This window comes from Ostrea edulis, chromosome 5, assembly GCF_947568905.1.
Source record: "Ostrea edulis chromosome 5, xbOstEdul1.1, whole genome shotgun sequence".
NCBI lineage: Eukaryota > Metazoa > Mollusca > Bivalvia > Ostreida > Ostreidae > Ostrea > Ostrea edulis.
In genome coordinates, this window is record NC_079168.1 from 1,156,595 (window position 1) to 1,223,029 (window position 66,435).

A 66,435-nucleotide genomic window follows, 5' to 3' on the forward strand; every position below is an offset into this window, starting at 1 on the left:
TCTCACGATCAACCACTCACAAAACCAGCTAGCTGTACACCCTCAAACACCACACATATAACCACTCTCACGATCAACCACTCACAAAACCAGCTAGCTGTACACCCTCAAACACCACACGTATAACAACTCTCACGATCAACCACTCACAAAACCAGCTAGCTGTACACCCTCAAACACCACACATATAACCACTCTCACGATCAACCACTCACAAAACCAGCTAGCTGTACACCCTCAAACACCACACATATAACCACTCTCACGATCAACCACTCACAAAACCAGCTAGCTGTACACCCTCAAACACCACACATATAACCACTCTCACGATCAACCACTCACAAAACCAGCTAGCTGTACACCCTCAAACACCACACGTATAACCACTCTCACGAGCTAGCTGTACACCCTCAAACACCACACGTATAACCACTCTCACGATCAACCACTCACAAAACCAGCTAGCTGTCCACCCTCAAACACCACACATATAACCACTCTCACGATCAAACTCTCTCAAGATCAACCACTCACAAAACCAGCTAGCTGTACACCCTCAAACACCACACATATAACCACTCTCACGATCAAACTCTCTCAAGATCAACCACTCACAAAACCAGCTAGCTGTACACCCTCAAACACCACACATATAACCACTCTCACGATCAAACTCTCTCAAGATCAACCACTCACAAAACCAGCTAGCTGTACACCCTCAAACACCACACATATAACCACTCTCACGATCAACCACTCACAAAACCAGCTAGCTGTACACCCTCAAACACCACACGTATAACCACTCTCACGAGCTAGCTGTACACCCTCAAACACCACACGTATAACCACTCTCACGATCAACCACTCACAAAACCAGCTAGCTGTCCACCCTCAAACACCACACATATAACCACTCTCACGATCAAACTCTCTCAAGATCAACCACTCACAAAACCAGCTAGCTGTACACCCTCAAACACCACACATATAACCACTCTCACGATCAAACTCTCTCAAGATCAACCACTCACAAAACCAGCTAGCTGTACACCCTCAAACACCACACATATAACCACTCTCACGATCAAACTCTCTCAAGATCAACCACTCACAAAACCAGCTAGCTGTACACCCTCAAACACCACACATATAACCACTCTCACGATCAAACTCTCTCAAGATCAACCACTCACAAAACCAGCTAGCTGTACACCCTCAAACACCACACATATAACCACTCTCACGATCAAACTCTCTCAAGATCAACCACTCACAAAACCAGCTACTCTCACGATCAACCTCCAAATAAACAAGCCACATTCAAAACAGCCACTCTCAAGATCGACAACTCTCCAGACCAATCACCTCAAGATCAGCCAACTGTTCATCTACATCAATCTTATAATGATAGATCTGCTCAACTAAACTGATGTCCTACAAGAAATTTTAAAAATTCTACAGGAAAACAAATCCAATAGGAGTTATACATTGTATTTCAACCAGAGAAATAAAAATGTTTTAGGATTTTTTTTTTTTTTTTTCAAAGATGATCCTCTTCCCTGCCAGTTGTTTGAGAAAGAAAAAATTGAAAACACGAAGTCTATTGATAATGTTAATGGAATGACGCCTTTAGTTTCCATCGCTTTGGTGTAGGTAGAATTATTGCAACATACGTCTCTTATCAGCATTTTATCTTATATTAATTTATTTATTTATTTTCTGTTTTGCTTTGCTGCTTAGAAAACATTGAAATGAAAATTTCTAATTTGATAACGCATTTATCACTTGCACTTCATACAATGCTGATTTATGGAAAGTTTTATCAATACCGAAACCAGCCAATATTTATTCAACATTTTTACAGACCGCTATTATAAACATATGTTCCCTACATGTGTCTCTCACATTTAAGTATCCGGGGACTGGAAGGTTTGTATTCAGTTTTCTAGATCTCCTTTCTATTTTTCTTTACTTTTTCAAAAAAATGTAATTTTAAAGTACTCTTAAAGATATTACCACAGCAGTGTTTGATTCGAACTTTTATTTTTTAATTTTGATTAATTAATTAATCTAGGTGTTCCGTCATGGTTCCTGTAGTACTTGTGATTTCCATGACTGTATATGGAGGTATATCATCCATCGCCAGTGCGCAAAAACCTAGTAAGTACTATGGACTACCAGACGAACTAAATTCATTAATCCATATGTGCATTACCATACACATGTCTGCCGCGTTTTATACCAATTCTTAGGCCGATTTTGACTACGGATTACTCCTTTTAAATGATCAAGATATAGGGCTCATGGCGGATGTGACCGGTCGACAGGGGATACTTACTCCTCTTAATTTTATATTCCTTATAGGAGTTATGAGATTGATCACTGTTGGTTATCTTCACCTTTCATATTCCATGTTACGACGTGAGCACTTGTGAATTGAGCATAGCAATTTTCAGTGTGCCTTCACAGACAACAAAATCATTGGATACATGATTGAATAGACCGGTCTTTTGAGTGTTGACTGTCATGCTAATTGGAAGGGCTTTGCAGCCTTAGACTTTAGGTTGGTAACGCTGAGGGCATTGAAGGACCTAAGGAAACGGAGACAGATCTTTTTGAAGATCCCACAGGACGGATGATCCTACTATTGGTGGTAAATAGGTCCATATTCTCCTCTTTAGTATTGATAGCCCCTGAGGGATGAGATGTTTAAGATTGCTAATGCGATTCTTCATCAGTGGTCGATTGGCCTTGAAGTGTAGCTAGGGTCTCTCTCGGAATAACAGAGGAGATGAATATTTTACTCTCTCTCTCTCTCTCTCTCTCTCTCTCTCTCTCTCTCTAGGAATAATACAGGGGGGGGGGGATATTTTACAGACTATGATTCTGAATCCAAAACGTAAATCAGACTTCATTCTGGGTTTGATTTTGCTTTTCATAAAAGTGTCACTGTTTAAAACTTAGCAAATTAGGACCCCCTTCTCAGTTTTCTGAATCACTTCTAAAGTAGAATATTGATTTTTGATTGATTGATTGATGTTTTCCGCCACACTCAACAATTTTTCAGTTATCTGCTGGCGCCCAGTTTTTATCGGTGGAAGAGAGAACCCAGATACAATGTACCTGGGAAGAGACCACCGATCTTCCGAGAGTAAACTGGTAACCTTTCTCACTTACCGGCGCGAGCGAGATTCGAACACGCGCCGACAGAGTCTAAAGTAGAATAATTGATAAAGTTTTGACGAAAAAATTAAGTATATCAATAATCCGATTTTGATGCAAGAAAGAATCTGAATCTGAATGATTATTCAACCATATATTCAATGCATACGAGTTCATCGAATTCACCTGGTTTTCAAAGCCTTTCGTGCGACGGTTTCGTTGTTCTAAGTATGAACGTATTATGCAGTAGACAAGATGCGCTATCACATGGACACGGGTCTTGTTCTCCGAGGAGTCCAACTTTACAGTTAGTATTGCTGATGACGGAGCTCAGGAGTCCAACTTTACAGTTAGTATTGCTGATGACGGAGCTCAGGAGTCCAACTTTACAGTTAGTATTGCTGATGACGGAGCTCAGGAGTCCAACTTTACAGTTAGTATTGCTGATGACGGAGCTCAGGAGTCCAACTTTACAGTTAGTATTGCTGATGACGGAGCTCAGGAGTCCAACTTTACAGTTAGTATTGCTGATGGCGGAGCTCAGGAGTCCAACTTTACAGTTAGTATTCCTGATGACGGAGCTCGAGCTTACCGTCGTGTTCATGAATATTATGTAGACATTTGTGTCCGTGAACGTGACAGATTTAATTTCGTCATGGTCTGGGGTGCGATTAACACAAACTTTCGCTCACGGTTGGTCATTTTGATTGGAAACTTACATAATGTGACTACCAGACGGTATGAAGAAGACATTCTGCAGTCTGTGTGAGGACCATTAACGCAGCAACATAAGCAAGACAGATGGTTAATTTTTCAGGTGGACAATCCGAGCACACGCGACAACATTGACCCAAAATGAACGAACTGCATCAACGTTCTTGACCCGCTGTGTCCTTGGACTAACCCTGACTGAACATTTGTGGGACGAGCTGATAATTAGATATGCGTACAGCCGCCAGCCTCAGAATTCGCAAGAACTTGAAAGGGCATTGTTGAAAGAGTGGCAAAACATTTCCCAAAAGACCATTTGGCGTATCTGTCAGTTAATGACACGTTGCCTACGCGCCGTTATCAACGGTAAGGGCGGACATACACGATATCAAGGGCGGATATATACCGGTATTAAGGCGACATACCTCGTATTAAGGGCGGATATACCCGGTATTAAGGGCGGATATACCTCGTATTAAGGGCGGATATACCCGGTATTAAGGGTGAACATACACGGTATTAAGGGCGGATATACCCGGTATTAAGGGCGGATATACCTCGTATTAAGGGCGAATATACCCGGTATTAAGGGCGGACATACACGATATTAAGGGCGGATATACCCGGTATTAAGGGTGAACATACACGGTATTAAGGCGGATATATCCGATATTAAGGGCGGATATACCTCGTATTAAGGGCGAATATACCCGGTATTAAGGGCGGACATACACGATATTAAGGGCGGATATACCCGGTATTAAGGGCGGATATACCCGGTATTAAGGGCGGACATACACGATATTATGGGTGGACATACACGGTATTAGTGTTTGTTGCACCCCTTTCGATTTCCATTTCACATGTAGCCTCTCACGAAATAGCAATGACGTTTACAATCAGTGGATATTAGAATTTTATCATAAAAGATTACGTACCACAGACATTTGTTTATTGAATTAATAACACGGAAAAGTATTCACTAAACATTTATGCCTATTAGAAGTCCTTCCGTGTCTATATGCATCTCTCTCTATCTATCTGTATGCATCTCTCTATCTATCTGTATGCATCTCTCTATCTATCTATCTGTATGTATCTCTCTATCTATCTATCTATCTGTATGCATCTCTCTATCTATCTGTATGTATCTCTCTATCTATCTATCTATCTGTATGTATCTCTCTATCTATCTATCTATCTGTATGTATCTCTCTATCTATCTATCTGTATGCATCTCTCTCTATCTATCTGTATGCATCTCTCTATCTATCTATCTGTATGCATCTCTCTATCTATCTATCTGTATGTATCTCTCTATCTATCTAGCTATCTGTATGTATCTCTCTCTCTATCTATCTGTATGCATCTCTCTATCTATCTATCTGTATGCATCTCTCTATCTATCTGTATGTATCTCTCTATCTATCTATCTATCTGTATGTATCTCTCTATCTATCTAGCTATCTGTATGTATCTCTCTATCATTGCTAACTTGAAGGTAAACTGGTTCAGACTGGTCTTGTTCCCGTGGATTGCAGTACCATCCACAAAGCTTGGCCGAGGGGACCAAGTGGAGTTTACCGGATCTACCCAGCAGGCGGTCAAGGTCACTCAGTATACTGTGACATGACCTTGGATGGTGGAGGTTGGACGGTAACATATAATACTTTTTAACAAGATTGTTAAATATTTGATTTATCAATTCATTGCATTCAAAACCATTAAATAGCGCAGTACAATTATAAGAGAAAATTGGCTCTTATCACAATCTGTTTAACGGATAAGGACGCTAGTAAATTTTGTCAAGCTTAAGTAACTGCAACAGCTGTATATTGATGATTAAGTTTGATATTGTTTAACGCCCCACTCGAGAATGTTCCACTCTTATGGAGACGTAAACAGCTTAGAAGAGTATTTGAAATGTACACTGCATTTGTAATACATATTCATAATTACTTAAGTTTATATGTACTCTACTTCTTTTAATCTGTTATTTTACTAATATCGGTCTGTATATATATATATGTTATATCCAGGACCATATTGAAAACTAGTGTTATCGCTAACTATGTAATCCTGGATAAATACAGGCCTTATTATTATTTAGGTTTTCCAACGAAGAATCAGTGGGTCGGAGAATTTCAATCGAAAATGGGTGGAATATAAACGCGGATTCGGAAATGTGAAAGCGGAGCATTGGTTAGGTGAGCATATACACTGCTTGATGGTACATGTGTTACACCGTAAACTAGATATTTCTACACATGTTACATAAATTATACCGTAAACTAGATATTTCTACATGTTACATATATTATACCGTAAACTAGATATTTCTACACGTGTTATACCGTAAACTAGATATTTCTACACACATGTATATTATACCGTAAACTTGATATTTCTACATGTGTTATACCGTAAACTAGATATTTCTACATGTGTTATACCGTAAACTAGATATTTCTATGTGTGCTACATATATCATACCGTAAACTAGATATTTCTACATGTGTTATACCGTAAACTAGATATTTCTACACACATGTATATTATACCGTAAACTAGATATATCTTCATGTGTTATACCGTAAACTAGATATTTCTACACACATGTATATTATACCGTAAACTAGATATTTCTTCATGTGTTATACCGTAAACTAGATATTTCTACACACATGTATATTATACCGTAAACTAGATATATCTACACGTTACATAAATTATACCGTAAACTAGATATTTCTACACACATGTATATTATACCATAAACTTGATATTTCTACATGTGTTATACCGTAAACTAGATATTTCTACATGTGTTATACCGTAAACTAGATATTTCTACACACATGTATATTATACCGTAAACTAGATATATCTACACGTTACATAAATTATACCGTAAACTAGATATTTCTACACACATGTATATTATACCATAAACTTGATATTTCTTCATGTGTTATACCGTAAACTAGATATATCTACACATGTTACATAAATTATACCGTAAACTAGATATTTCTATACACATGTTATACCGTAAACTAGATATTTCTACACACATGTATATTATACCGTAAACTAGATATATCTACACATGTTACATAAATTATACCGTAAACTAGATATTTCTACACACGTTATACCGTAAACTAGATATATCTACACATGTTACATAAATTATACCATCAACTAGATATTTCTACACGTGTTATACCGTAAACTAGATATTTCTAAATACATGTATATTATACCGTAAACTTGATATTTCTACACATGTTATACCGTAAACTAGATATTTCTATGTGTGCTACATATATCATACCGTAAACTAGATATTTCTACACATGTTATACCGTAAACTAGATATTTCTACGTGTGTTATACCGTAAACTAGATATTTCTACGTGTGTTATACCGTAAACTAGATATTTCTACGTGTGTTATACCGTAAACTAGATATTTCTACGTGTGTTATACCGTAAACTAGATATTATATCGTAAACTAGATATTTCTACAAGTGCTACATGTATTATACCGTAAATTAGATATTTCAACACATGCGCCACCCAATTTTTTTTAATTCTTTGTCTTTCTTTCAAGGTAATCAAGCTTTGCATGAAATCACGGTCCACGGTTTATACGAATTAAGAATAAATTTTGAGGACTTTGAAGGAAATACGAGATTTGCGAAGTACAACTACTTCCGGATTGGTAACGAAGCTGGCGGATATCGATTATCGTTTTCTGGTTACATAGGAAATGCAGGTATCTCTCGTGGAGCCCTCGGCTCTTTCTATATCAACAACATCGCCCTTAATTCACTATATCTATCGTATTTTCCCACCTTTCAGAATTTTAAGGATGGATTCTTGACATTTGTCAGACAATTTAGAAGATATGTGTTGTGTGAGTGTATTTTCTTTCACAATGTATATTCTATTGAATCTACCAGTGATTATTCGTTCTGCTTAGCCAATAGACAAATATGTTTAACCATAGTAAAAGGGCAGTATTGGTAATACATCACTATAAAATATAATTTAGGCCTGTTTTGATGAAATTTCCATGACCTTTGATATGAAAAGATTGTGACCTTGAACTAACCTTGACCCAAAAAACAGGAACCGCGACACCCAATAGTTTGTGTCAAAAGAAAGAACCGCGACACCCAATAGTCTGTGTGTTAAAAGAAGGAACCGCGACACCCAATAGTCTGTGTGTTAAAAGAAGGAACCACGACACCCTGTAGTCTGTGTGTTAAAAGAAGGAACCGTGACACCCAATAGTCTGTGTGTTAAAAGAAGGAACCGTGACACCCTGTAGTCTGTGTGTTAAAAGAAAGAACCGCGACACTCAATAGTCTGTGTGTTAAAAGAAGGAACCGCGATACCCTGTAGTCTGTATGTTAAAAGAAGGAACCGTGACACCCAATAGTTTGTGTTAAAAGAAAGAACCGCGACACCCAATAGTCTGTGTGTTAAAAGAAGGAACCGCGACACCCTGTAGTCTGTGTTTTAAAAGAAGAAACCGCGACACCCCAATAGTCTGTGTGTTAAAAGAAGGAACCGCGACACCCAATAGTCTGTGTGTTAAAAGAAGGAACCGCGACACCCAATAGTCTGTGTGTTAAAAGAAGGAACCGCGACACCCAATAGTTTGTGTTAAAAGAAAGAACCGCGACACCCAATAGTCTGTGTGTTAAAAGAAGGAACCGCGACACCCTGTAGTCTGTGTGTTAAAAGAAGGAACCGCGACACCCTGTAGTCTGTGTTTTAAAAGAAGAAACCGCGACACCCCAATAGTCTGTGTGTTAAAAGAAGGAACCGCGACACCCAATAGTCTGTGTGTTAAAAGAAGGAACCGCGACACCCAATAGTCTGTGTGTTAAAAGAAGGAACCGCGACACCCAATAGTCTTTGTGTTAAAAGAAGGAACCGTGACACCCAATAGTCTGTGTGTTAAAAGAAGGAACCGCGACACCCTGTAGTCTGTGTGTTAAAAGAATGTACACGTTCTACTGTTGTTGCAAACAAAATGTCACATCTCAACTCGTCCAATATATATGATAAGATCTATCTCGCGTGCATAGGTTGAATCTTTATTCTATAACTATAATGAGACTGTAATATGCATTCTAGCTCATTTCATTCACTGTTGCTTCGTTGTTAACAGGAGATTCGTTGGCCTACGCACAGGGTGTACGATTTTCCACCTTCGACCGCGACCAAGACACACATCGCAACAATTGTGCCAAAAGTTATAAAGGGGCATGGTGGTTTACAGCTTGCTTCCATAGCCATTTGAATGGTATTTATTATCGAACTGGACGACAGTCAAGTGCACAAGGTATCGTGTGGTCCAGCTGGAGAGGTTACCATTACTCCCTCAAATCTACGACCATGATGCTCAGGAGGCATCACGTGACAAAATTCAGATGAAATGTGTTAACAGTACATCTATTAAATTTGTATAGCCATTATAGACAATCTTAATTATCATTAAAATACAGGAATGGAGAAGGAACTGAGTGGACATCCCCGTCAAGTACATTGTCAATTTCTCATACTTTGATTTTGATGTCTGTATCTGAGGGGGGATTGGGGGGGGGGGGGGGGGGTGTATTTCTTTGGAGATGGGGACATGCATGGTAACAAACACAATCTGATATGAGTTCCAGTTTTCATCTGTAGATGTTTTATAAACTAAACCTTGAGCAAGTTGTAGTTATAAAAGATTTATTGACTATCATATAAATATAAAATAGTAGCCTGATAAATACTAAGCTTTGGAGTACTCCATTATTCAGCACAAATCTGTAACATGACTTTCAAGTCAACATCCAGTTGATTTTCGGATGACCTCGTTCATTAAATAAAATCCTATCTTTCTACACTTGGCACAATAAAACATTCTCAGCATTATGACTAGTCTTTAACATCATCAGATGTCCCCTTCAAGGTTACTGAATCTGGGATAATTCCTCCAGTCGGTTTTGAACCCATGAAGCAATCACAGCAATGTTCCCGTCATTGTGTCTTTGTATAAAGGGGTGAATCTGGAGTGAAACAAAAAATCCACAGGCATCTAAGACATTCATATGCGTACTCAAGCTACATGTACTATTTATCAAAAATAAAATCCTTGAAACCCAAGTTAACTTACAGATAAGTCTTCTAAAGTGAGTCGATCTTCAGGTTTTTGTTGCATGCTGCAATTGAAAGAATTTCAAGGTGCATGATAAAACAGAAGTTGTAACACACATAACAGCACAAAGTCAATAATTCACGCCCACCCACTCGTGTTCATGATTTACTTTTACAGATGCCTGAACATGGATGATCTTACCAGTGTGCCACAAGATTGACAAAGTCCGGAGAGAACTGGTCATCTGGTAGCTGGGGGGTCTCCTACAACACACAAACCTCGTTAAAATCTTTAAAATAATGTGATCATGTGACAAGATTTGCAAGTCCAAACAAAATCTTTGATTAATTTTTTTATTAAAAAGGTGACATACATATGTATATATGAATCTAGAGTCCACACATACATAAAAATAATATTCAGCTCACATATTTTAAACTGGATTATAATATTCAGCACACATGGTATTTTAACCTGGATTATGATATTCAGCACACATATTTTAACCTGGATTATAATATTCAGTACACATATTTTAACCTGTATTATAATATTCAGCACACATATTTTAACTTGTATTATAATATTCAGCACACATATTTTAACCTGTATTATAATATTCAGCACACATATTTTAACTTGTATCATAATATTCAGCACACATATTTTAACCTGTTGAAAAAACAATTTCCGCCAAATATCGTACACGTTTACAGTATAATACGTTTACAGTATTTTAACCTGGATTATAATATTTAGCACACATATTTTAACCTGGATTATAATATTTAACACACATACTTTAACCTGGATTATAATACATGTATTTAGTACACATACTTTAAACTGGATTATAATATTTAGAACATACTTTAAACTGGATTGTAATATTTAGTACACATGTACTATAAACTGGATTACGATACTCAGCAAATATATTTTAACCTGGATTTTAATATTTAGTACACATACTTTAAACTGGATTGTAATATTTAGTACACATATTATAAACTGGATTACGATACTCAGAACATATACTTTAACCTGGATTATAACACTTGGTCCATATACATGTACTTACATCTAAATAGTAATACCAGTATCCATACTTACATCATTAATTATGGAGGATAGGAGACCCATTGGCTGTAAAAAAAAAAAAAAAAAAAAATCCACAACTTTAATTGAAACAAACAAGTGATATATATGTGTTTGTCTATCATAAGTAATATTCATTTCTATCATTTACAATAATCATTTTCATTGATATGTTAATTCAATATATCCCAGTGAACTCAAAATAAAAGACACCACAGAGTCTTTCACATCTGTTTCATACTGAGATATTTTAATCAACATAAATGCTAACAGCAAACTAACAACTCGACTTTGTGATAAACAGGATGACTTCAGCTTCCACATCGTCAACTTCCCATATTCGTGTAGCAATATTCCATTATTACCTAAATACGATGATTTTGTCTCTTAACAGATTCGATACGCAAAAGCTTGTTCTGCATATGATCAGTTTTTAAATCGAGGCAAGCTACTGACAAACAAGTTAATGCTACAGGGAACAGTCTCGTTTCAAGTCAGTATTTTGCCAATTCTATGGTTGTAATAACGATCTAGTTTGCCAATACAACCCATCTTAGGGTCAAATGCTGTCTGAGAACTAATTGTTAGGTTGTTCTTTACACAATGGTTTGGACTATGAATAACTCTCTTTACTTGATGAAAGTGATCACTGTTCATTATATTTACCTTTTCATTAACAGTGTTAATACATGTTTCAACACTTCGCAAAAGTTACGTCCCTTGTCCTCCATCTTCTACCTAAAAAATCGTATTTCACTACGTTGGCCTTTTTCTTATCTATAGCTTTGACAATTTGCTATATTTCCAACAATTGCAGTCAACTACAATAATGTCCCTGGGTAGAACAACCCATTAACTTGTACGAAAGCTTGATGATTAGCTAAAATTCACAGTAATAACGACTTACATTTAGTAAGGTAGAGATGGAAAACTTAGTTTTTCACCGATTGACCTTTGGCTGACCCTGCAAAGGAACGTAACTCACAGCGAAGTGTTGATACGTGTATTGAAACAAACAGCTGATAATTGTGCATTTGTTTAGTATTTTATTCACAGCTACAATCTAAAACCTACCTTCTCTGGATTCTAAAAACAAAAGAAAAAAATAGTTAAAATCATTTCATTTGATGATTTTTTTATTTGATGAAAGCATAGAAAGTTTAGGTTTAATAGGTTTGAATTTCCAGTTGCTGATACATGAGTAAATAAAATTCATGACATGAAATCAGTCATAATAAAATTTGATTGCTACATATATGTACATATGTATACGATTTCCTAGTTAATTGAGTAGATTTCCTTTACTTACATGACGATATGGAAACCTCCCTGTAGCTAACTGAAAATGATGAAACTTTTGAAAATAAAGGATAAAGAAAAATTGCACATAAGAAAACTTTTATTCTGAACAGAGAAAATGAAATTTAAAAGAAAATTTATATCCACCTCGAATAATGTGATTCCCAGACTCCAGATTTCAGCTGGCGTACCATAGTCTTCTCCCTTTATCCTCTCAGGCTGAAAGTAAAATGTCAATATTGTTAACTAATTCTACCTTCAATCCTCCCTCCACTCCGACTGAAAGTAAATCATTAATGTCTGTAACAACGCCCCCTCCTGTATTATGTTTTTATAAACATGATGAATGCTTAAAAAACCAGTATGTCAGACAAATCATGCAGAAGATAAGGTAGAAGAGGGGGAGGGGGTGTATCTAAACAGATTTTTGTTAAGAAGTCACTCCCATGTACAATTCTTTTTAAAATCATACAGTGGACTAGATTTGGGAGAAATGAACCAAGTGGAAAGGAGTGTAAAATTTATAATGTGCCACGGGACCTGCCTGTTTATATGTCACCCAATGTCCAGTCAATTAACAATCTATTTGAAGCTGTGAGTTTTTGGTTCACATGGGACTTTAATGAATGTTTGAAGGTGTGGTTGGACATAAGTGTAGAGGAACAGTATGTTCAGAATTTATTTTCTCCCCCAAGAGATACAGATCTCCAGCTATACAATAGCCAATCAAATTGTAGATTACAACACAAGTTCTGCAGCTATACAATAGCCAGTCAAATTGTAGATTACAACACAAGTTCTACAGCTAAACAATAGCCAGTCAAATTGTAGATTACAACACAAGTTCTGCAGCTAAACAATAGCCAGTCAAATTGTAGATTACAACACAAGTTCTACAGCTATACAATAGCCAGTCATATTGTAGATTACAACACAAGTTCTACAGCTATACAATAGCCAGTCAAATTGTAGATTACAACACAAGTTCTGCAGCTATACAATAGCTAGTCATATTGTAGATTACAACACAAGTTCTACAGCTAAACAATAGCCAGTCAAATTGTAGATTACAACACAAGTTCTGCAGCTATACAATAGCCAGTCAAATTGTAGATTACAACACAAGTTCTACAGCTATACAACAGACAGTCAAATTGTAGATTACAACACAAGTTCTACAGCTAAACAATAGCCAGTCAAATTGTAGATTACAACACAAGTTCTGCAGCTAAACAATAGCCAGTCAAATTGTAGATTACAACACAAGTTCTACAGCTATACAATAGCCAGTCAAATTGTAGATTACAACACAAGTTCTACAGCTATACAATAGCCAGTCAAATTGTAGATTACAACACAAGTTCTGCAGCTATACAATAGCCAGTCAAATTGTAGATTACAACACAAGTTCTGCAGCTAAACAATAGCCAGTCAAATTGTAGATTACAACACAAGTTCTACAGCTATACAATAGCCAGTCAAATTGTAGATTACAACACAAGTTCTGCAGCTAAACAATAGCCAGTCAAATTGTAGATTACAACACAAGTTCTACAGCTATACAACAGCCAGTCAAATTGTAGATTACAACACAAGTTCTGCAGCTAAACAACAGCCAGTCAAATTGTAGATTACAACACAAGTTCTGCAGCTATACAATAGCCTGTCAAATTGTAGATTACAACACAAGTTCTGCAGCTAAACAATAGCCAGTCATATTGTAGATTACAACACAAGTTCTGCAGCTATACAATAGCCAGTCAAATTGTAGATTACAACACAAGTTCTACAGCTATACAATAGCCAGTCAAATTGTAGATTACAACACAAGTTCTGCAGCTATACAATAGCCAGTCAAATTGTAGATTACAACACAAGTTCTGCAGCTATACAATAGCCAGTCAAATTGTAGATTACAACACAAGTTCTGCAGCTATACAATAGCCAGTCAAATTGTAGATTACAACACAAGTTCTGCAGCTAAACAATAGCCAGTCAAATTGTAGATTACAACACAAGTTCTGCAGCTAAACAATAGCCAGTCAAATTGTAGATTACAACACAAGTTCTGCAGCTATACAATAGCCAGTCAAATTGTAGATTACAACACAAGTTCTACAGCTAAACAATAGCCAGTCAAATTGTAGATTACAACACAAGTTCTACAGCTATACAACAGACAGTCAAATTGTAGATTACAACACAAGTTCTGCAGCTATACAATAGCCAGTCAAATTGTAGATTACAACACAAGTTCTGCAGCTATACAATAGCCAGTCAAATTGTAGATTACAACACAAGTTCTGCAGCTAAACAATAGCCAGTCAAATTGTAGATTACAACACAAGTTCTGCAGCTATACAATAGCCAGTCATATTGTAGATTACAACACAAGTTCTACAGCTATACAACAGACAGTCAAATTGTAGATTACAACACAAGTTCTGCAGCTATACAATAGCCAGTCAAATTGTAGATTACAACACAAGTTCTGCAGCTATACAATAGCCAGTCAAATTGTAGATTACAACACAAGTTCTGCAGCTATACAACAGACAGTCAAATTGTAGATTACAACACAAGTTCTGCAGCTAAACAATAGCCAGTCATATTGTAGATTACAACAGTTACACACTTGCACAATAGTCTTTTTCTTTACTTACTGCCATGTATGCATTAGATCCTATGTAAGTTTTGGCAATAGATCTGTCCAACTACAAAACAAACAGAACAATAAATAATTTATAGAAACTCAAGACCACTTACCTCTTATTATTGTTCAGTATATTCTTTATTCACATATAATTGACTTTCTCTACCTGTTATTGTTCAATATATAATTGACTTTTTCTACCTGTGTGCTGACTCCAAAGTCACACAGTTTGACTTGACCTTGAGTATTGACTAGAATGTTGGAAGGCTTAATGTCTGAAACAGGAAAGAAACACAACTGTCATCTACAACTCGTTACATGCAGATTGTTTACTCTAATGAGGTATTCGTTACATGCAGATTGTTTACTCTAATGAGGTATTCGTTACATGCAGATTGTTTACTCTAATGAGATATTCATTACATGCAGATTGTTTTCTCTAATGAGGTATTTGTTAATGCAGATTGTTTTCTCTAATGAGGTATTCGTTAATGCAGATTGTTTACTCTAATGAGGTATTCGTTACATGCAGATTGTTTACTCTAATGAGGTATTCGTTAATGCAGATTGTTTTCTCTAATGAGGTATTTGTTAATGCAGATTGTTTTCTCTAATGAGGTATTCGTTACATGCAGATTGTTTTCTCTAATGAGGTATTCGTTAATGCAGATTGTTTTCTCTAATGAGGTATTCGTTACATGCAGATTGTTTTCTCTAATGAGGTATTCGTTAATGCAGATTGTTTTCTCTAATGAGGTATTTGTTACATGCAGATTGTTTTCTCTAAGGGCTGTTCCAGAAATGATCAAATGGGGGGATCGGGCGGCAAACGATATTTTTTTGTATGGGTGGTCGTATTTTTTCATATTTTAATTGGTCCGTGGTTGGACTGTTAAAAAAATATTTATTATGGGTGGTGGGTAGTTTCTATTGTTTTAATTTGTGCCATGTGGGTGTTGAGTTTTCAGAATATTTTTATTGTCGCTCTTGTCGTGTTGGTTACAAAACGTCGGAGGGAAAATTGAAAACGTGCTTTCGAAATGCTGCTTTCGAAATCGGAAATCGGAAGTAACATAGAACTATTCGAGTTGTCGCTCTTTGCAGCGCATAACTTTCCATAACGGCACTCTTCAAATTAGAGGCGCGTTTAGTAGGGTCCCTTTGGCCGTGATGGCGGCGAACTCTGTTTTGTAGATTATTATTACAGTTTACAGTGCATCGATTTTGGGAATATTTTGAAACCAATAGGTATTCCGTTTTCTAATAAAAATAGGCAAACCTTAGTTGATTTATACGAGGGTACCGATGCGTTATATTTATCAGTCGGTGTGATGGTGATATAGAGGCCTCCGGGTGCGGGCTCCATTAGAAGACGAACGATTCGTGGAAAAACATATCCATACCCATTTCATGATAATAGCATCGTTTGGACTCCCAATCTTTCCAACATTCCCGCCATAGATGCCTTTCATTGTTGATGTGACATCGTTTCTTCAGAACTACTGTGATACAATGTCGCACAGGCATTACCGCGTCATTGACTAGAATGTTTGTCCCGAAAACCTCGCGAGATTTGTACCGTTTTCATTTTTAAAAATATTTTTGTGGTGGGTCTGGTTAGTTTTTTTTTTTTTTAGATGGGTCATTGTAAAATGAGTTTATTAATTTGATGGGTCATGGGGTAATTTTTTATTTTTTTTTATGGGTGCTTGGTATATACAAAAGGTGCCTCCCGACCCCCCCATGTATTTATTTCTGGAATAGCTCTAATGAGGTATTCGTTAATGCAGATTGTTTACTCTAATGAGGTATTCGTTACATGCAGATTGTTTTCTCTAATGAGGTATTCGTTAATGCAGATTGTTTACTCTAATGAGGTATTTGTTACATGCAGATTGTTTTCTCTAATGAGGTATTCGTTAATGCAGATTGTTTTCTCTAATGAGGTATTCGTTAATGCAGATTGTTTTCTCTAATGAGGTATTCGTTACATGAAGATTGTTTTCTCTAATGAGGTATTCGTTACATGCAGATTATTTTCTCTAATGAGGTATCACTTTTAGTAAACTAAGGACAATCAGTGACATGAAGTAAAACACTTAGTCTGCCACCACCACCACCCCCCCCCCCCCTTTCCCTTTTCCAATGGCACAAATTTATATGTACATAACAATTCTTTCTTAAACTATCCTTATAATATTAAACAAGAGGCCCATGGGCCACATCCCTCACCTTGGCTCATATTTAAAGATTTTCCCTATATATTCGCATGTAAAACTTCAATCCCTATTGTGGTCCCAACCTACTCCCGGAGGCCATGATTTTAACAAATCTGAATCTGCACTATGTCAGGAAGCTTTCATGTAAATTTCAGCTCTTCTGGCCCAGTGGTTCTTGAGAAGATTTTTAAATGACCCCACCCTATTTTTGCATTTTTGTGATTATCTCCCCTTTAAAGGGGACATGGCCCTTCATTTGAACAAACTAGAAAGCCCTTCATCCAATGATGCATTTTGCCAAATTTGGTTGAAATTGGCCCAGTGGTTCTGGAGAAGAAGTTGAAAATGTAAATAGTTTACAGACAGACAGCAGGACGGACAATAGGCGATCAGAAAAGCTCACTTGAGCTTTCAGGTCAAGTGAGCTAAAAAGAAGACACAGTGCTTAAAGATCTATAATACAGTTATTGACACCAAGCTCAGAGTACAAAGTGAAAATTGTACATCAAGGGCATCTAATGTACAGTTAATACAGTTTTGAGGTTAATGATTTAGCTAACTTAGAAGGACAGTATTCTTCAGGCTTGGAGAGAAAGATAAATATTGTACTTCAAGAATAGATAAAGCCTTGTATTTGCCGAGAACATATCACTTATAGGATTGAATAATTCAAAACTGGCTACCAGAGTTTATGAAAAACTATATGCAAGTGTGGAGATGAAATTTGGTATGCAACAAGAATAGAATGTTCTTGTGTTTCAGACAAACCTGATATTGTGTTGTATATATATAATTATATATATTGTATTATATATACATGTACAAGGGGTCAAAAATTTTCAAGCGAGCTTGGTGCCCTAATCAATTCTAGTTTGTTGGATCTTAATCAATCAGAAAGCTTGAAATTATCCCATCATATGACAAAAATTATAATCATTTCCAGTCCTATTATACATATAATTCTGTTTGTCTGTAAACAAAGACAATACCTCTGTGGAGAATTTTCAGGCTCCACATGTAAGATAGACCCTGAATAATGATTACGGCCATTCTTCCTAGAACCGGCTCAGGAATGTGGGCATATTTGTCTAGAGCACCTCCTAAAACAGATAAAACAGGCAGCCAAATCTATAACACATTAATTAGTATGCAACATATGTACAAATTTTCAGAAAAAGTAGTTTATGTGCATAATTCCATATTTAGGGTATTACCCTAAATATGGAATTGTTAAAAATGTTGGCAGATTTTTATTTTGTGCAATTATTTCATGTGAAAGGAAATATTGATGCTTTTATCTTCGGAAATTTTTTGTCATCTGCCAAAAAAGCCAGTTTCTAATGTTCCAAAATTAACTGTCAGATATAACAAGGTATATAAAAACAATAATTTTATTACCATCCATGAATTCAGTGCATATGTAGATGCGGTTTTCATTGAAGAAAGCTTTGTAGAATCCTATTATGACTGGGGACTGGCACTGAAAATTCAAATGAGTAGGTAAATACTACACTACTGCTGTAAACAACCATTTGAGAAATTGCTTAGAGTACTATTTGGTCAAAGTTCCTTGTAATACATCGTCGGAAACCCACGGTTGAATACGCTTCGTTCCTCTCTCCATCGATGGAGAGAGGAACGAAACATAATCAACCGTGGGGTTCCGACGATGCTTGTAATAATCTGATATATAATTGTAAGTTTCTATATTTCAAATGTACATGTACAGTTTATTCATTATGAAACATCACAATTTTACATTGTTCAGAATGTCCAGTTCAGATTTTGTTCTTGTACTACAATTTGTTTATTATGAAACATCACAATTTTACTTTGATGAGAATGTCCAGTCTGATTTTGTACAGTTTGTTTATTAGGCCATTTCAACTTAATTAGTAGATTATCATCCGGGGTCACAAAAAGATATGGAGCGGGTGGGAGGATTTTATTTCTTTTTTTTTATTTCCAGAGGAAAAAAAATTAATGACAAAAGGCATCATACAAAGTGTTCATCAAGTTAACATTCAAAGAATCCTTGGTAGAAGATATAAAACCAACATTCTGTGACTTTAATCATTCACTCATGTCACTGGGAAGCAAGTTTGTTTGAAATCATAATTTTTGCGAGAAAAAAAAAATATGGGGCAGGCTCTTCTTTGAGGGGCGGGCGGGGATGATAATCTAACAATTGATTTTAATTGGCCTTTTGTCATAATTTTACCTTGTTAAGAATGTCCAGTTCAGATTTTCTTCTTGTACAGTTTATTTATTATAAAACATCACTATTTTACCTTGTTGAGAATGTCCAGTTCAGATAAGATTTTACCTTGTTGAGAATGTCCAGTTCAGATAAAATTTTTACTTTGTTGAGAATGTCCAGTTCAGATAAAATTTTACCTTGTTAAGAATGTCCAGTTCAGATAGAATTTGTTCTTGTGTCTTTTGATCCACCTCTAACTTCACGATCTACAAAACAGAACTGTGCACCCAGCGAACTTTCCTAAACCAAGATGGAGAAACACAAACTGACGATGTGAAAATTTCTCTTACTTTGACTGCCATTATCGTCCCAGTGGGCTGATGTAATGCTCTATAAATAAAAAAAAATAGCGATATTTCCATAAATGTGGGACAAAAGTAAGTAGTCACTATGTTAAACGTCAACATTTTGTCAAAATATTGATTACTAAAATGCTGTTGTGAATTGGTATAGGGATTTTGTCTCTCCATTTGTCTGGTCTGTTGTCTCTATCTGTCTGTCCATCAGTCTGTTTCTCCATCTGTCTGTCGTGATGTCCGTCTGTCTGTCTGTCTCTCCATCTGTCTGGTCTGTCTCTCTATTGGTATGTCTCTGTCTGTCTGTCCATCTATCTGTCTGTCTGTTTCTCCATCTGTCTGTCTGTCCATCTGTCTCTCTATTGCTATGTCTCTGTCTGCAAGTCCATCAGTCTGTTTCTCCATCTGTCTGTATGTCAGTCCTTCTGAACTCAATTCTTTATAATCATTTAATCTAAAGCTCATCAGTATGATCAACAGATACACATGTACATGTATTTATTATATACCCATCAATGTATCGTTCTTTGATACTGTGGATTTTACAGAGTGTGATCCGGTTTTCCGGATCACCATACCGTGGTTTTCTGATTCCATATCAGTATCCTCTGAAACTGATGATGTCACAATGCATCAATGCAAAGTTTTTTGTGGAAAATATCGACCGTGTCACAAACAAAACTGTGAACACAAAATATAATTTCACTATATGTCTGTGTTTTTGATAATTTGGAATATATTTATTATCTTATAAATCTGGATTTAAAAATACATGAGGAGGTATATAATAAATTTATCATTACTACAGTAACTTGATCTGAAGAGTTGGATCAAGTTATTATAGTAATAATATATAGATATGTAATGTGTGTAAGACATATAAAGGAGAGTATGAAGTCAGTAGGTTTCAGTCCCATGACAGACAGCACAGTGGTACCCGTACACTCGTATGATGTGATTAGGACAGAGGTGTGTAAATTACTATATATGGAGATACATACAATACTGTATAAGTGGAATTTTTACTGAGACACGAATTTAGCGATTTTTCCATAAAAAATGGATACAAATATTTAGCAAAAGCTAATTTTAGGGACTTTAGAATTCCAGGGAAGATAACTATTATCTTTGATATTGAATAAATTGTTAGCGATATTCAATTTTAATGATCTCATCACTCTCACTAATAATGCCAATATTAAATCCTCGCTAAAAATTCTGCTTATATGGTATCTAAATGACTTGGCAAACTGCAGATATTTTCTAAGGTTGCACCACTCCTCCATATTAACTGAGCTAGCTTTAATCGACATGTAGGCAGTTTCCTTGTGTACATGTAATTACACTTTATATACCACTTACAGACATACATACTACAGACAAAACATATACAAGAAATGTATAAAAAAAAAACCATCATCAGTATCTTTGGAATTATGGTGAATGCTAAAAAAAATCAAACTGTCGGGCAAAACCAGCAAATTCGTGATCAGTTCACTCTCATAGCAAGTTGAACCAATTGTTTGAATGGTTCTGAATATTAGACTGAGTCTTCATCTCTTAAAAGCTTTAAAATGATGAATAAAATCAAGTGTTTACTCAACGCTGAGAGCATAACAAGGTGAAGGTCATATGATTGGTAAGTCATGCTGGCTATATCGGAGAATCTGAAGTGGTGGATTATGAACTTAAAACACTGTTGTATACGGATAAAATAATAATGATGAATTTGTTGATGATGAACATTGGAAAATGATTGATTACATTATCAATAAGAATAAATTGTAAGCCTTATTCCTGTGAATGTATTTCAGTCAGATAAACTTTGGATCGTTCCAATGATAGATGTACATACACATACAATGTTAGCACGTAAATCCTGCCAGGTGAAGGATGTGTCAACTTAGTCACTCTACAGAATGTAACTACAAAAACTCAGTCACATTTCAGAATGCAAGTACAACAAGATGTGTTTATGAAACACTGACACCCTATATGACCTAACTCCAAGGTCAAAGTCATGAGGTCAAAAAAAATTATATGAAAACAAAGGTCTCATCACAAGGAATGCATGTACACATGTGAAATATGAAAGCCCTATTCAAAAGCTATGAGCAATATTAAAGTTTTTGCAGACAAACAGACAGACCAAAAACTTTATGCCCCCCAAATCTCCAAATATGAGGGCATACAAACAATTTGCTGTCTCACATTATGCAGTATATTGTCTGTATAACTTACCTGTATACCTGCCCTCCACTTCCTCCTCCAAGCATTTGTAGAAACTTAAAATCCGGCTCATTTTGTAAATGGAATTCTGCTTGATTCTGAGGCTGGGGAACCAGTATAGTGGGGGCACCAGCTACATTAGGGTCATTAGGTGGGATTTGAGTAGGCGGTGGATTTTCTGGAGCAAGTTCTGTCTTTGGTTTTTGGTTTTGTCTACAATAAAAAGTTGAAAATAAAAGATTTTCTGGAGCAGCTTCTGTCTTTGGTTTTTGGTTTTGTCTACAATAAAAAGTTGAAAATATAAAGCAAGCAATTCAATGTTATCAAATCCCAATTTCAATGTAATATTATCATTATGCCAAAATTTTGCTGTACAGTTTTTGGTTGGTTACTATATTAAACTGTCTATCTGTAACAATGCAGTCACACAATTCAATAACCTGTTTAAACATCACCTCTGATGAATCATTCTCCATCACACAACACCTTTGCTAGCCCAAGGCTTACAAAGAGTGAATGAAAACCTTTGCAGAAAAGAGAAGTACAGTGTAAACCCTTGGCTTGTGGTCACATGAATAAATAAAAAGTGTGGAGCAGTTGATTCTCCATCAACATTTCTGATTCGGTGTGAAACTTTGATCTACTATATATACTCACATAAGTTGGGATTTTTTTGGGGGGGTAAAGTAAAATTTTAACTCTGAAGTCTATGTCTGACTTATACACATATATTACAAGCGGAATATTTTTTTTGCTGCCATACAACTTACGAGTGATAATAATGATCAAGATCAACATACATCAAAGAGAAACAACTCTTGCTAGAAAATAGGTATCAAGATGACGGATAGTCTTACCAAATATTCAATCCGACTTTTACGAGGGTCAATGTGAAATTCCAAAAAAATATCTGAAAACGGGGTCCCCAAATTACATGCCAATCGACTTATATGTGAGTATATACAGTAAATGTTTTCACAACAGCAGAAAGTAAGTCAAATGGTAAATTCGAATGGAAATTGTACGAATAATGTGCCCTGTTTGACTGCTTCTTGTGAACACTGATGACTACACACCTTGGTATATGTTTCACAGTTTGAACTGGCTTTGAAGATCTGGAGCCTGGATGAGTGTCTATCTATAAAAGACAATAAGACGCTCGTATCAATGATGAAACCTCCATGTGTCAGCTAGAACGGGATATTTTGGATAAAAATCAGTTTAACAAAACTGCAGAACTGTATCTGAGAAAGAATTGGGACTAGGTTTTCCTTGAGATTTACAATGAATTTTAACATATGAAATGTTTTACATACCTTTAATCCAAATTTATTTCTGTTCTGTGGCGTTTTCCCCACTGAAAATTGAGGAAATAACATTAAAAATGTTGTGTACATATCAACTTACGGTACAGACTGTGTTATTTCACAACATAGAGACTAGCTGCAGAACTATATATAGCTTGGGGGGGGGGGGGGGGGGGGGGGGGGGTAATGGGATATCATATTTTTACAAAGACCTACAGCTCTGCAGCTAACATCAAATTAACATCAGAAATATCACTTGACCCTTTATATTTACAATGTAGGTAAACTAAAATTTTAAATAATTAATATCTTCAACGTGTGTATAAAAGTTGAAAATGTTTTTTGTAAAATTTCTTTGAAAATTTAGAAGATTTGTATAGGATACTAGCAGTACCAGACCACAATGCATTATTGGGTACAGGTATTGATAAACGGACTGACCTCTAGGGTAGATGATTAAATATTGACAGACTGACCTTTAGGCTTTATGATTAGATATTGACAGACTGACCTCTAGGCTAGATGATTAGATATTGATACTGACCTCTAGGGTAGATGATTAGGGGTGGCAGGAGTCCACACTGTACATCATCCTCACTGAGTGTCTCAAAGTACTACAACAGGAAACCAAATACAGAAACTATGTACCATGATTCAAAGATCAAATAATGTATTCATAAAATTCAAATCATAGAATCAAATTACTATAAGGAATAAGAGAGAAAAATAAAGAAACCATGTATCGCAATTCAAAAATCGAGTAATATATTCATGAATTCAAATCTAAGTGCACTGGCAGAACTGATAAAAGTTTCTTATGTGTTTGTTTAAAGTCTGGAAAATGTGTTTATCCAATGTTACAAGGTCATTTTTAACCATTGCTGTAACACTAAGCATTGTTGTTTTTTCTGCTGTACTACAAATGTAGCAAAATGTACTACAATGCCAGCACTCATATTCACTGGAAATCATTTTTCATTCACCAGGACTCTATTTTCACATATCAAATTCATTATCGCAATTCACCTTTGAATTAGAACGCTTTGGCCGATATAGTATTGCGTTGTGTGACGACACAATTGAATCTGTTTGTAATACAATTGCGAAATGCAACAGAAACTCTCATTGGTCCATATATATAAGTCCGCCCAAATTCCCTTATACGGGAGTAGTCAGCATTTGAAAACATGACGGCCAGATGCTAGATGGAAAAAAAACTTCAAAGGAAGAAAGAGAAAAAGTTGTATTCTTGTGTTGTTGTCTCATAAATTTAATATTAAAAAAAATTCCTAACATATTTTCCTACTATACTTGTGTCCAAACATACCTTCAAATATTTATTAAAGCCCCATATGACCCAAAAACTTGATCACAGCTTTTGATGATTTCGTTCGTAGACGTAGCCATGTTAGGTAGCCAGTCAATTCGAATCTCGGTTCATTTCCATATTGGCACAATAGCGTCTAGATGTGTACTAATACCCCACAAATATTTTAGCTAAATTGTTTAAATAATATACCGCCCCAGTCCTATTAAATGATAATTATTCAAATAGCTAAACTCACGGCAGTGCGGCTTTCATTAGTCATGAGCGGCCACGCCAGCCGGTCTCCATCTAATGTCCTAATGTAGCATTTTCGTTCATCTAGAGCTTATTTTACCTTTACAAAAACTGGTACAAAATGTTTTAATTTCTATTAATTATTCGTGTTGATAATAAATGAAGAGCGAATACATAACTTACAACCGATTTTATGAATAGATACCAATAGCAAGAGTTCGAATTGACCGGCTACCTAACATGGCTACGTCAACAAACGAAATCATTTGAAGCTGCGAGTTTTCGGGTGGTGTGTGGCTTTAATGAATATTTGAAGGTATGTTTGGACGCAAGTATATAGTAGGAAAATATGTTAAGATTTTTTTATATTGAGTTTATGAGACAGCAACACAAGAATACACCGATTTCAGGCCTCAACCGTCCGCAGCTTTTTGTGACCCGTAAATCGATGGTTTTCATAAGAGGTGGATCTTTTCAGAGAGCTATGTACAGTTCTCCAGCTACACTGAATCCGCTCGAGAAAGTGGGCGGGCTGTAATCGGCCAATGAAAACTCTTGTTGTATTACATCAAACATGTCATTCAAATTGTTCAATCGTCTCATTCAATTGTGTTGTCACACAACGCAATACTATATCGGGTAAAGCGTTCTAATTCAAAGGTGAATTGCGATAAAGGTGGTTGGGATCCTAAAATAATGTTCTCACAGTGATGAACAAACTGAGTATTTATGAAAAATATGTCTCTCTTAGAAATGTTATGAGACAAAACTGCAAATCAGAGTTTAGCAAAATGCAGGTATCTGTACACAACAAATAAAATGTATAAGTTATCACAGGTGTGTTGTGATATCATATTGCCTGTTCATATCACGATACGCATCATATTGCCTGTTCATATCACGATACGCATCATATTGCCTGTTCATATCACGATACGCATCATATTGCCTGTTCATATCACGATACGAATCATATTGCCTGTTCATATCACGATACGCATCATATTGCCTGTTCATATCACGATACGCATCATATTGCCTGTTCATATCACGATACGCATCATATTGCCTGTTCATATCACGATACGCATCATATTGCCTGTTGGTATCATGATATGTGTTGTATTGTGATATGTACATCCGTGGTATGATTTGTATCATGAGATGGATTGCAATACTCAGCCTAAGTCAAATACAAGTATAATTTACGTATTTCCATTCCTTTCAGGTAAAACATTAACCAAATTCTGAATAATGTTGCAGCAGAGGTATTTTAACTTAACACCACTACGACCCAAATATGATCTATGTGATTGGCAGCCGTCCTGTGGTAGTAACTCTGAGATATTACACAAATTTAAACTGCTGAAATAAAAGAAACTCAAACTTAAATTTGAGATTTTTTTTTTTAAAAACTCCAAGCCTGCTCGGACATCTGGGTTTTCTCCCACATCATCAATCCCCTTACAACAACATAAGTTCAGAATATGTTTGTCAAAGAGTAAATAATAAATAAAGTTTAAACTACATACAATTATATTATCATAAGAGGGTCATTGTCTTACAGCTTGAAACATGGCCGCCATTTCTTCATCGCTTCGTACAGTTATCCTTTCATTATCTTCATCTTCATCTACAGGAAGAAATCAATAAATTACATCTATAGGAAGAAATCAATAATTTACTCTGCAGGAAGAAATCAATAAATTACATCTGCAGGAAGAAAACAATAAATAACATATGCAGGAAGAAAACAATAAATTACAAATTTGACATACAGGAACATAATATTACATCATCAGTCAGAAGATCACTATAGACTGTATATTTGCTGCTGTATGTAAGTGTCCATGTTTTGACTCAAAAGTAAAAGCTTACTCTACTGGTGGCAATGTGAATACATTTTAAGAATTGATACATGATATAACTGCTCACTTGGCTAACGATGCCACCAAGAAATGCAATCTGAAATACTAGACATTAAAACTCTGCTATAAATCATTCAGTTTTCTATCAATATGAATAAATATAATAATAGACGTGTATGAGCTATAAACACTCTGTAAGTGTACTTTAATGATATGTTGGTGTGCTTGGGCTCTCTCTGTAGTGTTTTGGGAAATTACCTGCTGATTTGGGTGCTTCCGCTAATTCCATAGACCCCTATTTTACTGTCCAGAGTTTCGAAATTACCAAAATGATTGGTAAGCAAGAAACGTGTTCCAAAAACTCTGGGATTGTGTTAGCTTTATACATTTTAAGAGTGTATAATTACAAGTAAAAAGTTCTGGGGCCCCAAGCCTTCCCATAAACATCACATACAAAATCGCCTTATTTAAATTCATCCCTCCGCATCACAGACAAGCTGAAGCAGCATGTTCAAGAGACCTCTAGAAAGCAGCGATTCTTCCTATACTTATCCACAAAATCATTAGCATATATTCATTGTTTTCAGGGATTTATCTATGTTCTTTTTACTACCAGTAAAGGGTACCTTTATTTCCCTTCAGTATGTAGAAACTACACAAAATTGTATGAAAATTTTAACGAAAATCATTTTTATATTTATAAGTCATTTTCTCTATAATTATCAATGTCTTCCAATATAGATAATAATTAGTAATCAACCAAATTATATTCCTGTTTTAAGATATTCTAATTTGACGATGCCCCCCTACCCTGGAAGACTATGACAGGGCAATCACCTAGCTCTTGCAATGCACAGAAATATACATACGTGGGTAGGTTAAGGATTCCCTTATAGAATATCACAGTGCACTTTATGCCTTTACTTCTCTGAACTACCAATATGACGTCATAATGGAAAATGACGTCAAGTCACTGCAAACTTGAGCTGTTATGACGGTGAGAGTGTCAAAAACTCGAGACCTTATTTCAAACTGCCTATCAGATGTCAGAATGCTATAGCAAAATTCACGTGTCTGAAATGTATTTTAATATCTTGTATGTCCGAATATTTTAAAATAGGTTTTTAATTACCCTTGATTTAAATTCTGCGTGTTTACACTAGTTTCGAAAAATATACTTTTGAAATGTACTCTGTTTTATACCAGTGATAAGAGGTAGAATTTATGATGTGTTTATAAAATAGTCTAGCGCAGGTAATTTATGAGGATTCATTTGAGATCTATTACGGAAATCGTAAGAGGAGTTTGTTCTCTATCCGAATCTTGCTTGGTTAAATGTATGATGGCTTTGTTTGAATACAGATTACCCTCAAATGTGTAGGTAAGTGGGTCAGTAAGTTGAACTCTTCATGAAATACGTGTATTGTGTACGCAAGTAATACTACCATTTTTCCCAAGCACATTTCGGGTACACAAGGATACGGTGAGTTCATTTATCAAACAAAAAGTTAAAAATAATCGTTAAATGAGCTGCGCTGAAGCGGTTTATGTGAAACACTTCAAACAATTATAAATGACCGTCATGTGATCAACGAAGTCATGTGATATCATAACAGATATGTTAATATATAGCCGAGAGAACCTTCTATATAAATTGTCTGTACTTAAGTATATAAATTACAAATGAAAACCAAAAACCGACCTCGCAATCCAACGTATGTTTTGAACGCATTTCAAACTCCGGGAAGCCTTAACATAGCTGCGTAAAATTGATAGTAACATCTAAAAGCAGGATAAAATCCTGGTTTAGTACTGGATACCTACATTCACTAGCATGTAATGATACTCATTGTTTTGTACTAGGGCTGTGCGGTGCACCGAAAATTTCGGTGCACCGCGATTCATACCATTCGATTCGATGCACCGATTACAAATTCCGGATTTCGGTTCGGTTCGGTTTAGATTTTACTTACACCAAAACAACAAATATGGCGTCCAAGTGATGTAGAAAACATGTGGTTTTTTATGCAACGGAGATTTAAATCACTACTGTGTTAAGAGTTAGCATTTTCACCACTCAGATACCAACAGAATATGGTCCGTAAGATCATTGCAGTTTATCTTTACATGACATATAGCATTTCTGTCAGTGGTGGAGTGATATCAACATCGTACCGATTTGACAGTTAACATGAGAGAAGTAAATCAATAAAGGAGAGATTTTCAAAGACTCTCAGTTGATAGAACTGTTGAATTTTTGCATATCAATGAAAACAATATCATATACATTTTAGATTCACTATAGATTTGTTTAACAATCCAAAACTTATGCAGCACATTAATATAACAAATTTTGATAGACTGTCAGTGTTTTCTTTTTTCTATCAAAGTTATAAAATGCCATCATGAATAGATATGATGTTTACAAATGACAACATATAGTTATATAACTTGAATTAAATCAAATCAAATATGCTACTCATTAAAATTGTTAATTTTTGTGGTGTCATTAGATAAATTGGACCTAACATGAACCGAATCGAAAATAACCGAACCGTGCTGTTCTGAATCGAAACCGAACCGAATCGAGCTAACCCTGAATCGTCCCAGCCCTATTTTGTACTGACAGTGATACCTACATTCAAACGCTGTGACACTTGTCTGAGGAAGAACTTGGGCAATCACCTCCTGCATTGTACAAAAAAATAGAAAAATGATAATTCCTCACAGAGTGAACATTAATTCCATACAAACATGGTAGATTCACTAGAAGAAATCGCATTTCTTCACAAATAACAATGAAAAACACAATTTTACAATTATCGTGATTTCGAGGAAATTCGAAATACAGTAAATACATCCAAAAATAAGATAAATGCTGCAAACCAATGCTTGGTGAAAATTAATGGCATTAGGCTGAACCATCCAATCCATGTCTTGTTCTTGTTCTGTCCTTATTCGTATTGTAAACGGAGGTTGATTCATTATTTCAATTTTCTTTAATGACGAGCACCTGAATGACGATCCCGATGAATTAATTTTTTATAAGAACCCGATCGATAATGAAAGTACTAGTACGATGACCACCAATAGAGTTCTATCTGTTCATCAGATATTTGTGAAAGATCACAGTATTTCTCTTTTTTTTTTTTTCTTTTTGGTTGATGTAAGTCTCTTCCAGTATAACCAACAAGCTATATGCACCTGTCTGAATCTTTCAATATAGAAATAGTGAGTATATAATTTATAAATAGATATGTATACTGGCTTATTTGCATATCTATATATATTCCATCTATTTTTATATCAAGTGAGTGGAATCTACTCGCGGATATACCTTAAAAGTCACCTAAGACAACCTCACAAATGTGATTCCAGACAACATTCTGTCACTCAGCAGGGGAAGTGGATTAAGCCTATATACCTCCAGGATCCGCCTGTCCACTTCTCTATAAGGAATACAGCAGGGGAAGTGGATTAAGCCTATATATACCTCCAGGATCCGCCTGTCCACTTCACTAAAGGAATACAGCAGGCTGCGCTCCCCCCCCCCCCCCCCCCTAAAATTTTCAAATTTAAGGTAATTCGTGGCATCTTGGTTAGAAAAATGTACTAAACGATAAAAGAAGCAATGGTTTCTTCCACTCCCGGAGAAATAAATGACAAAATCTTTTGATTCTTTAAATTACTTTATTGGGACAACTTAATTTTTTCAAAAATCATTAAAATTTGCGTCATTTTACTAATTTCACCCTATAAAAATGATAGAAAATAGTACAAATGACTTAAATAGTAGACATATTTCAAACCCTATAAAATCTAGGAGCTTCCGGGGGCTTCGCCCCCTGGGCCCCCACCATAACTTCGACCCAGACCCCCTGCCTCATAAAGTGGCGCCCCCCGTAACCACAATTCCTGGATCCGCCCCTGTAAGCCTATATACCTCCAGGATCCGCCTGTCCACTTCTCTAAAGGAATGTAGGGGGATGTTTTCTTTGTCATTTTGATGTAAGAAATCCTTCGTTCCGATTTTAAAGAAGCTGCTGTCGGGTTTTTTTTTTTTTCAATAGAGCACGTTAATGAATATGTGTTGTGTGTGAATTTATTTATGATATGTCTCTATGTCATGTTTATTGACTTGTGAGAATAAATAAATTGAACAGTGTACTACTTTGATTTCTTACGTCAGCTGAAGGCAATTAATTATCAACGCCTAGCAGAATGAGGACTTGATCTTGAGGTGGTTGATCTTCTGGGTGGTTAGCCTTGAGGTGAATGGTTGATAAATATGGGTGGTTAGTCTTGAGGTGGTTGATATTGTAGGTGGTTAGTCTTGAGGTGGTTGATATTGTGGGTGGTTAGTCTTGAGGTGGTTGATATTGTGGGTGGTTAGTCTTGAGGTGGTTGATATTGTGGGTGGTTAGTCTTGAGGTGGTTGATATTGTAGGTGGTTAGTCTTGAGGTGGTTGATATTGTGGGTGGTTAGTCTTGAGGTGGTTGATATTGTGGGTGGTTAGTCTTGAGGTGGTTGATATTGTGGGTGGTTAGTCTTGAGGTGGTTGATATTGTAGGTGGTTAGTCTTGAGGTGGTTGATATTGTAGGTGGTTAGTCTTGAGGTGGTTGATATTGTGGGTGGTTAGTCTTGAGGTGGTTGATATTGTAGGTGGTTAGTCTTGAGGTGGTTGATATTGTGGGTGGTTAGTCTTGAGGTGGTTGATATTCTGGGTGGTTCGTACTGGAGGTGCTACTAGCAGGAGGACAGACGATATGTCGTAAATCTGGCCAAGCACCCGCCTCTAATGGATTTACGAGAGCTATCCAATTCTTAAATGTGAGTTAAATGCTGTGCTTGACAGTGATGTATGGGGCATCCATATAATTATATCTCTAGGCCTGGGATATAACTCTTCTTCTAAAGGGCCAAGTTCAGGAAGTTTAAGAAAACACATTCAGTTGTCTTTTTATTTTCGTATATTTGCAGATCATGTACAATAAAGATTAAAGAGGCCGAGAGGCATACAATTATGAAATAATAGACCCCCCCCCCCCCCCCTCTACAGCTCTACAGTGTTTCTAAAAGCTATCTATATGAGATAGTGGACTTATCGCTCCTGAATGTTTTATTGCCATTTTTTCGGAAGTACATTTTTAATTTCTACTTTGATGGGGATTCATGAAATTAGAAAGAAAACTTTGGATCATAGGGCTTGTTGTTGAGCTACTGTGTGTTAAACTCGATCTGTTTGCACTCTATTCGCATAAAGTCGATTTGTGTATTGATGTGTACACAAGATAAGCAACACAAATTAATCAGCACATCAAATAAATACATATTCATAGTATGTCTTCTAACAACATAGATATCAAAACGTTCAATGATAGTAGGCTGAAAATGAATAATGACCGTTTTGCACTTCATATATGAATTTAATATACATGTACTGAAAAACTCATCATTTAGAATTTGAGAGGTTAATAGTAATTTAAAAAAAGAACATACATGTATCATGAGTATTGTGATTTTTTTTTTTAGAATTATAATGTAGATGATCTACGAAGTCTTGCCTTGATATTGAAAATGGAACTTAAACGGTTACAAATTTGAATTATTGGCCAAAATACAAAAATTTCATACAAAATAGGATAAATTGATATACATATGTAAATCTATTTTCAAAGTAAGGATAGTCGTCTTCTTTTGTTTCGTTCTATGAATCTTTGATGAATCTACACTTTTATTTTTCCGATTAGCATCACGAATTTAAGCAGTCTTTATGGAGCCATGATGACTAAACAAGTTTTACGTCATTGAATGTGATTATAAATCAAAGGAACTCCCAATAAACGGATTACCAGTATGTATCTAATATTCCGATCCGTGACGTGGATTACATGTATATATCTAATATTCCGATCCGTGACGCGGATTACCAGTATATATCTAATATTCCGATCCGTGACGCGGATTACATGTATATATCTAATATTCCGATCCGTGACGCGGATTACCAGTATGTATCTAATATTCCGATCCGTGACGCGGATTACATGTATATATCTAATATTCCGATCCGTGACGCGGATTACATGTATATATCTAATATTCCGATCCGTGACGCGGATTACATGTATATATCTAATATTCCGATCCGTGACGCGGATTACATGTATATATCTAATATTCCGATCCGTGACGCGGATTATACCAGTATGTATCTAATATTCCGATCCGCACTTTTTATACAGTAAATACATATAAATCAATCGCGTCGCAGAGTGGAATAAAAGTTCGGTCTTGGCTGCATGCTGCAACGGGGGAACTTACAAGGAAAATTACGCAATTTTAGGAATTCTCATATTTATCGTAACAATGATTGCTACAGTACCCAGCCATAAGTGAGTCATAATTTCACTTTTTTTACTATATATTTCATTGGGAAAAAAACCACCCAGTTTTTTATTTTAAAAAACCAAACTATTGTGAGGTCACTTCAGTCCCAATTTACATGACCCCCCCCCTTCCACCCTCCACCCCCACTTACTATGCAAAATTGTTCAAATTTTCTTTCCCTATGCTAAGTACATTGTTGTACCTTGACCACTGAGAATAGTTTATGAAATCATCAAGGCAAAATTTTTAACCGCAAAATAAATGTACTATAATTTCTACACAAATTTGTGACGTAACATTTCAATTTCACATTTGACGCGTGATTTCACCGCAACACCTACAGATAGAATTTATTTTGAAATTATGTGAAGAAACTACAAACAGATGTATATTTTGATATCATATTCATAAAAATGAGCAATAAGTCACCATGTAATTAGTTGGGTTTTTTGTTGTTGTTTTTTTTTTTTTTTTCAAAAGGCATTTTCAATGAAATACATAGTGAAAAAATGAAATGATGACTCACTTACGGTCAGTTACAGTACATCTATTTGCATAACATTATTTAGCATTCCAGAACAACTTAATGACCACGTGCTCTAAATTCCGTGTATTGGGTTCTGCAGGTCAAAAAACATATTCATTCATACAACGCTAATGTCAAGCATGAATTCCGAAACGCATGAATGATTTATTTACGTGCAAACGCCGTCAAATGAATCGGAGGAGGAAGGGCTCCAAAATATTCTCTAAGCTGATGATAAAAATCATTGAAACATGCAGAAATAATTTGGACATGTACTTTAGTACCTGAATAGACAGCATCGTGAAGTCCGCGGACTCATTTGTGTGTGTGACACGTTCCATTTAGCCCGGGTAATTAATGAGTCTCTGGTCGCCGGGCAGGAGGATATATAATTTATTTACTATAAGGCCGGTATATATACCAGCACCGTTCGTTATATATGTTTACATTAGTAAAAAAGCAATAAATGTACATTGTCGGCAATTAAACGAAAAGTATTTATTCTTCCGGTAAGCATCCTGTGCACTGACTGAAGCTCCCACAGCCGGCCTGGCGCTCCAGTGAACATCACCAATCTTACCGAACTTAGCTAATATTTAAAAATATATGTATATTTTAGTAATTATAAACTAAGATAATGTATTGTCTGGCATTAGTAGGAATTATTTTAGGTTCAGTATCCTATGTGATATGTAGATGCACTGTCTCGCCGCTAAGGACCGAGTTTTCAAGTAAGTCGCAGAAAGTTTTATCAATTTATTTTGTGTGTAAAAATTAGCTATTGGTGTACCTTTTCTAGAGAGCATAATTCTTTTTAATCTTGAAAGGATGTGCATTTAAAAACTACCAAGTTTAAACAGAAACGTCTTTAAAGTTAAGAAATAAATTTCATTTACGTCAAAATTCCCAGTCATTAAAATAGACGCACATTGTTAACAACTGCATGCATCGCTTTCACGAGGAACTGTCTATCATTAGAATTGTTAAAGATATCCAAGACAAAAATAAACAATAAAAATTTGAAATGTGAATATAGATATATAAGAATAGAATACGAAGATATTCATACATTGTGATAAGTCACCTAAAACATTACTCTGTTACATGTAAAAACCGCTCTATCTACTCACAAGTACTCTGAAGTTATATAAAAAAGATGCTGGAGTTCCTCGTTGAAAATATATACGCACTCTTTGGTGATCTTCCAACAGTATGTTGTAATTCCCATGGACACAAAATGTGCTTCTTTATCAGCTGACCCGTTTTTATATACTCATACGAAGCAGAATTCTTCAAAAGCTTCTACAGTGTACATGAGAAGAAAAATATCTCTTGTTGTGGCCTTCAACTCAACATTTAGATACGTGTATATCGACGACGTTTTACCTATTAACAATAATTATTTTCATTCATATGTCAATTTGATATATCCCACTGAACTCGAAATAAAAGACACCACAGAGTATTCCGCATATGCTTTATACTTGGATATTTTATTGAACATAAATCTTAACGGCAAACTAGCAACTCAACTTTATGACAAACGATATGACTTTAGCTTCTCCATCGTCAACTGTCATATTTATGTTGCAATACTCCATTATCACCTGCATAATATGGTTTTTACGTCTCTCAATTGATTCGATACACAAGAGCCTATTCTACATATGATAAGGGGTATTTAAGCGAGATAGGCTACTGACAAACAAGTTGATGTTACAGGGGTTTCAACAGTCTCGTTTAGAGTCAGCATTTCTCAAATTCTAAGGTTGTTATAACGATCGAATTTACAAATACAACCGGTAGTTAGGTAGAATGGTGTTTAAAGTGTTTCATACCAATTATTAGACATTTCTTATACATATATGTAGTAATTTTGAATACGGATTACTCCGTTTACCTGACCGATATATACAGCTCACAGCGGATATGACCGGTCAACAGGGGTGCTTACCCCACCTCTGGTATGTCCAGAAATCCGTATTTGTTCTACTGTTCATTTCGTATTCTTAATAGGAATTAGAGAGAGATTTTTTCAAGCATTAACTAATGTTCTTGCAACATTGACCGATCGACAGGGGATGCTTACTCCTCCTAGGCACCTGATCCCACCTCTGGTGTGTCCTGGGGTCCGTGTTTGCTCAACTCTCTATTTTGTATTGCTTAAATAGGAGTTGTGAGATTGATCACTGTTCACCATCTTCACCTTTTTATGATAAAGGAGGTCATTACTAATCAATATCAAGTCTTCTGTTTTAATAGAAAGGTGGTTATTTCCCTCCCCTTTTTCGTCGCCTTTATATTTATTTCACTTCCGTTTAAATTCAGAACTAGGCAACAGAAGACAGTATTGTGTACACAACATAACCAACGGCAACAACACAGTACCCGTGGAGATTCTGATTGGTTCCCAGTTCCAGACCGCGGAGTGCGTGCGCTGTAAGTGCACCACCATGGGGATGAGTTGTTGTGGGTAGGTACCGGACTTCTTATAGTTCTTGTCACCGCTCTATCTCCAACTTATAAAAATGTTTTACCGTATTTAAAAAAAAAAGTATCTTTTCCTTTTCCCGTTTTCAATTATGATTTCATTTTCCTTGATAAATGTTCGAGAACTGCATTATAGGGTTGAACTGATTGGAGTGAAAACAAATTTCATCATGGTTAACGTGTTAGTGAAGTGGTAATTTATCTAAAGAGGGATGGTGTTTGCTTTGAGAACTCTTTTTTTTAAAAAGGATGAAATTTGACAACCTTGGAAAGAAACATATTTAGCAAAATATGACTTTTTTGGGGTGTGTGTGTCACTTATTTGACTTCATCCTTATCGGTATACTATGATTTTACCAGTGTCTAAAAGAATAACATCGATTTAGGGAGCTGATTAAGGGAGCGGTATTTGATTATAACATAAGAGCTGATGACAATCTATTTCATTCTCAGGTTTGGTGTTGCTGATGATGCTGCCCTACATGTCCCGCCAGGTTGCGCCGCTGTGGCGGACGGTTGCGAAGTTGTTCTCGTATCGTTACAGGACATGCTCACTGACTGTTACATTAAGAGCCCCATGGCATATGAAAAACAGCGACAGATGAAGGACCAACGAATGTTGTTAAACTATTTCTCCCGCAACAATCCCCGTGCCATGGAAATTCTCCAAAGCCCTGAATTCAACAGGCCACCCCGGCGGCGCATGAACAGTCGCAGGGGTGCTGGAGGGTCAGCAGGGGCTGCGGAAGGGGGTCAAGAAGCCCCACCCATGATCACTGATGCGCATCTAGACGCCATGATGATTTCAGCAATGTTAGGCAGGCCTAGACTTGGTGGCTTCCGGATGATGGACATTATGAGTGCATTGATGGCCTAACATCCATTGGCACAAAATATCAATGCATTTTCTTCCATTTGAAGTGAAATTTTACATATTATAAACAATGAAAAGACTTCATTCTGTATTTGTCGACTGAGTATAATTTCATCAGCTTATTGTGATCACAATGGGTATGCAATGCTTTGTAGCTATATGTAGGTATCGAAATTATTTCACACGCAAGTCGATTTTTTTCATTTATATTTTCACGGGTGTGAATCAACTACAAAGCATTGAATGTTCTGTTTATCACGTGTTCTGTGGTTTTAGAACATGTTTATTTCAAAACTTAAGGACGTATAGTGTAACACAACATGACGTCACAATCATTTGTTATTCAACGGTTAACTTAATGGTATTTTATTAAGAAAATGCAATAAATACATTTACTTCTAGCACAAACACTCGTGTTTGATGATCTCTTTTCATAAGAATTTTTTTTTTTTTTAAATTTCAGTCATATTTCAGAATTTAGAGCAAACGTCCCGGATCTAGATTTAGTTCCGAACGTCCACGTGTATAATTATAACATACAACAAAACAAAAATTTCAATTTTGACGTGGTTTCATGCCAGATACATGTATGTAATCATCATTTGAAATCTTTACACAATGACATATCAAGGCTATTTGATATACAACAAGAACAATCATATGTAAGAAATGCTCATTAAATGTCTTCAATTCAAAATGGAGTGGAGTAATCTTTAGATGTATTGTGATAAATACATCCATTCGTCCGTCCGTTCTGGGTTTCCTGTTTCTATTTTCATTTCTCGGTCACATATCGACCTGAAACTTGCTATGTAACTTCTTCCTTGGTCACTCAGTCTTTAGATCATGTTGATCTATTTCGACCTCTCTTGCAGGAGTTTTGTCCCTTTACTTGAAAATTAATGTTATATGGAGGTACATAATTTGTTCGGCTAACGTCTCCCGCAGTTTAAAGTCTACGGTCTTTGTAAACAACTTGAAGATGTGCGTATTGTAAGGATTCTGATTCTCAACCATATGTATAGGATATAAGAGAACCCAAGAAATCCATGATAAAGGAAAAGTATTACAACCATATACTATTGAGTTGATGAAACCGACTTTGCATAAACTCTTAAAAACGTACATCTAATTGTTGCATTAAAATATTCAAATTATGCGAGATTCAGACTATGATCCACAGATTTATAGGTTAACCCATATATCGAATAAATATTAAAAGACCAAGTAATATATTGTTGACCTTCCTTTATTCATGTGTTACAAAACGAAATACAATTTGTGTCACAGCTTGATGATGGCGGACACTACCTTACGTAAAATTCAACAACTCCTGGTATTTGGCCATGTTTGCTAATCAATGTCATAAAACAAACGTACAATAAAAACACCCTATATTACCTTCTCACGGGCGTAAATACAATGTCGTCAGTTTAAGGACGGACAAAAAAAGGATGCATGGGCTGATAAGTATTTTTGTTTAGTTTGGTGATAAGTACAAATATAAAAAAATAATCATAAAAACGAAAAGGGACATGATGTTCAAAAGTTGTCAATAGATACAAAATTTCAATTTGTTTTGGACTTACTTGAGAAATCATTGGAATAAACTGCATTCCATACGATAAATTGTATTCATTTTACTTATAAAAATAAGTTCAGCATTTCCATCAATTTTTATAAACAAATTCGTTAAACCGACGAAAAGATATCCGTTTTGTTAAAATAAATGTAGATAGCAAGGTGCACCAACATCACGTGACTATACGTTTCCGGTTAGTACGTATATAGCGGAATTTTAAAATGATTTCGTTGAATTGTAAAATTATTTTGAGTTTGTTCGAATGATCTATAGAAACTTAAGACATGTGACTAAATGTATATAGTCAGTAATAGTTGTAGTACCCTAGGGTAGTGATGATGAGGGGATATTTTTCAGAGATTAAAATCCGACTATTAAACCCATAATAGAGATTAATTGTCCTGGGGCGGTATTCTGTGTGTCTAAATCAGTGACGCACTCAGTACTGACGTCACTGGAGTAGGTATATGTATTTGCATAGGTAGGTAGGAGTTCCAGTCCGTTATGAAGCATTTTTATTTGTTGTAAATATCTATATTCTTATCTCAATAAAGGTTGAATTTTCACTGAAGTTCAATGCTTCACACAAAGTACAATACCGATATAATAAAACAAAAATGGGTCAAAGACTCAATTGGCCGGGTTGCAATATTTAGAGTAAATAATTTGGGTAGGGATTTATTTGGTGGTAGTTATCTGGAGGACTGTTATGATTTGTTATGGCCTTAGTGTTGAAGGAGGCAGAATTGTAAAGTAAATTATCAAAACGAGTTTTGACGAGTGGAAAAAATGTTAGTTCCGTATCGGTAACGTGAGCGGACACGATTGTTTCCGGATACAGGTACGGATTTTTGTCTTGTAAAAATGCCGATATATATGTAAAAAAAAAAAAACATCACATATTGCCACAGGGCTTTTATTGATTAATAAAAAAAACCATGATACAGTGCTCCAAGTCGCATCTGCTATCAGGTCGCAAAATGGCAACCTAAAAATATTTCTGGTCGCCATTTTCAAATTTCTAGTCGCCATGTTCAAAATTTCTACTCGCCATAGTAAAAGCTTTTGTAAATATAAGACTTACAAGGTTTTTTTTAAAATATGAATATCTTGCAAGTAAAAAATCAACACCATGTATACATTTTGTTTGTTTATATTTTGAAACTGAATAGAAATGTACTCTGAAACATGCTGGATGCTAACAAGTCAAGTATTTACTCTGGCAAAAGTTGTATTGCATTGGGCCATCCTGTATATTTTACAGTACGCTCCTGGAGAAGAAACCCAGCGTTCTACACAAGGATTTGCTTAAAAGTTATCAATAAGTGGGTCTTCACTGCTTATCATGTTATGCGAATAAGAGCTCCTAGTTTTGTTGGATCTTTTGCTGAACAATTAGTACCAGCATCAATAAGAACACTACATCTCGAGTTTGATTGTCTTTGAAAATTAACAGCAACAGTTGCCCCGCTCGACTTACTGCTAATAATGCAGTCACGGACAACGACATGTCTCTTACTGTTACCGTGAATAGTCACATTTCAACGTTTGAAAGATGTACACTCGGTCGTGGCGAAATGCTGACTTATTGGCCTCACAAATTCTGCAAAACATTTTGCCGTCACGAAAATTTCCTCCGCCATTTCAGGACTGGGGTTCTTCCTTTACTTTTGCATTTCTCTTTAGACATTGCTACGCCATCTTTTGATGCAGAACTTTCCCCATGTGATTCTTGAATTTCTTTGTTACATGTACAAGGCTGAGGCTTCTGTTTTTTACTATTGATAAATCCAAAGTGCTCTAAACCTCGTTTTCCCGCCATCTTGATTGTTTTGACCGAGACTAAAAATATTTATTCAGACTTCCGATCCCGATTCTAAAATTTTACTGGTTGCCCAAATTTTCTTCACTCGCGAAAATGCGACTTAATTATAATCTCTAGTCGCAAAATTGATTTTCTGGTCGCAAATGCGACCGTTTTACTCGCAACTTGGAGCACTGCTGATATATGTAATATTAAGTAATAATAACTAAAATGAACAATAACTTCTGGTGCTTGAATTGTATATGATTATATGATAAAGAAACAGAATTTCTCTATTTATATTGCAAATTTACAACTCATGCCCAGAAAATTTGACATTCATATATAATTGAATTTTTCCTCAGAGGTAGTGCAACTAAATTTAACCACAAAAGATAATCTCACTTATACCTTTTTCAAGTTGAACTCTATTTTTAGTAACAACTTTTTGCTGTAGCGCCCATATTCGACAAAGGTCAGACTTCAAAAAACCTAGTGCATAACTTCTATATATATACTTACTTTCTGCAAAGCTTCAAGGTTGTACATAAAAAACTGTAGGAGGAGTTGATTTCACAAAATTTCCCCAACCGCCCGCCCGCCCGCCCGCACTTCACCATACTATAGACCGGATTTGCACTTCGTGCAACCCGAACAAAAATTAAAATAAACATAACACGGACTTCTAAATCGACAGACTTCTGCCTGATATGCTGAGCTACCTGAATAAACATTTCTTGGAAGTGAACCACTGCAAATAAATCTGGTGATACTAAAACAAACAATAACAAATTCAATAATTCGTGACGTCCATTTCCAGAAATAGATCAACACACATTTCACATAATATGTATGACCCTGTTATGTATTGAAAACCTTTTTCTTACTTAAGACACCGACATTTAGGAATTGAATTTTTGCGTGGCTATGAACAGTTTTTTGGGGCATACATACAACATACTGACAATTTAGTTCATTAATTTTATTTACTTTTGTCAGTATAAACCTATGGTGTTTCTGTGCTTTAATCATATAAATAAAAAAAACCACTGGGTTACAAATCGGACATTTAAACTTGAAAATAAAAACCTACATTTTAAAGTTACAATTTGAATAATAAATATAATTGTATATGGATATAAGGATAAAAGCTTTAATTTGTCTGTATTCTATCATGGGAGATAACTGCAATATCAGCTAAACACTACCCCTAGAAACTCTTCCAATATCTTTATAGCAACAATGTAGCTCTCTACAATTCTCGGTAAATCACGCGAGAACTATCATTACTGAAGGACTAGTGACACACTGCATATGACTGTTGCGATTTGTCTTTTGTTTTGATAAATAAAAGGTTAGTTTGTTGAAGATGACACTACGATACCCAGGGTGCATTATAATTTAAAATGTCAGAAAACGCGTATTCTCCGAATTAAGTATAAAAGTACACTGCATACATATCACACATCTTTTTCAAACTGATGAAAATTGTTTTCGTAGTTTGCCTGTTTCAGAAAGTAACATGAAAATGCTTACCCGTTAATATAAGATTGTGAATGACGTAGATCAATCATGGAATAACACATGTCGCAGTATAAAGTTACCTCATCTTACCTGCACGATATATACTCACAATGATCATTCCGATTTCTCTTCCCGTTTTTTCACTAGATTATGAAAAAAATAAACACTACATATATCGACTATAAAAACGAACAAAATAACCCCAAACGTGTGGTAGAAACTGGACTTTGACCCCGTGAGGTGAAGAACTCCACTTTCCTTCAGGTTGGCGATGTCGATCTTCAATGCTTTAGTTTGTTCAATAGCCACCAGAACTATAAAAACATGAAATATCTGATGACTGTGTCCAATCAGATCAAATCTTCCAGGATACCATCTCTCCGGGATGTGTGACCCAAAGAAGAACGCGGCGGTGAGGAAGAAAGTCATGTGACCTAGGTGGTGATTCAGGCTCTCATCGTGAATATTGTGCATCAGGTTCAAGTACAGTCGATGAAGAATGGGTATTTCCACCAAAATAAAAACCAGACCGACGGGAATAATGATCCACAGCTTCCTCTGGAAGGGATACGGCCTAGTGTAGCGAAATTTAGACACACAGCCGCAAACGCAGACACATATAGCAAGCACGATACCTATCGACATGGAATATTCCTGTATGAAAGACCCTTTAGCAGAGTGGTGGATTGCATAGTTGAAATGAAGAAGCACGCTTCCGATCCCGTACAAACTAAGTCCGGCATAATCTACTCCAAACCCAGTATAGTGCACAACGCAGGACGTATTAGCGAGCAAGTGGGCGCATGTGCTAAATAAAAACATGGCGCTCATTCCGGCATACCCGGCAACCAATGGCCACATGCATGGGTCTTCTATGAGGTCGTAGCTTTCCTGGAACGACAGTAAGTTGTATATACAGACAAAGAAGCCAATCAGATGAGTCCAAACGTTTAGTGTTTCGTTGTGCATTTGAAATAGACTGGATATGTAGTACATCCACGGGAGGTTACTCTGTCGATACCCTTCCTCGATGTGCGGTTCGTGGTACAGTAGTGGGATGTCGTTGATTGATACTGTCTTTGGTAATCCTTCGCGCATATATTTAACCACCATGTTGTATTATGGAATTAATGACACGTCTATTGTTAATGGAGAAGAAATCCGTTAATCTCGAGGGTTGCCATAGGTTTCTTTGAAATCTGTTTCCCTCGACCTTCTTCCATTCATCATCAGATCAATAAACATGTCCAATCACCTGGCAATGCTGCATGTATAAAAGATGAGATCCAATTCCCCTACCACGGCCATCTACAAACATACACAATAATTATCTTTTTTACACATCGGAAGCTCCGGCAGTTAAGCTGAAAGTCTTGTATGGGAGACTGACATTGGCGTCATTATCAGCATACACATGCAGCTAACACCGTCAAAAAGTTGAATGGAATAAATCAATAAATTCAAATGTACACCAAGGTTCAAAGCTCTCGATACACCACGGCAAACTTCCTGGTCAAGAGCAGGAGCTGCTGAGTCAGCATATCTCTCTCATTGATTCAAGAACTAAATAAGATGAACTTTCATTTGAAGTAATACAATTAACATACCTTACAACCATGGGTCAAAAGCTATATTAACACGCAAACTATTATATTGACTGTATAGGGAGCCCTGATTTACTCAGTCATCGATTTTGCGCCGACATTTAAAAACACAGTATAACGTGAAGAAGGATACGATACGGATGAGTTGCGTCCAGATACGAGGTCATCCATAATGTTTTAAATACTTTGTATAATTTGATCGCGACGTACATAGTAAGCACACTCACCACTGTACATCCTGGCATACCTATTTAAAAGGCCTGAGAAGTACATTGCATAATTGCTTTGGTGGATCTAGAGGGGGTTATGGAAGTTGTACATTAGCCTTGGTGGATCTAGAGGCGCTGCCCTTGGTCAGTGACAGCAATTGAAGTGTGAAACATACACACACTGCACACAATGATTGGACAAATATCAATTCTGATTTTATATAATTAAAATAGTGAACTTTAATTAAAACAAATGCTTAGTTTGGCATCAAAATTTATCATTGATTTTTTAACAGCGTACATAATCCAACGGAGGTGGTTGACGGAACGTTTATGTTCTAGTATAGACTAGTTGCTGTATGTATTAACTAAGCCTCACACAGTCCTACAACATAAAGTACTAACGAGGTTACTGAATACTTGTTACTGAGGAGCAAATAAATACTGACAGGACTAGATGATGAGGTTCATTCAATTCTACGATGTGATACCGATGTAGTTACATGTACATGTACTCACCACATGTATGTATACTTGTTACTGAGATACACATACATGCACAAATAACGAACTCAAATGACAGGCCTACATTTACCTGTGTTACTGAGATACACGTGTACAAATAAAAGGGTTATACTTGCCGTAATAAAATATTTGTGACGGGCCGGTGCCAGTGTTTGTTTGTAAAAACACCATCAGCTGTAGGTGAAGCACACCGAATTTAGACCTATGGCTGTAGCAGCGAGGCTGAAATAATCATCATAATGCCTGAATCCGTTTTGAAACATAAATGAACATACAAATTCCACCAATCCTGGCATATTCATATATTGTACATCCCTTTGAATCTAATTGCCTGGCTGAGAGGCTTAGTCGGTTAACGTGTCGACTGCTGATCTGTTGATCGTGGGTTCGAATCTAGCAGGGGTTTTGATTTTCTTTTCAGATTACTCTCAAATAAAACTGTATTTAGGTACTTGTAAATTTGATTGATTGATGTCTTCCGTCACACTCAACCATTTTTCAGTTATATCGTGGCGCCCAGTTTTTATTGGTGGTAGAGAGAACCCAGATACAATGTACCGGGGAAGAGACCACCGACCTTCCGCAAGTAAACTGGGAAACTTTCTCACTTGCCGGCGCGAGCGGGATTTGAACCCGCGCCGAGCAGAGGTAAGAGGCCGTATGATTGAAAGTTTTCAATTCATAAATGCTATTGTACATATTCTTCACTTTTATCCACTTCAGATTTCTCAGGTGTATTCTCCTTAACCTTAAGGTACATATACCTGTAATGATCAGAAGAACCGCGATTCTCACTCCTAAATGCCAAGGGTTTGGTGAAGGATCAGCCGCTACCTACATGTATGCTTATTTTAAGGTGTAATACTAATACGTCCATGTTAAATAATCCCGAGGGGATCTGGGTTAGATAGATCCTCAGTACCCCTTGCTTGTCGTAAGAGGCGACTAAATGGGGCAGTCCTTCGGATGAGACCGCAAAAACTGAGTTCCCGTGTCACAGCAGGTGTGGCACGATAAAGACCCCCTCCCTGCTCAAAAGCCTTAAGCGTCGAGCATAGGCCTTTTTTTTTTTGCAGACCTTCATCGGCAATGGTGACGTCTCCATATAGGTGAACAATTCTCGAGAGGGAAACAGTATACAATCAATCACTCCAAGGTACATGTACATACAAGCAGGAGTCAAACTCACGACGCTCTAACCACTGACCTAGCAGGAGTCAAACTCACGACGCTCTAACCACTGACCTAGCAGGAGTCAAACTCACGACGCTCTAACCACTGACCTAGCAGGAGTCAAACTCACGACGCTCTAACCACTGACCTAGCAGGAGTCAAACTCACGACGCTCTAACCACTGACCTAGCAGGAGTCAAACTCACGACGCTCTAACCACTGACCTAGCAGGAGTCAAACTCACGACGCTCTAACCACTGACCTAGCAGGAGTCAAACTCACGACGCTCTAACCACTGACCTAGCAGGAGTCAAACTCACGACGCTCTAACCACTGACCTAGCAGGAGTCAAACTCACGACGCTCTAACCACTGACCTCGCTGAACCAATCGACGGAAAGAATATTGCAGATATGTCACATCTCTGACGGCCCATGGCTAGTGAATAAGTATCACCAAGATACGGTATATTTCCAAATCTATTGAATATGTGTAAATTTCTGATGAGATACAAGTCTTACCGAGACACAAAATATCTGTCGGACCGAGGCTAATGATTATAAGTATTGCCGAAATATACATGTAGTTAGATTGTTAGGCCGTTCTTGACACACTGGGTTTGACTACGGATAACCTGATCAACCGTGTTTGCCCAATTCTCCATTTTGTTTTGCTTATAGGACTTATGAAATTGATTACTGTTCGTTAACTTCACCTTTCATGTAAAACATTTGATGGTCCGTAGTTAGTGAATATATTATACTTCTGACAGGCCGAGGTTATTTAATAAGTAGCACTGATATAATTAAGTTATTTATGACGGGCCGAGACTGGTGAATAGGTATACAAATGTAACTGAGATAGATTTTGGACGGACCGAGGCTACCCTGCAAGTTTTACCGCGATACAATATTTCTTTTGGGCCGAGGGTTTTCGATAAAGTATTACTGAGAACACACATTTTGACTGTGTCAGATATACGACGTCCACTTCTCACGGGAAATATAGGACGTTTTCCGGTGCGCATAAAGCAATCGCCCTGAACTTGTACCGTGTACGTGTAGGCCTACTGGGTGTGGAGACGGGGTGACAGACTCGCTGGCAGGGATACAGCGGGGATAACTCTAACGCATGTACACGCAATTTGTAAAGAACCACAGCATATCTATTTCTGCGGGATTCGGCATGGCTGGGGCATATTTTGAATGATCTATGCAGGCGTCGCAGAACCATGCGCAGATCCTTCTCCTTTTTTCTAAGTATTTATCTCGACACAAAAAATGTTAGTGAACTTTCTCTCCTCGTCAACATCTTCAGTATCGACAGTGGTCGTTTTAACCAACGGCGAGAATTCATATAATAGTACTTATAATAAGTAATGGACAACAGGCTGTGATACAAAAGATCACAAGGAAGTAATTAATAAAACTGTCACCATGGATATCTCTATAACAGTGCATAGATATAAAACTTTACATGTTGTAAACTATAAACATCACTTTGAATATGCATACAAAAGGAAATAAAAAACAAAATTTACAGCATGACGTGCACGGAAACGCATCCTGTTGTGATCCTAATTCCCCGGACCTAGCCGCCTCGTCTGTTCACCTCCCTGGGATGCAGAGTCACAACATGTTTCACTTTCCTGTCAGGCAGTCGTAATAAATCATAAACTTAACATAGCTTGCATATTATTCTAGATCAGGATCTGGTTACACATGTTTCATATTTAAAATATCCTTAAGAATTCCTTCCGTGTCGTGATCTGATTTCTCATACACACACACACACAGAGAGAGAGAAAGAGAGAGAGAGCACTAAATTCCAACAACATTGTGGATCAGACTATTGGACTAATAAGACGTGTCCTATTTAGCTCCCCAGAAAAATATTGATTAACAAGCCAAAACTAATAATGTAATTTGCAGTGTAAATACGTTTGTAAGTTGAGTGATAACTTTCTGTACATCTGTTACAATCTTTAACCTACTTTTGTAAATAATATCATTCAGAGGAAAGGACAGACCGTCCCCCAAAAAAGATTCAAATTAAAGTGATAAAAACCAAGATAAACTAACCCCAAGTAACAAATCCTAGAAAAAACAGAAGGTCTTCATGCTGAAATCGTCAGGTGTTTCACGAAGCTTAAAATACGTCGATCCTCAACATGAGTCTATAACGTTATCGCAGAATGAAGTCAAAAAACAAAGAACGGGTTAACAAATCAGCATAAACAAGTATTCTGAGAGCATTGTATGACAATACATAGTCCCCTACCGATCGCAAAAGTTACATTGGACCGCAACAATATTTTAAGTTCGTTATATATTACGTTAGAAGTTTTTAAAATTATTCTAGTGCTCTTATTTACAGAAATAAGAAACTTGGATGTAAATTTTAAGCTGGTGTGGATGTCACTCCACAAATTCTTATCAACTTTGTAGAGGCGAGCTAAAAATGTACCAATTATGGAATGAATATCTGCAACCACCAAAAAAAAACAAAAAAAAAACAGTCCGATAAACGATAATTCACACTGTTTTTCGAAGTCCAAGGGTTGTAACTCGGCTAAAAATCACAAAAGTCAAACTTTGATTTGTAACATGTTATGGCAAAGCATGTAATGTACCAAATATGAAATGAATATCTGGAAGCACAACACAACAACAACAAAACGCCCGGAATCTGATAATTCACGCTATTTCTCTAAGTCCAAGATCATTAACTTAATAATATCAAATGAATATCTGTAACCACAACAAAAAAGTTCAGAAACTTATAATTCACGCTATTTTTTCGAAGTCCAAGGGCAATAATCTAGTGCAAAGACAACGGATCGAAACAAAATTCGCACTTAATCTTTAACTTGTTATGGCATGTAGAGCAATGTACCAAATATCAAAGGAATATCTGCAACCACAACAAAAAAGTTCCGACACTGATAATCCACGCTACTTTTCGAAGTCTAAGGGCCATAACTTAGTGAAAAATGAAGGAACGAGACTAAATTTGAACTTTATCTGTAACTTGATATGGCAAAGCAATGTACCAAATATCAAATACCCCACAGGGCACATTGGATGGTGTGAAAAGCGAATTTGTGCTCACTGAAGAATAAGCACATTCTTTTGACATGTTGAGAGAAATTAGTGTAAATGCAAGATTATATATTCTACAGCAGTTTGTTACTCAGAATATTGAAGAGAAGCTCGATATAATTTCTGAATAATATTACATGGATACACTATTCAGCGTACATGGACCAGAAAACAACACATCTGTTATTAACAAAATCATTCAGACAGATGGGCAGACAGACAGACAAATGGACTGATGATACCGTTATAACAACTAATGCACTAGTCTCTGTGAGAGAACAGATCATTACAAAATCTTAAAAAAAAATGACAAAGTCAATGAAGTTGAGAAAACACCCGTAAAATGAAAATATCCATACTTTCCTTGAATGTTGTTGAATCTCGATAACAATGACAGGGGGCACAACTTCATTATATACATAATATATACACAAAGTTTGAATGAAAGGTGAAGATAACGAACAATGATCAATCTCATAACTCCTATAAGCAATACAAAACAGAGTTGGGCAAACACGGACCCCTGGACACACCAGAGGTGGGATCAGGTGCCTAGGAGGAGTAAGCATCCCCTGTCGACCGGTCACACCCGCCGTGAGCCCTATATCCTGATCAGGTAAACGGAGTTATCCGTAGTCAAAATCAGTGTGCCAAGAACGGCCTAATAATCGGTATGGAACACGTCAGACAGCATTTGAACCAATGATAGGTCTTATTGACGAACTAGATCGTTATAACGACCATAGAAGTTTAATCAAATATGTTCATTGGTTTTTAAAATACACTCTGGAAACTGACAACACCCGCTCAAAATGGAAACAAAATGTCCATAACTTCCTTAAATATTAAAATATCACCATCAAAATAGCAGGTGCACAGTTTCGTTATTCATATAGGATAAAGTTTTGATAAAATCTGTTCATTGGTGTTAAAAACATCCTTTGAACAAATTATGTCTACGGACACACGGACAAGGTGATTCCAGTATATCCCCCAAACTTCGTTTGCGGGGATATAAATGTCTGCAAGAACAGAGAAAAATGCGGAAAGCTGATTTGCCAGACTGACAGCAAACCTTAAGTCCCTTTCGATTTCCTCGGTAGGGGACTAATCAATCTCTACACAGTTATCGTTCTCACTACGCTCAATCAATATCCCTGTCAACGTCTAAAAACCATATCAAAATGTACTAGCCTAGAACTAACTTAGCATATCAAACTGTAATGATATCTAAGCAAATCAAACATTTATCAATTTTATAAATGCAGAATATGGTAAATATGAATACACCTGAACGAATTAAAAGGTTTTATATAAATATTCATTCATTCAATAGTACTAGAATAATCATGGAATTCGTTGTTTTTGTGAACTTACTGTAAGATTTAAAACTTAAAACTAAAATTTGTAAAATTGCCATTTATGATGCAATAGGTAAAAATAAGTTTTACCAAGAATCTTGACATTGAGACGTTGACAGAGGTGTTGTCGCGTTGCGTAATACGCCCTCTGGTGAGAGATTGAGGACTAATAAGCGGTTAATTATTAACTCGCTCCAATGATGGGTCACTATAGATAATTTGTACCTAGAAGGCGTTAAACTTGATTTCTAATGTAGAACTGTAATGAAAAATAAATACCAGTGTTAAAGTATAGTAATAAAGTGTAAAGACTAAATACATGTATGAATGTTAGAAAATTTAACAAATCTCTAAATGAAATAAAGATTGGAAAAATTATGAAAAAATACAGTTGCTGATGATTATTTTCTAGGCTGGTTGGGTATATATTGATTAGCGTCCCGCTCGAAAATTTTTATATATACACTGTATTCTGAATCGGAATGTAGCCACATGGCACATGGTGAACTTACCATAATGTACCTGCAATAATTTGGTCCTTTCATTGTTTGAACCATATATGATACATAGAAACACTTCATGATCCTCTATTAACGTTTTAAGTAGCAAGTACATGTAGTTTTCATCTACATCTCCTTTTTCAGTTAGAACCTTGAAGTCGAAATTCTTATTCATAAGGCCAACAACACAACATGAATTATGAATTGTTTATTTATATATACTTTATAAATGATCTTGATTATGTGTTTCATATGCAATCTGTTTTTGTTGAAATTACATACAGTACAATAAGCTTATATATTTACATTGTGGATACATGTACCACAACAGCGGGGGATTCAACACTACAAATAAACGATAAACCAGATCACCGTCTTAGCTAATGTACATACAACAGACTCTGAAATTACAAATGTACGGTCAAATCGCAGTGTCACCTAAATCAACAACGCTAAACGCAGATGGTGCCACCACGCTGTACACTATTTTACACACTACGCACCAAACCACACAGTAAACTGAGTTTACAGTGACAGATAGTACCACAACGGTATCACACAGTAAACTGAGTTTACAGTGACAGATAGTACCACAACGGTATCTTTGCTATTGAAATAACACAAACATGACTTGAGCGGAATTGCAGGAAATGTTGCAAGAAGTCAAACGTAACCTCACTGTAGACACCAAGTCCTTGTCCTCCTCAATTCGACAACTTTCGTGTCATCACAGAACATCCGGAGTTTTGGAATAGTTGTGTTAGTTTCCACTGAAGCTCTCTTGTTTTTCTTAGATTTCGTTCCCGCAAAACATTTTACATTTGGAAGAAATTGAATATTACTTGAATAGAAGTTTGTGTATTAATGTCTGTTGTGTATACTATATTACATGTATAAGTGTCATAAGCCAGGAAAGCAAACTATCGATGATTAATATTACTGCATACTGGGAAATATTTGCCACCATTTTATTTTCGCCCCCCTTTGCCCTCGTTGTCAGCGGACGAAATTAAGACTGGGTGAAACTGTTCTTTCCATTATCTCGCTTTTAACACAACGGTGTGTGGGCGAATTTAAAACGGGATGAAACCGTCAGCAAGTGTAGAAGGACGAAAATAACACGGGGCGAAAATAACCCTGTATACAGTATTAAAATAACCCTGTAAAAAGTATTTCATCCATCTTTATGAAAATCTATAAATCAGATTAGGGCTCTAGATGCCTATATGTGACCACGTGTATATACAGCTAAGTACAATCTTAGAGGGGAAAGAATACCAAAATAAGAAAAGTATATATGGCCCCAAGGTCTCTGGCGGAGGAATACACCCCAAGGTTTCTGGTAAAGGAAAACCCAGCTACGGTCGGATACGTGGCAAGAGTCGCGATCCCACACTGGTTGTCCTGATTACGGGACATCATTATATAACCATGCAGACCCCAGGATGTACCCCAGCTGCAATTTACAAATAAAAATTTCTGAAGCATTACAAGAAATCGTCAGGGAAGTTATTATGCAGAAAACTCATACATTTGCAAATGCTCAATAATTTTATTTACTTCTAAATGCCTCGAATATCGTTGTACACGTCATACCAAAAACTGACCGTCAGGTACTTACCTGTTTTTGACGAGCCAATAGTCTTTTCCTTGGTATACACCATATCCAACAACTAAAACGCCGTGGTCCAAGTCTACACTGCTACACTCGCTGTTATAATACACACCCTCTCTGTACAGTTGAAACTTGTTACTTCTGGCATCAATACCAACAGAGACTGGACCCACGCTAGCCACTGCTTCCTGGAGTTTCTGCTCGTCCCCGGAGGGAAGGCTAACGAAGCCCTGACAGGTGGCCCCGACATTGTCTTGTTGATATTGACATGTATGGGGTTTTTTTTCCTATAAGATTTATATTGAAATTCAAAATTAGGCTTTGAAGGATTTTTAAGTTGTAATAATGTTTATCAAATGTTTATCTTTTAATCTTTTTTTTTATTCGAAGCCACATCACGTATGCCTTAATATTTACGTATATATTGCGACTTTACAAATGGAAATAAGAAGTATTTAGATCCGACACTGTCAGTCTTATCATGTTTTATCAGTCTTACCAAACGTAGACATGACGTCACATATCATCTTACCCTACCTCAAACTGTCCATTGTGTGTGAGAGAAAACTGATCTCGGCCCTACGGGCCTCGATCAGTTCTTTCTCTCACAGAATGGACATTTTTTGGCTTATAATATTTACTAAGAGCACGCTATAAAGTCACTAAAATTAGCTCTCGCTAAATATATATGCACACAATTTATGGGGAAATTGTTAGATTTGTATGTCACTAAAATAAGATATATACGGTATGAGGTATAATTCTATTATTATTACCTTTCCAAGATACGGGTAGGACTTCTCAGTGTCGATTCCTCCGTTGTTTATAATATATTCAAAGGCTCTTGATGGAAGTCCTCCGTGGCATCCATTGTTTTCTGTACATAATGGAGAACGGTTTTTAAAGTATCTAATTAAACATAAATATTTTAGAATTACAAGAAAAAGTGTGAAAGTGCATGTAAAAGTACATGTATTGCACAAGGGGTAGAGTCGTTACGATGATATATTGTCTCGAAAGGTCTTCCGGAATATTTTAAAATACAAAACAAGGTATATACTGTACATGTCTGCTACTGACAAACAAGTTGATGGTACAGGGGTTTCAACAGTCTCGTGTATAGTCAGCATTTCGCAAATTCTATGGTCGTTATAACGATCTCGTTTGCCAATGCAACCTGTCATTGGGTCAAATGCTGTCTGACGTGTTTCATACCGATTATGTAGGCCGTTCTTGGCATACTGATTTTGACTACGGATAACTCCGTTTATCTGATCAAGATATAGGGCTCACGGCGGGTGTGACCGGTGGACAAGGGTTGCTTGTTCCTCCTTGGCAACGTGCTCCCGTTCACCGGACTAAACCCTCGAACACCGTTCAGGATTGCTGTTACTTCATCGGTTGTCTGGGAAAGCAACACAAAATTGACAATGATTTGTTTTGGTCATTTCTTCTTTAAAGTCCCTTCGTAAATTTATTTATATTTACTCACTTTATTCACATTTACTCTCAACTGATTCGATACGCAAGAGCTTATTCTGAATATTATAAATTTTTAAATCGAGGCAAGCTACTGGCAAACAAGTTGATGTTACAAGGGTTTAAAAAGTCTCGTTTAAAGTCAGCATTTTGCAAATGCTAAGACCATTATAACTATCTATCTTGTCAATACAACCTGTCATTTGGTCAAATGCTGTCTGACCTGTGTTCATATCGATTGTTAGACCACTCTTTACACACTGATTGTGACTGCTGATTGCTCCGTTTACCTGATCAAGATATACATGTAGGGCATAGTAGTGACCTTAACACACTGATCTTATCAGCAATAGGGATCATGCGCCCGCCGATGTGCTTTAACCTACCAAGCACAAAGTGTAGGAACTGTAGGTGTTTTCTAATTCTTAGTTGCATAGAATCCATTAAAGCATGTCTGGGCTGATAGTGGCCTTGAACAATATGACCTGCTGAGTAAATGTTATCATCTGCACATTTATATATGAGGGGCGGTAGGGTGAGAGGGAGGGGGAGGAAAGGGTTGGAAGAAGGAGAGGGCTACCCCCTGTACGTCCCCTCATATATGAATCGCCCAACCAAGCATGCGTCTTGTGAGGTAAAGTGCTCTCCATGGAGTTATTCGTTGCTCATATATGCAAAACAATTAATATGCCCCACCTTTTTCATGTATTGTATATCAAACTTTCCTCGCTATGTAATCTTTTGACAACTAAAAAATTATGGAGACGCTTATGTGAAGTTCCATTGCTAAATTCACAATGGTATTTACGATACCGTCCGGAAACCAGCAGAAAAACTCTGTTCTATAATTAACTTTCCGCTCTAGACCACCGCGGCGTTCAACGGACATTAAAAAATCCGGACATCAGAACAATTGATGGTAAAGCAATGAATACAAATTTCATTCACGAATGAAAAAAAAAGATCTTCGAAACTTAATTTTAATAGGCTAGGTCTAAAGAGTTATTTCAGCAACTATAAATAGCATAAACACAGATGATTTTCGAAACTTATTTTGGTCAGCTACGTGGGGGCAAATGGTTTTGGCTTGCAACGATAATAACATAAATATGTATATCATATCTCCTTATTCATTCATCCCTAATCTGTATGTGTGTTGTCCAAGATCTGCTTCAATGTTGTGCTTATTGATGACGTCAACATTTTGCAGCCAAATTGATTTCCTAGAATTCAACATGCAACAGTATACTTGCTAAATGTACATGTAATAGGAACTCAGATTTATTTCATGTTAACTTTTATATACAAATGTAAAATATTTATTTCTCACCTCTTCCAAGGAGAGACATATTGGTTTTGTACTTTCTGTCCGTCTGTCTGTCACAAAATATCCTCCTATATGGCTTATCGAATAGACTTGAAAAATTTGTACAATGCTTTATTGTCATTTGTAGATTGTTGGAACAGGACAATAATTTTTTCCAAACGTTATAGTGGATCTAAGAGGGGTGGAGAATGTAAGATAGCTGATATGAATACATCTCCAATATGGCTTATCGGATAGCCTTGAACTATTGTAGAATGCTTCATTATTATTCATTGATATTATCATTGTTCTGACCAGAGATATATTTTCCTACAATTTGCAGTGGATCAAAGAAAAGTGTTTTATAGCTTTTAGCTTTTTTCATGTACAGGGATATGTTCACTTTCCTACTGGTACTTCTAAGCGTAACAGTCATTAGTTTTGTATCATTCAGTGAGATTAGTTACATCGATGTTGAATATTTTCTCCACTTATGTTCTAAATGCACAAAGTGAAGTCCATAGTGTCTTTGCTCCTGCTCATAAGCTTATTGCTTTCTCCTCCATACCATGCAGTGCATTAAAGGGACATGGACACGATTTGAGCTGAAAAATTTTCAAAATTAATTTCCCCCCTATTAATGTTTAGAATGTTCAACTAAGGTATTTTTAATGGTCAACCAAAATTTGAATATCAGTTGTTGAGTTACAAGTGAGATGCAACACTCACAATTCTTTGTTATGTAAACAAGGCTCGTGCCATATTTTTGTTTACATAGGTTAAATATACTAGTAAACGTTTCGTTTAAAACAGATTTTTTCAATTTACAAATTAATTCTGAACACAATTAAATAGTTTCTAGTGTTTGGCACGTCTCATTTTGTTTTAAACATGCTATTTCCTATAAAGCCATCTACATGTATATGTAAATAAAACAATGTCACGTTTAAATCACAGTTCTTATGAAACCCATCAATGCCATACGTCATACTTGCTCAACTTTTCGTCACATCTACTTATTGAGAGCATTGTTTTGTAACGTGTAGCGGTCACCCAGCCAAGTGCTGATCACACTCGCCGTTGCTTAACTTGCATGATCAAGAGAGAGACTCTACCACATGACTAGAAAGGTAGCTCATTACGAGGCAGCATGAGTTTCCTCTATAATGTCAGCTACATTTCCACCTGCTCAGGGAAGCTTCGTCCCGCACTTGACTTTCCTGAGGAAAACCGACCGGTTGAAAACCTCGGTCTTTAGTGGTTGGCATTTATTCAGCAACAGCAAACGTCGTTCCCGGACGAAACCATGTCCGCACAGAGCTCCGAGGAGACTCTACCTGAAGCAGACCCACCAAACATCGGAATCCCACCGCTGTGAAACGTGTAGCGGTCACCCATCCAAGGGCTGATCAGGCTCGCAGTTGTTTAACTTGCGTGATCAAGAGAGACACCAATACATCACTAGAAAATCTAGCTCACTAGCGAGGAAGTATAAGTTCCTTCTATACTGTCAGATATAGCTTCATACTGTTGGTTTTGATTGTCCAGATTACAGTGTAGGGGAATTAGTTATTAAGTCCTGAAAGAATTGATATATTTAGCCCCACAAGGAAAATTTTTCTGTCAAACAGAGCAATAATCTGTCACCAAATAATGTGGAATTTTATCATTGAATCTTTACAATGTTGGGATGCAGGGATTTCATATTACATTATCTTCGCTAGCCATAGGTGAAGACACTGCCTCTTTGAAAGAAACGCCAAGTATTGTCACCCTTGGCTAGCGAAATTGTATTACATCAATTTGAATGTTTAGATTCCTCTAGATAATGACAATATATGGTATCTACTACAGTAATTATAAAAGTTTCATGCAGACGAACGCTACGGCAGTTTCTCTTTAAGAGAGTGTTTGTATTTGATCATCTAGTGGCAAAGTTATTAACCCTATTTGGGGTCCTTCTTTTGGATCTAACACAAGCGCATTGTCTAACAGCACAGGTATCTTGCATGAAAAAGAAAGATATTGCGTTTTATTAGCGTTGATAAAGAGTAAAAATTATTAAACAATCTATGAATAGGAGGTGGAATATTGCTCGACGTCACCGTAACAGAAGCTGGGTGATCTCATTCACTTAGCAAGAGCGTTTCATGATGCACGCGTAAAAGGTGAAAACGGTTCATTCCTAAATGAAAATTTATCTTACTTATACATAATTATTCTCATATACAATATAAAAATTTCAATTTCTTGTGCTCATAACGTGTAAAAAAAAAATTGAACAACCGTGTGTACATTGTAAAAATGAACCAGTCCACAACAAATAGGGGGTCGAATTACGTCACAGATGAGAAGCTGCAGGTGCTGTCAGTGTTCAAATATTGGGCGATCTCATTCATATAATAGATGCGTTTCGTGATGAGTGCGTTATAAACTTCCAGAATAGGAAAACAGTCCATTTCCTAAATGAAAATTTGACTTGTACGTTGCTTATTGACATGAAATTAAAACATCAATTTCATATAACGACATGAAATTAAAACATCAATTTCTTATAACGTGACAAGAATAAATAAATGTTAATATTTGAACTGCGTGCCCCATATATGGACGAGTTCCTTCATGGCTTTCAATGGACGATTCCCTACTAAAGATATAGGTGAAATAGGTTTCTTTCCCGGCATAAATCAAACAGACATGCAATTGCTTCCCACGTTAGAAACTGGCTGTGGAGTAGTTTCAAAAACCAGTTTCTGAAAACATTTCTTTCATGATACCCCCTTGAAAAGAACTTTCAAAAAACATCTTTATAATTGTCATCAATAAATTTGACCAAGGGAGAGTACTTTTCGGGGGGACTCAACAAGTGTGCGTATTTTTGTCAATATAAAATTAATTAACTTCTGAAAATTAACTCAGTGTCCATATCTCTTAGTTAATACAAATAACAAAATATCCGACATATTTTTTTCTCATTGAGTAGCATCAACAAACTACAATCGACTTATGCCGTGTACATTTTCTGATAAAACATCACTCATACAGTGAAAGAAATTTGTTGAGAGAAGTTGTTTTCGTTAGGAAAACTTTTTGGAAAGCTGTTACTTATATTTGTAGTATACTATGATATATGTTTTTGAAATGAGGAAGCATAAAATATTTTTATGACCAGGGCATTCCTACACTCACATGCTGGTATATTACAGCCATTTAAACTTAAGAATGTATTTTATGTAATCCTACCTTGTGCTTTCCTCCTCCTGGGAATAGTTTTTGTTATGGACTTGTTTGAAGTCCTCCCATGCTCTATCCCAGAAGACTTCGGTCAGGTTGTTACCATAACAGGTGCACGCCCAAAACACAACAATAAGGCAAAATTGTAACACCTGTAATTCAAACAGGTAATTAACAAAAGCTTTCTAATTAGAATGTTCTTATTCTAATATGTTCTTAACCGAATTCATCTAAAAAGGAATGATTAATATCAAATATATTTTCAAAAAAAAAAAACACCGTTTCATCATCTTACCATGTTCTTGATTCAGGAAGATTCGGAATGCTGTGAAACAGGAAGTTTAATTGATGCGTGACGTATGACAGAGATGGCCAATAACGTTTCTTGAAATCAACCCTCAAAAAAGGTCGGTCATGGAAATGCTACGGTCTGTATCCATCAACAGCAAGGTATAGTGGTCGCTCGCTGTTCCCCCCAATGTTATGGTATGGTTAACTTTGCAATATTCGATCTTTTCCATTTGTATTGCATAATACGAACAGAAAATATACAATATAAATGAAAACGTATGCAATACAATAAACAATTATACAATACAAATGAAAAATCATACAATTCAAATGGAAAGATTAAATACTGCAACGTTTGACATATCCTATAAGGAAAAACAATGTAGCTCTGTTGAAGTAATGTTGTTGCATGTTAATAATGATTGCTGAACTTGAAATTGATGTGTAATATACAATTATGTGAAAGGTTGTTTGGAACCACATATGACAAGTTATGATCCTTTTTACAATAAAAATGTTATAGCTCTATTTGTATATTGCTCTCTACTTATTTTTCTTCACTTTTTACGCTTTACAAGGACTAAAGAAGGTGTTGTTAAAATCGCCATATTTCTCAAAAACAAGGTCGATTACCTACATTGATTTTTTATTATGTTTTATATCGAAGCTTCATCATAAACATATATCAAAATAAAAAAAAAAATTCAATGGTTAATTTTTTTAGCATCAACCTATCAACCTCTACCTTAACTGAGTGCACTTTTGGGATCAACGGAGTGCATTCAGGAATGGTAGGGTGGAATTCAGGAGGTATCAGAGGAAAGTAAATGAGTGAACACGTCCACGTTTTAAGGCAACATAGCCAAGTCTTGATGCACTGAGCCCGGCAGGAATGATGTAACAATGGGAGCACTATGCCCTCGGAAGAACTATGACGTAGGGCTAAAGAAAAATCGATAATATTGGCATAACGTGATGATACAGTGTCTAGCACTATTGAAATGAATCTGCTGTGTTAAAAAGCCATGATTTAAGAAGTTGAACGCTTTTATTTAAAAGACTATCTTAAGTAGCAGTCCATGTACAATGTGAGAATCATGCAGAATGAAAAATAAGTGGCACAGCTATGACTATTAAAACCTCTTGAAAATGGCTAATTTTGAAGACAATCATGGGTTTTGTTTTTTCTTGATTCATTAACCCTTTTCCCCTTGGATGCTTGTTAGGAATTCTAATCAGCTGAAATAATATTCGGTCTTAAAAATTATTCCGTTATTTTCTTTAAAAAGAGTACTGATAAAAATGATCATAGAAATCAATTATTGGACACTGTCAATAAAAAATAACAGATATCTAGTCAAAAGTATGGACAGTAGGAGAAATAACAAATATCATTCTGGGAACAAATTTACAAATTAGTTTTAGACTTTTAAAAAAAATCTACATACGATCTGGCAGATTGAAGTTTTAATTATCTCCCTTTGCTAACAATTTAGTGTTAAAGGGGCATGGACACGATTTGAGCTGAAAATTTTCTAATTTTATTTTTCCATTTTTATTGTTTACAATGCTTAACTAAAGTATGTATGATGGTCAACCAAATTTTGAATATGACTTGTTGAGTTACAAGTGAGATATAGCACTCCCAATGGCAAATAAAACTTCAAATTACTCGCCCTTGATTACAGGTGGCGCACGATCCGTTAACGTCCAAGGCGTTTCTAACCTCAAGTTTAAGAGAGCGTCGGGAGGACATGTTTAGATTAGAAAGTTGTTGAATATTTAGTAACGATGGCGGATTACGGTTCGTAGGACCTCACTGCGCTTAGAGACGAACTTGGAAAACGCATTGCAAGACTCTCTGGGCGGGAAGGAAAGCACATTGAGAGGCCGTCTTTAGCCTTTTTTGTGGCGGATTTCGCCACGCTGGCGTGGCGGATTGTGACACACGCCCCCTGGAGGCCTCGTTATATGGGTTAGGGTATTGGTATGGGTATATATGGTTAGGGGAACTTCGTCCGACCTCGGAGGGGGGTTTTCGATTTTCTACCCCCACCCCCGCCCCGGGGGTGGGGCTTTTTTGTTAAAATATAGCCATTTTCAGCCCTCTAAAAAACATAGTAGTTGTTATTATTTTTCAATGCAATTTGGTACATGGGGAGACTTGGAGGTGGGCTATCGGACCATGGTCTTGGTTTTCGGAAATTTCCTCTCCCGGACCGGAAATGATCCGGACAAAATCGGAAAAACTTCGTGTCACAATCCGCCACACGCCCCGTGGAGGCCTTTAACGAGGGTGTTGAGCATTATTATGGGTATGTATCATAAGGGGAGCCTATTCCCACCTTGGAGAGGGGGTTTCCCATTATATGCCCCCGCCCTATCCGGAGCAGAGTCCGGGAAATCCGGAGACCGAGGAAAATCTCACTTATTCGGTCAGAAAACGCTCAATACTTATCCTATCAGAAATATAATTACATATTCTTGTTCGTCTCGTTGAGACGAAGAAAATGATATAAAGAACTTTGAGATTGGGCAATAAATAAAAAAAATATGGCCAATGAGGGAAATTTGGCCACGCCGACAGAAATGCAGGAAAATGCACAGTTTTTCGGATGTGAAATCTTTATTTATTACTCTATCTTAAAGTATCTTATATCATCTTCTTCGTCTCAGTGAGACGAAGAGAATGGTATCAACTTCATATAGCTAGGTCTATGTATAAGAAAACCACAACCCAAAAACCTGTATTTTTCACTCCTCGAAAAATAAGTCCAAATTCACAAGTTTTTGGGGGACGAAATTTTTATTTATCACCCTAGCTATTATTTGATTATATATTCTTTCTCGTCTCGTTGAGACGAATACAATGATATAAGATATCATGGGATAGGAGCATTAATAAAGATTTGGTCCCCCAAAAACTGTGCATTTCCTATATAATTCATTGAGCGTGGCAAAATCTGACACAAAAATTTTTTTTCTTTATTTATTGTAGTACATCAGAGTTCTTTATATCAATTTGTTCGTCTCAAAAGAGGCCCAAATAATATACAATCAGATTTGGGGTATCTTGAAGAATATTAATTTTAGGTGGCCATAATTGATTTTGGACTTTAGCGTCCGAGACATATATAAGCCAAATAGGAAAAACTTTCATTGATCAAGCTATCTCAAAGTTCTTTATATCATTCTTTTCGTCTCAACGAGACGAACAAAATGATATAAAGAACTTTGAGATAGGACCATCAATAAAAAAAATATGGCCTAAGTGGCAAATTCTGACACGCACAATGAATTATATAGGGAATACATACCTTTTGGGGGACCAAATATTTATTAATGGTCCTATCCTATAGTGTCTTATATCATGTTGTTCGCCTTCACGAGACGAGAAAGAATATGTCATCAAATAGTTGCTAGGGTGATAAATAAAGATTTTACACCCCAAAATCTTTGTTATTTGGACTTAGAGTTTTTCCGACGAGGGGAAAAATACCAATTTCTGGACTGTGGTTTACTTATACATAGACTTAGCTAAACAAAGTTGATATCATTCTCTTTGTCTCATTGAGACGAATAAGGGGATATAAGGTACTTTACTATTGAGTAGTTAATAAAAATTTCACATACCAAAAACTGTGCATTTCCTATATAATTCATTGAGCGTGGCAAAATCTGACACAAAATTTTTTTTTCTTTATTTATTGTAGTACATCAGAGTTCTTTATATCAATTTGTTCGTCTCAAAAGAGGCCCAAATAATATACAATCAGATTTGGGGTATCTTGAAGAATATTAATTTTAGGTGGCCATAATTGATTTTGGACTTTAGCCTCCGGAATGCACATATAGCTCAAATAGGAACTGCTTTATATCACTAAGTCTCCTGTTAAAGATAGTTTTTCTCCCAATAACTTGTCCTCTGCACCAGTACGCTGGTGTGGGGGACTTTTTTTCTCTCCCAATAACTTGTCCTCTGCACCAGTACGCTGGTGTGGGGGACTTTTTTTTATCACTCGATGTAAAATGACTAAGTCCAAATTGTAAAAGGTTTAGGGCATAACATTTTCATTATCCACCCTACACTTATTTTAATTACATATTCTTTCTCGTCTTTTTAAGACGAAAAAAATGATATAAAGCACAATGTCATAGCTCAAGTAATAAAAATTTTGCCACCTGAAATACTTGACATTCCTATTGAGATTATGTCCCTTTTAGGAGGGTAAATAACAAAGACATATTCATGTCCTAAAACTTTATTATTCAGGATATTTAAAATATCTTTACATCATTTTTTTCGTCTTGAGGAGACGAGAAGGAATATATAATCATATTTTATGTAACATGAATAATAAAAATTTTGACCTCAGATAACCTGATTTGGGACTTAGACTTTTTCCCACGAATGACTGAAAATGCTTTTGGGGGCTCATAATTTTATTTATCAAGCTAGAAATAAGAACTTGGTATCACCTGGTTCGCCTCATTGAGACGAAAAACATGATATAAGAAACATTAAGGTGTGATAATAAATAAGGAAATGAGCCCCCAAAAGCATTTTTTATCACTCGCTGTAAAATGACTAAGTCCAAATTGTAAAAGGTTTAGGGCATAACATTTTCATTTTTCATCCTACATTTATTTTAATTACATATTCTTTCTCGTCTTTTTAAGACGAAAACGATGATATAAAGCACACTCATATAACTTAAGAAATGAAAAGTTGACCCCCAAATATCTATGCATATACTTTGACATTAACAGGTGAAATAAGAAATATCCTATTAAAGTAAAAAAAACCCTCTATTTTTCAAGTAATGTAATAGATCGTTATACTATCTTTTTCGGCTTGAAAAGACGAGAATGAACATGTAATCAGATCTGCTGTAGCTTGAATATTGAAAATTATACTCTTGAAAACTTGATTTTGGACTTAGACTTTTTTCGGCAATTAACTTAAAATGCTTTTTGGGACTCATCATCTTATTGATCAAGCTAGAAATATGAACTTGATATAACCTGTTTCGCCCCATTGAGAGGGAAAAAATGATATAAGAAACATTAAGATGGGATAATAAATAAGGAAATGAGCCCCCAAAAGCATTTTTTATCACTCCCTGTAAAATGACTAAGTCCAAATTGAAAAAGGTTTAGGGCATAAAATTTTCATTATCCACCCTACATTTATTTTAATTACATATTCTTTCTCGTCTTTTCGAGACGAAGAGAATGATATCAAACTCAATATCATAGCTCAATAAATGAAAATATGACTTCCAATAATCTATTAATTTCCTTATAAGAGTATTAGGCTTATGCCTTATAAGGAAATTAGTAGATTTTTGAAAGCCAAATTTTCATTGATTGAGCTATGACATTGAGCTTTATACCATTTTCTTCGTCTCAATGAGGCGAAAAAGAATATGCCATCAAATATTTTTTCCGACCAAAGGGTACCCCCAAACCTAGGCACGGGCCATAACCCTAGCTCTGCGAGATTTAAAATTAGGGTTAGCCCTCAGTCCTGTATTTGTCATCCAAAAAATATTTTATTACCATAGTCTTTCTCGGCTTTTTGAGACGAAAAGAAATATATAATCATATTTTATGTAACATGAATAATAAAGATTTTGACCCCAGATAACCTGATTTGGGACTTAGACTTTTTCAGACAAATGACTGAAAATGCTTTTGGGGGCTCATAATTATATTTATCAAGCTAGAAATATGAACTTGATATAACCTGATTCGCCTCATTGAGACGAAAAAAATGAGATAAGAAACATTAAGGTGTGATTATAAATAAGGAAATGAGCCCCCAAAAGCATTTTTTATCACTCGCTGTAAAATGACTAAGTCCAAATTGTAAAAGGTTTAGGGCATAAAATTTTCATTTTTCATCCTACATTTATTTTAATTACATGTTCTTTCTCGTCTTTTTGAGACGAAGAAAATGATATAAAGCACAATGTCATAGCTCAAGTAATAAGATTTTTACTCCCTGAAATACTTGACATTCCTATTGAGATCATGTCCCTTTTAGGAGGGTAAATAACAAAGACATATTCATGTCCTAAAACTTTATTATTCAGGATATTTAAAATATCTTTACATCATTTTTTTCGTCTTGAAGAGACGAGAAATAATATATAATCATATTTTATGTAACATGAATAATAAAAATGTTGACCCCAGATAACCTGATTTGGGACTTAGACTTTTTCCCACGAATGACTGAAAGGGACTAATTTCTACTTGACAAAAAGTCTAAGTCCAATTCCTAAAGTTTTCAGTCAATAACTTTTTTATTTTTGGAGCCACTGAAATTCTAATTACATATTCTTTCTCGTCTCGTCGAGACGAACACTTTAATGTATAGATATCTGGGTTTTGGATTGGGAAACCTAAAGTCGGCCTCAACTATGGCAGAATCTGCCATAAAAAAAAACCGACTCCAGGTTTCCGACACATGTTGAGAGCTGGAACTTTTATTTATAAAGCTATAAATTTGATGGACAATATCAGTATTATACCAACATATGAATAATAAACTATAATGATTTTTGCTGTTTTAAAGCATCACTTCTTTTTCTGAAAGTTTGAACTAATATTCACTCAATTTGACAATTACTGGTTTGTCTTCATTAATAATCAACCAAGTAAATTTGTCCTTATTTGTTAAATAGATAAACATTTTGTTGAGCTTGTATATACCATTAAAAAACATATTTCTCTCTTCAACATGGAATGGACAATCAGTGAGGAAATGACATTCATCTTTTACTCAATTAAGGTTACATAATGAACGTATTCTTTTGTTTCTTTCTAAAGAAATCTTCTGGCCAGAGTTGATTTTTATAAATTCATATCTTCCTCTTTCAATTCGAAGGTTATGTGCACTAATTCGAAATCTACATTGAGTTTTTCTTAATTCTAGTGATTCTAAAAATATATAACTTTCCATAGTAATGTTTTTTTTATACGAAAAATATGTTGTGAGTTTTCCTGATTTCTGACCCTCTTCTTTTTTGACCAATAAAGTAAAAATTGTTTCCGTACCTGATTCTTCGTTTGTTTTTTGAAAAATGAGAATTTGAGGTTTTTACAATTGGGTACCAAGATGCCCACCCCCCCCCCCCCCCCCCCTCCCGAAAATAACTAACTGCTTATGTTTTGCAGATGTACGATACAGTATATGATTAAAAACAATAACCCATTTATCATATACCGTACATTATCATGCTTAGATATTGACTTGATCCAGCGTAGGGCTGATCAGTTCAAATCAGTCTTGACGCTCGATGGGAACAAACTTTTCTATTGCCACATATTACACTCAATAATTTTAATTTAGTATACTTTCATGTAAAACACTCGAATCTGATTGGTCGAGAATCATTTGAAAAAAAAACATATTGTTACCCTGTGAGAACAGAAAGCACGCCCTCTACGGTGATAGTATCTAGCAACGGGTAACAGTACTTGACAACGGGTGATATTATTAAAATTATCACATGCGTCAAATTTATGCGCGTACGGTTCGCCGTAGATTGTTAGACGACGTCGTTTGAGCGCAAATACCCGCATCGATATTCGAAATATCGCATGACAGTGATTGATCAAATGTCAACAGACTTAAGTCTTTCTGCTTTGTTGTTTTTATAACATTCAGTATAATAAAACAAATATTGCATGCAGTTGATGGTAACAATGACAATTTTCACCCCTCGAGAAACCATTACTAACCGCGGCTACGCCTCGGTTGACAATGGTTTTCTCAGGGTGAAAACGCCCCCAACCCCCTAACAATTTCCAAGTTTAGGTTATAAATCAGTGCGTACTATAAAAAGAGGGAAAATGAATAACTGTATAGAGATTCCGAGCTGATTAAATTTTTTCAGTAGAAATACTAGTATGCGTTTCTTGAGAATTGTTTATACATACCTTGGTTTAATTTTTTGCAGACACTCCTTATCTCCCTCCCCGAAGTCATGCATTGATTTTTTATTGG

The 66,435-nt window shown here is 36.1% G+C and overlaps 5 protein-coding genes and 1 long non-coding RNA gene across 9 annotated transcripts; 2 read left to right on the top strand and 4 right to left on the bottom strand.

Moving 5' to 3' along the window:
* The first annotated feature begins 1,898 nt into the window (after window positions 1–1,898).
* Window positions 1,899–9,376, top strand: LOC125651394 (microfibril-associated glycoprotein 4-like). Its single transcript, XM_048879956.2, has 6 exons — window positions 1,899–1,935; window positions 2,081–2,166; window positions 5,381–5,535; window positions 5,990–6,086; window positions 7,496–7,660; window positions 9,068–9,376. The coding sequence occupies exons 2-6, from the start codon at window positions 2,091–2,093 to the stop codon at window positions 9,331–9,333; spliced, it is 759 nt and encodes a 252-aa protein (XP_048735913.2). The 5' UTR covers window positions 1,899–1,935; window positions 2,081–2,090; the 3' UTR covers window positions 9,334–9,376.
* Window positions 9,377–9,613: 237 nt separating this feature from the next.
* LOC125650313 (dual specificity mitogen-activated protein kinase kinase 5-like) lies at window positions 9,614–30,000 on the bottom strand. Of its 2 annotated transcripts, XM_056166978.1 has the most exons (21): window positions 29,716–29,764; window positions 29,469–29,517; window positions 26,897–26,926; window positions 26,527–26,594; window positions 23,945–24,014; window positions 23,410–23,450; window positions 23,170–23,231; window positions 22,106–22,306; window positions 19,859–19,898; window positions 19,706–19,774; window positions 18,707–18,788; window positions 18,298–18,408; window positions 15,291–15,364; window positions 15,100–15,150; window positions 12,584–12,655; window positions 12,447–12,476; window positions 12,212–12,223; window positions 11,153–11,185; window positions 10,241–10,302; window positions 10,058–10,103; window positions 9,614–9,950 (listed from the first exon to the last, which is right to left on the bottom strand). In XM_056166978.1, the coding sequence occupies exons 4-21, from the start codon at window positions 26,545–26,547 to the stop codon at window positions 9,855–9,857; spliced, it is 1,173 nt and encodes a 390-aa protein (XP_056022953.1). In that variant the 5' UTR covers window positions 26,548–26,594; window positions 26,897–26,926; window positions 29,469–29,517; window positions 29,716–29,764; the 3' UTR covers window positions 9,614–9,854. The 2 variants fall into 2 exon arrangements, with proteins under 2 accessions (XP_056022953.1, XP_056022952.1); XM_056166977.1 differs by lacking the exon at window positions 26,897–26,926 and having other exon boundaries at window positions 29,716–30,000.
* Window positions 30,001–34,258: 4,258 nt separating this feature from the next.
* On the top strand, window positions 34,259–37,519 carry LOC125650315 (uncharacterized). The gene is made up of 3 exons (XM_048878493.2): window positions 34,259–34,478; window positions 36,076–36,220; window positions 36,691–37,519. Exons 1-3 carry the CDS (start codon window positions 34,385–34,387, stop codon window positions 37,112–37,114), a joined length of 663 nt encoding a protein of 220 aa, XP_048734450.2. The 5' UTR covers window positions 34,259–34,384; the 3' UTR covers window positions 37,115–37,519.
* A 3,773-nt stretch (window positions 37,520–41,292) lies between these two features.
* LOC125650314 (membrane progestin receptor beta-like) lies at window positions 41,293–47,284 on the bottom strand. Of its 3 annotated transcripts, none has more exons than XM_048878492.2 (2): window positions 47,072–47,284; window positions 41,293–43,329 (listed from the first exon to the last, which is right to left on the bottom strand). In XM_048878492.2, exon 2 carries the CDS (start codon window positions 43,132–43,134, stop codon window positions 42,136–42,138), a length of 999 nt encoding a protein of 332 aa, XP_048734449.2. In that variant the 5' UTR covers window positions 43,135–43,329; window positions 47,072–47,284; the 3' UTR covers window positions 41,293–42,135. The 3 variants fall into 3 exon arrangements, 2 of the variants coding, with proteins under 2 accessions (XP_048734449.2, XP_056022954.1); XM_056166979.1 differs by lacking the exon at window positions 47,072–47,284 and adding an exon at window positions 43,629–43,777; XR_007360960.2 differs by lacking the exon at window positions 41,293–43,329 and adding an exon at window positions 44,482–44,581.
* A 3,402-nt stretch (window positions 47,285–50,686) lies between these two features.
* LOC125651393 (cathepsin L-like) lies at window positions 50,687–54,936 on the bottom strand. The gene is made up of 4 exons (XM_056164457.1): window positions 54,918–54,936; window positions 52,885–52,985; window positions 52,115–52,395; window positions 50,687–51,949 (listed from the first exon to the last, which is right to left on the bottom strand). The coding sequence occupies exons 1-4, from the start codon at window positions 54,934–54,936 to the stop codon at window positions 51,754–51,756; spliced, it is 597 nt and encodes a 198-aa protein (XP_056020432.1). The 3' UTR covers window positions 50,687–51,753.
* Window positions 54,937–56,908: 1,972 nt separating this feature from the next.
* LOC130055188 (uncharacterized) lies at window positions 56,909–58,828 on the bottom strand. The gene is made up of 3 exons (XR_008803475.1): window positions 58,423–58,828; window positions 58,137–58,279; window positions 56,909–57,355 (listed from the first exon to the last, which is right to left on the bottom strand). It is a non-coding gene; the product is annotated as an uncharacterized LOC130055188 (long non-coding RNA).
* Window positions 58,829–66,435: the final 7,607 nt, after the last annotated feature.

Excerpts from the sequence above, each read along its gene's own strand:
- LOC125651394 (XM_048879956.2), top strand. The coding sequence starts at position 2,091 with ATGGTTCCTGTAGTACTTGTGATTTCCATGACTGTATATGGAGGTATA. Across the intron at positions 2,167-5,380 it reads CGCCAGTGCGCAAAAACCTA|GTAAACTGGTTCAGACTGGT; the intron begins GTAAGTACTATG and ends GCTAACTTGAAG. Across the intron at positions 6,087-7,495 it reads GAAAGCGGAGCATTGGTTAG|GTAATCAAGCTTTGCATGAA; the intron begins GTGAGCATATAC and ends CTTTCTTTCAAG.
- LOC125650313 (XM_056166977.1), bottom strand. The coding sequence starts at position 29,814 with ATGAATCAACCTCCGTTTACAATACGAATAAGGACAGAACAAGAACAA. Across the intron at positions 15,365-18,297 it reads CCTGAAAATTCTCCACAGAG|ACATTAAGCCTTCCAACATT; the intron begins GTATTGTCTTTG and ends TTCCTGTTTCAG. Across the intron at positions 12,656-15,099 it reads GATCTAATGCATACATGGCA|CCTGAGAGGATAAAGGGAGA; the intron begins GTAAGTAAAGAA and ends TTTTACTTTCAG.
- LOC125650315 (XM_048878493.2), top strand. The coding sequence starts at position 34,385 with ATGTATTGTCTGGCATTAGTAGGAATTATTTTAGGTTCAGTATCCTAT. Across the intron at positions 34,479-36,075 it reads GCTAAGGACCGAGTTTTCAA|AACTAGGCAACAGAAGACAG; the intron begins GTAAGTCGCAGA and ends GTTTAAATTCAG. Across the intron at positions 36,221-36,690 it reads ATGGGGATGAGTTGTTGTGG|GTTTGGTGTTGCTGATGATG; the intron begins GTAGGTACCGGA and ends TTTCATTCTCAG.
- LOC125650314 (XM_048878492.2), bottom strand. The coding sequence starts at position 43,134 with ATGGTGGTTAAATATATGCGCGAAGGATTACCAAAGACAGTATCAATC.
- LOC125651393 (XM_056164457.1), bottom strand. Across the intron at positions 52,396-52,884 it reads CCTACCCGTATCTTGGAAAG|GAAAAAAAACCCCATACATG; the intron begins GTAATAATAATA and ends TAAATCTTATAG. Across the intron at positions 51,950-52,114 it reads TATTGGCTCGTCAAAAACAG|CTGGGGTACATCCTGGGGTC; the intron begins GTAAGTACCTGA and ends TGTAAATTGCAG.